Source organism: Glycine max, chromosome 3 (assembly GCF_000004515.6).
Source record: "Glycine max cultivar Williams 82 chromosome 3, Glycine_max_v4.0, whole genome shotgun sequence".
NCBI lineage: Eukaryota > Viridiplantae > Streptophyta > Magnoliopsida > Fabales > Fabaceae > Glycine > Glycine max.
Window position 1 is genome coordinate 7,332,687 of NC_016090.4, and position 72,089 is coordinate 7,404,775.

The 72,089-nt window shown below is 38.0% G+C and overlaps 3 protein-coding genes across 4 annotated transcripts; 1 reads left to right on the forward strand and 2 right to left on the reverse strand.

The window, feature by feature from the left end:
- Positions 1–1,618: 1,618 nt before the first annotated feature.
- On the forward strand, positions 1,619–33,316 carry LOC100805036 (disease resistance protein RPV1). Of its 2 annotated transcripts, XM_041014359.1 has the most exons (12): positions 1,620–2,297; positions 2,392–2,490; positions 2,582–2,665; positions 2,972–3,142; positions 3,580–3,690; positions 3,777–3,860; positions 11,468–11,560; positions 20,465–21,569; positions 21,823–22,098; positions 24,124–24,236; positions 24,371–24,954; positions 32,014–33,316. In XM_041014359.1, the coding sequence occupies exons 1-11, from the start codon at positions 1,786–1,788 to the stop codon at positions 24,384–24,386; spliced, it is 2,664 nt and encodes an 887-aa protein (XP_040870293.1). In that variant the 5' UTR covers positions 1,620–1,785; the 3' UTR covers positions 24,387–24,954; positions 32,014–33,316. The 2 variants fall into 2 exon arrangements, with proteins under 2 accessions (XP_040870292.1, XP_040870293.1); XM_041014358.1 differs by having other exon boundaries at positions 1,619–2,297; positions 24,124–24,954.
- On the reverse strand, positions 27,189–27,554 carry LOC121174544 (uncharacterized). Its single transcript, XM_041013896.1, has one exon. The coding sequence runs from the start codon at positions 27,552–27,554 to the stop codon at positions 27,189–27,191; it is 366 nt and encodes a 121-aa protein (XP_040869830.1).
- LOC121174545 (uncharacterized) lies at positions 27,594–29,075 on the reverse strand. Its single transcript, XM_041013897.1, has 3 exons — positions 28,578–29,075; positions 28,143–28,337; positions 27,594–28,070 (listed from the first exon to the last, which is right to left on the reverse strand). Exons 1-3 carry the CDS (start codon positions 29,073–29,075, stop codon positions 27,594–27,596), a joined length of 1,170 nt encoding a protein of 389 aa, XP_040869831.1.
- Positions 33,317–72,089: the final 38,773 nt, after the last annotated feature.

Here is a 72,089-nt window from a genome sequence, read left to right on the forward strand (position 1 = left end):
ATAACCACTACTCCCATCAAGTAGCAGTTAGCTCTAGAAACTTCTCCTATTAAGCCCAATTACAATTTAGCTCTTAATCGTTAATTATTTACTTATTAGTCCCTACATAAGTCACATGCCTCTCACATGAGACATTAATTCTTACATCATATCCCTATGCTAATTTACTTTGTGTTTCACTTTTAATTGACCTTCAAGTCACTTATGCTTGTCACATCCTTAAACCAGTACGTTTCCACTATTTTACTCCTGAAACACTTCATTGTTTTCACATTCTTTTGAAACTAAAGTTAATTTGACTGTTCCAGAGAATCAATTATGACAAGGCAGCAACAGTTGCCAAGACAACCCACAAAGAGGGGACCACTCTTAAGGTGATGATGCCATTGATGATGCCATTGTTATACTTGTTTTTTCTGTTTGTCTGAGTGTTATTCTGACCTCTCATTTTGAATATTAACAAAAAAAAAATATGTTACCATATATTAATTCTTAACAAATTAAATTTAACAAATATACTATATATACAAGTTTATTTTTGCAGAACCATTTCAACTATTGGATTCCTTTTTTTCATTAATAGCTAGTTGTGATATTTATATGAGTGAATCGATCACTTCTTAATAGTTTTTGTGTTTTTGTCCAATAAATCTTGGCTTAATATCGAAATTGAAATGATTGTTTAGGAAGCTGCATTGAAACTCCAAATAGAGCAAAATACAACCAACTATATACCTATCACTTTCATCACAGAGGCACGACATTTGTCCCATGACAAATGTTAGGTCCCACAGGAAATAAATTAGAATAATTAACAGCATGATTTGTGATATTTTTTTATATTTTTTGGAATTAAATTTTATATCTTAATATTTTTGAAAGATACATTTTTTAACCAATTACATATTAGATATCGAGAGACAAAAGTTATAATTTATTCAAATTAATATCTTGGTTGCCGATTATTTATTTGTATACCCAATGACTATCAATGACGGTAAAATTGACATTTCCTTTTCTAAAATTATAAGTCTACGGGTGAGCCGCCTATCTTGGTTGCCGATTATTTATTTGTATATCCACCGACGGAAGTTTTTTTTTTTCATGAGGACGGAAATAAATGTTTTCGGGTGAACATAATGGGAATGGGAACGACAATTACATTCTATCGAGTAGGATTGTGTCATGAGAAAATTATATAATTATATTTACAATAATTTTTATTTAATATTCTAAATATTAAAATAATTTTATATTTTATTAGCATTAAAATTTAAAATTAATGTTTTAAATCGTTGATGAGATTTTTTTAATTTATTTAAATTAAAATTTAAAATTAATATTTTTTTCCTTAAATTTCAAGTCACCCCTGTAACCCACGGAGGATAGAAATATGGTAAATTTAATATTTTTTTCTTAAATTTCAGGTCACCACATTTACTTTATGTCATTCGCAAAAAAGTATTTGTGATTAGAAAGTAGTCCTTATTTTTTTTTTTCTCTTCCATAAATTGAAATGCTATTGAGTACACGGATTTCTTTAGAAAAATATAAAAGTCTAATAAATAGTTAATATGGTAATGATGACAGTTGTCACTCAAAAAAAACAACAGATCTGATCCAAAGTCTCGACGCGGTTGAAGTGATATGTTAAAAAAACCACCACCCACAACGGGTTAGTTGGGGTCCGGTTGACATCCCCAGTTAGAATGGCTATTTATGCCCCATAATAATATCCTTCTTAGCTCCATTCTTCTTAGACAATAATATCCTTTCATCTCTTCCATGTCTTCTTTCCTGTTACGCTTTCCGCCTGAACGGTATCAAGAGGACAACAGAAACTATGACGTGTTTTTGAGTTTCAGAGGGGACGACACGCGTGCTTCTTTCACTTCACATCTCTATACCGCTCTTCACAACGCGGGAATCTCTGTTTTCAAGGATGATGAGACACTTCCAAGGGGAAATAAAATTTCAACCTCGCTGGGGTTAGCAATTGAAGAGTCTCGACTTTATGTTGTTGTTTTCTCTAAAAACTATGCAGGTTCGCTATGGTGTTTGCAAGAGTTGGAGAAAATAATGGAGTGTCACAAAGCAACAGGACAAGTGGTAGTGCCAGTGTTCTATGATGTAGATCCCTCTGAAGTACGTCATCAAACAGGCCACTTTGGACAAGCATTTCGAAACCTTGAGGCGTATATCAATTTAAAAATGGAAGAGGAAATGCAGCCAGGATGGCAAAAGATGGTTCATGAGTGCCCTGGCATCTCAGGGCCTTCTGTTTTCCGAGATTGCAAGTAATAAAAACACTTCCAGCTTTCTCGTATTTTTACTGATCATTGTCTCCGGAATTTACGTTTATGAAATTCATAACATGTAACATGTATGTAGTGGTCAAAGTGAGATTTTGGAAAGGATACATCGCCTCGTGGAGGATTGGAGGGTGTCACTTCGTAAGATTGTTAGCATCTCCCCCGGTTCAGGATTCGGGTAATTATTGAGACACTTTATGCTTTCAGATTTTTATTGAACATTGTCTCTGAAAACAACATTTACGAAATTCGTGACATGTATGACGTAGAAAAATGGACGTCGTTGGTAATAAAATAGACAACTTAGTGGAGCGTTGGAGGGACGGACTTTGTGTAGCCACTCGCATCCCGTGGTATTTAGACTCAAATATTTTTTACTGAACATTGTCTCAAGATTTAATTCCTCACTTGGTGTGTATAGTTATAAAAGACCTTTTAGCTTTTATACTTAAAAACATCACATTCTAATCGTTGTACATATCAATTTTTAATCCATTTTAGTCATTGTCAAAGGATTAAAAATTACATGTGCAAGGACTAAAATGGGATGATTTCAAGTATTGAGACTAAAATGTCAAGTTTTTGCATTTATAAGAATAAAATAAGTAATTAAATCATATCTAAAAATAACATTTATGAAATTCATAACATGTACGAAGGAGAGGAATGTTGATTGCTGAACAGTTAATAGATCTCCTTGTGAAGCATTGGAGGACGACACTGAGAAAAATAATGGAGATGCCTAGTAATATAGATCTGCTTTTGAAGCATTGGAGTGAGGCACTTTGGAAGGCTGCTGGCATCTCGGGGGGTGCAGACCTAATTTCCAAGTAATTGAGACAATTTCTGTTTTGAGATTTGGTTTAATATATTTTTTATTCTTAATAAATATTCAATTTTCCCCCTAATAATTTTTCATTTTGCATTCAATTCTTAGTAAAATAATTTTATTTTTGATCTTTGACACTTAGTTTTAGTCCCAATAATTTTTTTTCTATTTTTTATTAGTTGTGATTAAAATTAAATCTCTTAATTTATTAAGAAATAAACACAAAATTTCTTAATTTATTAGGAACTAAAACAAAATATGAAAGACAAAAACAAAAGTGTGGTTTTATTAGGGGCTCAATGTTAAGCAAAAATTTAGTAAGGAGGAAAGACAAAAATTTGGTATTTATTGGGAATAAAAAACATATATAAGCCTTTAGATTTTTAAAGAACATTGCTTCTAAAAATAACATTTATGAAATTCATATCATGTATGAAGAAATGAGATGACGGCACCTCTGGACCTTGCGATACACCTCCTCGTGAAGGATTGGAGGAAGGCACATCGTGCGGTTCGTGATATCTCAGAGGGTGTAGTCTTAAAATCCATGTAATTTAGAAACTTTTTCTGGTTTCATTTCTTACTGAACTTTGTCTCTAGAAGTCACGTTTATGAAATTCATAACATGTATCAAGTGTTGAAGAGGAGATCAGAAAAGATTTTGAGGTCCTTGTAATTCATTGGAAGGAAGCACTTCATGAGGCTGCTGGCATCTCGAGGTTTGTAGTCCTAAATCCAACGTAATTGAAACGCTTTGCTCTTTCTCATTATTTTTACCAAACATCGTTATTACACATATATTAGTTTGTTACTGGTTCATGGGTTTATTTGTTTGTTATAACCTATAAACCTATTATACAAAGCAATTCTATCCACTTTGCTGTGTTGATCAATAAAAGAATTAGTCATTTCTTATTCTTAAATCGTTTCATGGTATCACAATATCACTATCAGATCTCCTTTTTGGAACTCTGGTGCATAGTCTTCGAAAATGCCTCCTTGCAACAATTTGAATGTGAATAATCCCCCTTCTAATCTAAATCCTGTACAAGATCCTATGAGCCTTTTCTATGCCAATCCAAATGAAAATCCCGCAAGATCAATCGTTTCGTTTCTTCTCCATTGACTGGTACAAATCACCACACGTGGGCTCGAGCGATGTAGCAAGCATTGATTACAAAGAACAAGTAGAAACTTGTTGATGGAAGAATCGGAAAACCTGATCGGTATGATCTAATTTACAAAACATGGGAAAGATGGAACAACAATTTGGTACTTTCCTTGATTATGATCTCTGATGCTAGGAGGAACTTGCAAGAAAGATTCTGATGCTAGGAAAGCATTGCTCACACAGAATTTTCCTCTGATGCTAGGAGGAATTTTCAAGAAAAGGATTCTCACAAGCAGATCTGGTAAGAATTTCCAAAAAGGATTCTCACAAGCAGATCTGGTAAGAATTTCCAAAATTCAGGAAGGCTTATATTCCTTCAAACAAAATTCACTTTCTGTCACTCAATTTTTTAACGAACTCACAGTACTGGATAATGCTTTCAGTGAAAGGAACTGGAGCCTAAAAAGGCCACTGAGCAGCCTGTTGTAACAGCCTCAATGGTGAAGATTACAAAACTCTAATTTAGCATGTGTTTGGATAGAGTATTTAAAGAGAGTAATGTAATTTTTTAGGGTATTTCAATTGATACTCAGGAAAATGTTCCGTTTGGATATCTACTTTCAAAATTCATAAGTTTTCCAAATTTCCAGTCATTTGTTAAAATGAGGAATTTACAATTCCACTAAAATAGGTGGAATTTCAAATTCCATCCCAACACACCATGCGCCCTTTCTTCTCGGTTCTATTGCTTAATTATCAATGACAGAAGATTATTCCATGAGATCAATTTTCAGCAACCTCCTCCAGCTGTAAACTCATTGGAGCTCGATATTCCTCAACCGGGATGAGGGCACGAATTGAAAACTCAACGCTCAAGCATCGTTTGCTAACAAACATGGCACCGATCGCTGCCAGCAGGTATGTTACCTGATGTACACGTTCAAACATACTCACCACCACCATTGATGACGTCAACACGGTTCCCTCAACATGGTGGTGTCGTGTCTCCTCATCATCAATTCTATCAGGGTTGCAAAGCTTTAAACATGACTAATGCGTGGTCTTTGATCCATCAACGAGAATATTGCAGTAGTTAGAATCTTGGACTGTTGCTGTAGGAGAAGTTTCTCATGTAGAAGGATATAGTGGAGACAAATCAGTTTTGAGTTTTGAAAGGATGGCAAGCAGATAATTAACAATTGATCCAAATTAAATTAATAACCTAAACATCTGCAATTGAATGAAATTTGATGTCCTTCGTTTGAATTACTTCGCATTTTAAATCATTTGGTATTTTATACTCTCTATCCAGACACAGAAGGTTTTTGGCTCACTGGGTCTGTTATGTCTCTACACTTGTTGCTGCCTGCAGGAAAATTTGATGGTAGAGCCTAAAAATGTGCCTTTTGGGGGTACAAGGCTGGAGTTAAAGGATATTTAGCATATGGCATTCATAGCAAAGAAATTTTGATATCCAGGAATGCTCAATTTTATGAACACATATTCCCTTGCCTCTCTCTGTCCATCTCTCAATCATCTTTGTTGTCAATGCTGCTATTTGCATCAACCAACTATTGGAGTCTAATCCAAAATTTGAAAGTTAGTTAATATGGTTACATATATACATGGGTAACCATCCAGCTGTATGTTGTTGTATATAAACTCATTTCTTATATTGACTAAAAGTGAGTTAATGAGAAAACATCTTTTCTCTCATCTTGCATTCTCTTCATTCTTCCTCTTATTCCTCTCAATATGCATATGTGTATCTAGCTTGCACTAACACCAACAAAGACAACTACCTGAAGGATTATATTTGTCTTATCGCTACTACTAACCCATCAAAATTTCTTTATCCCATTAGTTCTTACCTCTCCTATAAGTCATTATCCCCTAATCACAAAGTCGATTTCATTTCTACCTTAATTGGACCCACCACTTTTACACAAGCCAGCAAGGATCAATGTTGGTTGATGCCATGCTGGAAGAACTGAGAGCTTTAGAGGCAAATCAGACTTGTAAGATTGCGGTTTGACCCGATGTTCAAGTACGAATTTAAGGGGGTGGTTGCTTGCTCCCCTTCCTCAAGATGCTTTATCTACACGAGAAGTAAAATAAAATTAAAATAAATTAATATTGACAGAGAAAAATTGATAATAAAATTAGAATATTGAGTTGATGTTTGCTTAATTTTCTTTTAGTAGTAGATTTTACCTCTTATTTTACACATTAATTTGTTAATAAATATTGTGGAACTTTTTATTTATCAAATAATTATTTATTACAAGTTAAATAATTATGTAAAAAAAAAGACCCCCCTAATGCATTCCTGGATCTGTCCCTGCCAATGTTATGCCCATTGGCCGCCAATGGGTGTACAAAATTAAGAGGAAAACTGATGGATCTATTAAGAGCTAGGTTTAAGGCTCGGTTGGTGGGGAAAAGTTAATTATAACCAAATTAATGGTGTATTTTAATACTTTCTCTCCAATGAAAAATTTAAACATAACCTGAGTTCGAGCTTTTGGCTTTGGCATCTATCAACAATTGGTTCATTTACCAATTGAATGTCAATAATGCATTTCTCCATGGGGATCTAAAGGAAGATATGGGGATCTAAAGGAAGATGTGTATATGCAAGTGCCTTAAGTGTCAAGAAAGAATAAGGTTTGCTAGCTTGTTAAGTAACTCTATGGACATAAACAAGCTTGCCGCAAATGGTATGAGAAGTTGAATTTCTTGCTTCTCCAACTTGGATTTCAACATTCTATAGTTGATCACTCCTTTTTTATTCATCACACAATTGATTCTCTTACTACTTGTGTATGTAGATGACATAGTCATTGTTGGAAATTCTATTGATATGATCACTTAGTTCAAGCAGATTTTAGATAATCAATTTGGGGGTTTTGAAGTTTCTCACTCATCAAGAGGTATCTTTGTCTGCCAATGCCAATATTGTCTTGATCTCTTAAGTGATTATGGTGTTCTCAGTGCCAAACCTGCAAGCACCCCTTCTGAACCTATCTTGAGACTAGGGGTGAGAATAGGCCAGGCCAGATTAGGCTTTGAAAGGCCTGAGCCTAGCCTACGATAAATCTTTTATTTTGGCTCGGCCTGGCCTTTTTAAAAGTCTGGCCTGCCCTGATAGCCTTTTTAAAAGTCTTCTTCACAATAAATATTTAATATTTTATGGAGTAGGAACGTAATAGGAAAGTTAAAGAAAAAGAGGAAAGTCAATCAAAATAATGAGGAATATAAAAGGGCACATGACTCACACCTAAATTGTAATTAAAGTCCTTGATTATAGGAATAGAAGTTATGGAGCAGTAATGTGTTATCAAAGTCTGATAATTTTAGAAAAAATAATTGTATCCAAAAAATAATATTATATATTGATACCCAAAAAATAATATAAGTATATATATATATATATATATAGGCCGTCCTATCAGGTTTATAAGGCTTTTTAATAAGCCTAAGTTTGGTCTATTTAATTTAATAAGCTTTTAAAAAAGCATGAGCCTAACCTTTTAATTAAATAGGTCAGTTCAGACCAGACTTTATGTAGGCCAGGTCGTAGGTCCTTGTAGGCCAGCCTGACCTATTCCCACCCCTACTTGAGACTTCACGAAGATGATAGGGGTCCTTGTCATGATGTGGAAAGCTATAGTCGTCTTTTGGTTGCCTCCTATACCTGACTTTCACTCGTCCAAATATATCCTATGCTGACCAACGACTTGGTTAATTTTCAGCCCCCACTGTAACATCCCATTTTTAATGATGAGATTTTAAAAAATTATTATTATTTATAAATAAATAGAATTTTAGAAAAATGATGAGATTTTATAAATAAATAAATAAGGAGATATAATTATTAATTAAAATAATGATTTGAGAGAAAATAAAAAGAGTATTTCATTTATTTGTTTGATAGAAAATAAAATAGAGTTTGTTTTTATAAAATAATAAATAAATAAATAGAGTAAACCTAGCTATAAATAACGTTAGGTCAGTTTTCACACTAACGGTGCCTCTTCTTTCCCTCATTTTCGTTTTTTCCCTCCTCCTCTTAAAATCCTTTCTTTTTCTCGCAGGCCACAAAACCTGTCTCAGAAAAACAATGATATCGGCCTCATTCACCGTTGGATCGTCGTGAAATTAGAGAACCACGTTTGAAACCAAATTCCGAGCATTCTCATCGTTGGGAATTGTAAAAATATGTCGGAGTTAAGAAAAATACCCCACGCACCATAGCTTTCTCTTTTTTCGCAGAAACCCAAAACAGTCTCAGTAAAACTACGATCCCGGTTTCGTTAACCGTTGGATTTTCATGAAATTTGGATATGTTGTTCGAAATTCAATAGCGCACACTTTCACCATTGAGATTTGTGAGATAATATTCTTGAAGGGAGAAAAAGGAATCGCATGAAGACAGTACAAGTGGAGACTTCAATCTCTTCTCCATCTCTCTGACGTTTGGGAACTTTATCGGAGCACTCGGAGGAAAAATTGGAGGAATCTTAGGGAACCGCTAGAGATGCCTCTATCGCTGTCGGAAGACACGTGATTCCGCTTAGAGGTAAGGGATGAGTTATTCATAATTGGGGATTAGTGAGAACATGTGTAGGGATCCTTAGAGATATCAATTAGAATGGGTTTTTGGGTGTTTTCGCAATTTTTATTTTATCCTTATAATTATTACAATGAATTATATATGTTTGATGAATCAGTTGATGTCCCAATGAGAAATTGCTGTGAAATTGATGTGTTCTTGTGTTGAGTGTAAACTCCTTAAAAAAATTAAGCTCTTTTTATTAACGTAAATTATATTTTAAATAATATTATTTAATGACTTATTTTATACAAATTATTATCTTGTTCTAATTTATCTACGACGATGATCAACATGTTATGTGTATATAATTATTGTAATACTAGAATAATAAATTAAAAAAAAATTGTAAGGTTAATGCCTAGTGATAATTTCTTTTGATGTAATATTAACTTAATTGTTATAGAAATTCTTTGATTAAAAACAATGTAGTTTAATTTACTATATACATATACATATATATGTTTTGTATCATGCAAATATTATTATTGTGTGATGTGTATATGAGTTATAAGGTGTAATAAGTTATTATAATGGTATTATAATATCATTGTGAAGATTTAGTACAAAGTTGAATGTGTCAATTTGCGAGATACATGTAAAAATGAGATGGTTAATGTGATATTATGAGATGTTAAATTGTGGGCATGATATTTGATTATGAATAAGTGTGTATGTTTGACACTTGATGTGACAATAATTATATTATGAGCTATGAATTATACAATAACCCGATCAGTGTTATCTTTAGAAAAGCGTTGATGCGCAATGTTTAAGAGAAAGTGTAGGTTTCCTATTCAGGAACCAGTGTTAAATTGTAGCGCAATGTGTTAAACGTGTTTGAAACACGAGTGTGAGGTCGTGGGTATTGTATAATTCATGAGCAGTGCTTATAAATGAAATATGTGATGAATTGTGGAATAATATGTTGCCTTGAGATTATAATATTGTTATTGAGATTAAGTAAAAGTGTAAAGTAGAATAGGTGTTGAATTGTGAGATATGTAAAAACATGTGAGGGTGGATTGTGACATTATGAGATGTGAAATTGTGAATGAGTTTTGGTTGTGAATAAGTGTGTGATTAACTCTTGATGTGACATTATTTGTGTTGTAAGCTGTGAATTGTATAATAACCCGACTAGTGTTATCTTGAGAAAAGTGTAAATGCGCAGTGTTAAAGAGAAAGTATAGGTTTCCTATTTAGGAACCAGTGTTAAAGAGAAAATGTAGGTTTCCTATTTAGGAACCAGTGTTAAATTGTAGCGCAATATGTTATACGTGTTTAAAACACGAGTGTGAGGTCGTGGGTATTGTATAATTCACGAGCAGTGTCTGTGTGCTAAAATGATTTTAGGGGTTGGACCTGAATCAGGAGGGAGAGACCCTGACGGACTCTTTTGATTGTAGGCCTTGGGGGTCACCGGGTTTGAGCGCTCCTTTAAGCCTATGTTGATCCCATATGGTTGGAGCATTGTCGCAAAACATCATGACCCTGACTGGTCTCCCTATGATCTTACTTAGTGAGAGTGACCTGACAAACTCATTGTGTGGTGTGTCTTGTTATGTACTCCTACGCGCCCCAGGGTGGTTTTTCACTGACATGGTACCACATTGCATATAGGATTGAGTCATAGTATAACTGTTGCATACGCTTGTTAATTGTTTATTATGAAATTGATGTGTTATTATATCTTGATCGGAGTGTGGGATTCTTGTGTAATGTGATTGATGATTGAAAAGTGAATTTTGAATGACAAAGTGGTGATTAATATTTGAAAAAAAAATGTTTTCAAAATACTTTTAAGTAATATTTTAATTTTTATTTCTTTATTAGTATATATGTGAGGGGTAGAGGGTGTCACACCCGCAACAGTGAGTCATTAGCAAGCAGCTCAATGCGTACTTTGGTATTTGTAAAGGAATCCTGGAGAAGGACTTTTCTTAATTTCCTGTGTCATGTATAATACATCTCCCTAGTTTTAGTGACACAAATTTGGGTGGATGCATGTCTCGATACTAAGATACTAAGTGTTCTATGACTGGTTATTGTTTCTTTTTGGGAGACTTAGTCACTGGTTTGTTGGAAATCCAAGAACCAGCCAACAATGGCAAAGTCCTCATCCGAGGCAGAATATCGAGCCTTAGCTTCAGCTACTTGTGAGATGCAATTGTTGCCTTTTCTTCTTCAAGATCTCTCCATCACTTTTTCCAAACAGTCGGTGATCTGATCGACAATCGAAGTGCTTTGCACATTGCAACCAAACCCGTTTTTCATGAGAGGACCAAGCATACACACCACTGACCAAACTGAAGACCTCTTCACCAAAAGTTTACATCCTAGGCATTTTCAGAAATTTGTTTTCAAGCTGGGATCGATTGCTATTTTCCAACCCATAGTGTGAGGGGGGATATTACACATATATTAGTTGGTTACCAGTTCAACGAATTTATTTGTTTGTTATAACCTGCTATAGCCGGTTTAGATAGTCAACTGAATAAAGCAACTTTGTATGGATTATCCATTTGTTTTTCTTTAATCATTTTAGTTGTCTCTTAAAAATAACATTTATGAAATTCATAACATGTATGATGTAACAGAATAAGGATTATTGCTGAAGAGTTCGCGAAACATTGGGCAGAGGTACTTCGTGAGGCTGCTAGTATCTCAGGGATTGTAGTCCTAAATTCCAGGTAATGAAACACTTCTGCCTTCTCACATTTCTTCATTTAATACTCAACATTTTTTAATACTTCAAATGTTTATGTATCATAGTACCATAGTTGCACAATTTTTAAATTGGCTATTAAACAAATTAATCAATAGTCCTTTGTTAGTTTTTTCCTTGTTACTTTTATTATTCAGAGGTCATGTTTAAAGCATTTTATAGAAAGGGAAATATTTAAAAGATGGAAAAAGATTTAATATACATGACAGATTGGCAGAGTAAGAATAATTATGGCAATTTAGTGTTTATAAAAAAGTATGAAAAAATTAAGGTTAAATAAATATTTTCTTTTATTGAACTGAAGCAAAGTTGCCAAAGGCAATAGCATCTGATTCTAAAAGAGCCAAAATCTGGTGAGGAGCGTCCTCGAGCCAGTACATTTCAAGAAAATTAAAAACTAAGCTAATTTATCAGCCACTAAATTCCCTTTCCTCTTTGTGAAACTAAAAGCAGATTTCTCCTTCTATTCGTAAGAGCTTCATAATCCTTCAGAATTTCTGCCTGGTAAGAAAAATCTTGTCTTCTATGATTCTTTCATGCCATATGCAGAAGCTGACTATTAGTCTCAAATATGGTGTTTGAAAAACACATGTGCCCCAACGTCTTAATATCCCACTTGAATGTTATCACTTCTACAATGAGAGGATCTTAGCAATACGGAATAAAGAGGCAGGATGAGGCCAAATGGTTCCTAGCATTGTCCTTGAACACAACTCCCAAACTTGTACCAACTTTTGATCTTATAGATGCATCAAAATTTACCTTGATTTGATTTCATGTGGGAGGATTCCAACTGATGTTTTGGTTTTGTTGTCTGTTATGCATTTATTTTTGTGTTATGCCAACGAGACCATTATATCTATAATTTGTCTTGGCAGCAATTCCTTCTATGAGAAAACCCAAAGGTTTCTTCTCTTCCACAATACCCAAATCAATTCAAAGACCCATGTTGTGAAGTTTAGGTTGCTTAAAGCTATAATTTCACTCATCCAAGCCTTGAAATTTGAAATGGCAGAGCTCAGATATACACCCACATTTGATTCAAACCATATTCTCTTGACATCTTCTGTTAGAGCCCTCTAATATCCTGGTGTTCGAGGCCAAGGATCCTCCTAAGAAAAGAAAGGAAGGAAAGCGAGAATTAGTGGAAAATGCTCTTCATTATTTTTTGCACTGACTTGCAGTCCTATTTATCGTGCTTACAAGCCAATCATTGGTCGATCCTATCCCTACAGGTAGCGCGGGAGTGTGCAAAAGAAACACACGTGCAACTAACAACCTTTCCTAACAAACTTGCACTACTAAGAAACTAACAAGAATAAGAGACATGCACTAATAACAAACTTTTTTGATAGTGGAATTTCCGACAAAGGATATTATCCAAGACATCTGCATAATCCTTGAGGTGTGGGGGTCTGTGAGTGGGTGTCTTCTTGGGGCGTGACCTGGGTATGCTATCATCACCAGCCGTCGGGAGAGACACCTTGTCCTCAAGATGGAATGTTGCGTGCAAATCATTCCATCTTTTGCAAGAAGTGTCCTCAGGTGAACCCATTTTATTGAACTAAGACCATCTGTGTGGATGGTGAAGTGCTATTGTCCCATTTTCTATCCAAGAGGTTCAAAGGTTTAATGAGTGGCTGATTATCAGAGGAATAAGAGGCTCTATATCATGTACCAAAGGACCCTGGTGGGGTTTGAGTAAAGAATAGTGAAAAATATTATGTATCTTTGATGATGGAGGGAGGGTCAGGTGGTAGGAAACTTTACCAAGTTTCTTAGAAATTTGAAAAGGCCCATAGTAGCGTTTAGAGATCTTATTATAATTGGAAAGAGAAGCAAAAGTTTGACAGAAAGGACGTAATTCAACGTACACCCAATCACCAACGTTGTAGGAAATATCACGTCGCTTGTTGTCTGCTTGAATATTCATATTATGTTGGGCCTTCAAAAGACGAGTTTTTAAGGATGATAGCAGATTCTGGCTAGTGGAGAGGATGTGGTCCATTGCCTCTACATGTGAGGAACCAGCAAATATTGAGGAATAGAGGGGGGAGGCTTGTCGTAAGTTGCCTCAAACGGAGTGATGCCAATGGTGGAGTGTATAGAAGTGTGGTAGGACTATTCTGTGAGGGAAAGGAATTGATACCACTTAGCTGGTTCATCATGAACGAAGCTCCTTAGATACTATTCCAAAATGCGATTAAGAACCTCAGTCAATCTGTTTGCTCTAGATGGTATGAGGTACTCATGCAGAGCTTGGTGCCACAAAGTTTGAATAGCTCGCACCAGAGCTAACTGATAAATATCGGGTCACTATTTGAAACCAAACTCCGCGGAAACTTGTGGAGCTTACAAATCATATCCATGTAAAGGGAAGCAACTTTTAAGCTGTAAAATAGGAGTGTAAGGCACCAAAGTGTGCACCCTTTGTAAAGAAATCGACAACCACCAAGATGGTAGTATACCCGTGGGATGAAGGGTGGCCAATGATAAAATCTAATGATAAATCTTCTTAAGCAGACGTCGGGACGGGAGGGGCTGGAGCAAGCCAGTTGGTTGTTTGGTCTCATACTTGTTTTGTTGGAAAATGAGGCATTGGCGGACAAATTGTTGTATCTCTTTGTGCATTTCCAGCCAATAAAAATTCTCTTGAAGGCGATGCAAGGTTTTTGCAAATCCCAAATGACCCCCTAAAGATGTTGTGTGGTATTCTTCCTGTAAAATGGAGCGAAATGGGTTGAGTGGATCCAATCGAATTTTCCCAAGAAAAAATAGGAGTCTAATATGCAATTTGTGTTAGATTTCAACTTAAAACCAATTGGCACTAAGTGAAGTTGCCCAATAAATATATAAGCTACACCCTAAGAACTGAAGCAGGCGATGTGTGACTTCCTAACACTCCCCCCCCTCCACAGATGTCTGCCAATACAGGCGACTCTACTAGAATAGGCAAGAACTAAGATGACCTATAGGCTTTGATACCATATTAGATTTTAACTTAAAAATCAATTGATACTAAGTGAAGTTATCCAATAGATATATAAGCTACACCCCAAGAACTAAGGCAGGCGATGTGGGACTTCCTAACAACTTGATGTTAGGCTAGGACGAAGAGTTTGTTTGAACTTACCAATGATTGAAAGGTATCGCTGGCATGCAAGGTGTCATGCAACATGTCTAAAAATGCAAAATTTGGCATTGACAAAACGAAGCAATGATCAGACTAAAGTTCTGGGATTCTCGATGGAGCGTCGGTGACAACATTCGATTTCCTGAACTTGTATTGGATGGAGTAATTGTACCCCAACAACTTAGACAAATACACCTGTTGTTCTAGAGTCACCTAACACATGAGTTCCTTGAGACTCTTGTGATCTATGAGTATTACAAATGAATGCCCAATAAATATTGCCGCCATTTGTGGACGGCGACAGTGATGGCCTGCAATTTATGGACATAGGTTGAGGATTATTGTAAATGCAGACATAAGGTTTTGCTAAAAACAAAACGACAGGGTTCGCTATAAGGGTGGACATTCACGGGGGTGGTGTTGGGTAATAAGTTTATTTGATGGTTTGTGTTTCAGGTTAGGGGAGAAGCGTGGGTGTTTGGAAGGGGGATGAGTCTTTATTGAGGAGGGTGTGGATGTCTGGTAATGGATGAGTAAGAGAAATGGGTGAGGAAACTTGAGGAGATGGTGAAATGGCGATATGGTAAAAAGCAAAAGATGAATGGGATTGGATGAGGCGTTTGAGTTGTAGTGAAGAAAAGTTCTCAAGGATTGTTGGGGCATTCGCACTGAGTGTAATGGAATTTCTGACAATATTGAATTGCATTGTTAACGCTTCATAGTCTATAATGACGGGTCCCAACTATTTGAGCCATTGAATTCTAAGAACAATGTCCGTACCACTAATGGGGAGGATATGTAAGTCAACAGTGAAGACATAGCCTTGAAGGTGTAAGGTGGTGTTGGACAAAGTTGATCACAAGGAAGGGTGGTGTCATTACCCACTGTCACCTGTAGAGTAGAATTTGTCATTGTCAGGAGCTCAAGGAACTTAGCCATGCGTGTTTTGATGAAATTGTGGGTATTGCTGCTGTCGATCAACATGGTAACCCTGGCCTGTCAGACCTAGCTAGATTCTGATTTGTGCATGTGACAAGTTAGGTGAAAAAGGAATAAAGGGTGGAATCGAATCAATAATGATTGGTTGGTTGGGTCCTAACTATTTGAGCCATTGAATTCTAAGAACAATGTCCGTACCCAGGGGTTCATTGCGATTATCGTCATCCTCGCAATCAATAATAGGAAACGAGCCTTACATCGGTTATTAGGGCTCAATTTTTCATCATAGTTATAACAGAGACCCTTTTCCCATTTAACAACTATCTCGTCGGGGGTTAGCTTGTTGATTGGGTCTTTGGAGGTGTTGGTAATAAAGGAGAAGCAAATAGCGGAGACGATGGGGAAAATACTTGACTTAAGGAAACTAGTTTACTACGATAGCTTTGGCAACGGTCTTCAAGCTTGTCTTCCTGTAGTTTGGCTAGTGATATAGCCTGGGGAAGGAAATCGGTTGTATGGCTTGCACCTCGCGTCGCAATTTTGGTGCGAGACCAGAAATGAAACAGCTGAGAAGGAATGATGGAGGTAAACCAACCACAGGATTTGCGAGATGTTCAAACTCATTAAAGTACTTGTTGACAAAACCCTTCTCAGTGAGTTCGAACAAAGCACCTTTAGGGTCATCGTAGAATGTCTAAGTGAATCTAGTTTCTAGTGCTTGTAATAGGGAAGACCAAGACATTTTGAGGCTGTTCTAGAACATCCACTGGAACCAACTCAATGCCAGCCCGTTTATGTAAAAAGAAGCCACAGTTATGCACAAAATGTGTTGTGGTAGTAAAAAAATTGAGAGATCTTGAAGATCCATTCCATGGCATTGTGACCGTCGAAATGCAAGACCTCGAGCTTGAGGTGGGGTTAGTGATGGGTGTTGGCCGAGGTTGGGATTGGTGGGGTTTTCGGGAAGGGAGTAGGCTGCAGTTGAAGAGAGTGTAGTTGGTCGAGGATAGAGTCGAGCTTGTGGGTTAGCTCATGTTAAGCATTAGAAAAGGATGATTGGTTTTGAGTGATTTGGAGCCCGGCCTCCTCCAGACGGTCTGTGACAGTCTTAGAATGGGTTTAGTGGTCGGACATGGAGACTGAAAGGGCAGGTCGGACCACATTGTTAGAGCTCTCTAATATCCTTATGTTTGAGGCCAAGGATCCTCCTAAGAAAAGAAAGGAAGGAAAACGAGAATTAGTGGAAAATGTTCTTCATTATTCTTTGAAGTGACTTGTAGTCCTATTTATTGTGCTTACAAGCCAATCATTGGTTGATCCTATCACTACAGGTAACGTGGGAGTGCACAAAAGAAACAGACATGTGCAGCTAACAACCTTTCCTAACAACTTGCACTACTAACAAACATACATTAATAATAGGCAAGCATTGATAACAAACTTTTCTAACAGTGGAATTCCTGACAAAGGATATTATTCTATGCAGATATTATCCTATGCATCTATGTAATCCTTGAGGTGTAGGGGTCTGTGAGTGGTTCTCTTGGGGCGTGACCTGGGTATGCTATCACCGTCATAGCCAATCAAAGCACGAATTGTTGTTTATCCCTTCTCCAAACAGCATGGGCACGTTGGGTCAATATGCATTTCTCTTTTGATTAGGTTTTGTCTCGCTGGGAGAATGTTGTGGCACGCCCTCGGGACAAGATTTTTGTATTTTGGTGCAATATTAGTTTTCCAAATCTCTGGACCTAAATTTCTAGCTATAGCAGTTGTTGATCCCTCCTCATTTTGCATCTTTTTCATCTCACACCGGTAACCAGATTTGACACTGTACCTCCCATCCATAGAATGTCGCCATTTAACTTGTCTTCCTGTCTCGTTTCACTCAAAGGAATTATGTGAATTTCTTTCTTCACTTGTGACAGAAAAAGCATCTCAATAAGCTCCCTCTTCCATTGTCTTGCTTCATGGTTAATGAGATCAGCCACTAACAAAGGATTTTCTTCTTGATTCGTGTGGGACATGGTATAAAGAGACATCTCCACTTTGAAGCCAATTGTCATCATAAACCTCCGCACTACGCCCATCTCCAATCCTTCATAACACCCTTCCTTGATTATATCCTTTGAGGCCATAATACTAGACCACACATAACTTGGTCTATTTCCTCTGGATGCCTCTAAAGGGTGAGACCTTTGATAGTATTTTTCCTTTAGTACTCAGGCCACCAATGAATTTTCAAAACATATAAGGCGCCACCATTGTCTTGCTAGTAGGGCTTTGTTAAAAGTTGAGGTAACTCTAAAGTCCATCCCGTCTTCATTTTTGCTCTTTGTTGATTTTGACCACCTTAGCCAATGAAGCTTTCAATTCTCCATGGAGTCTCCCAGAAAAATCTAACAATCATTCTTTCAGTTTCATCACAAAGGGATTGTGGTAATTGGAAACACCCCATGACGTTTTTGGGTATTAATTGCATCACTAACTTTATCAGAACTTCTCTTCCACTCTTTGAGAGAGCTTTCTCTTTCCACCCTTTAGTTTCTTCCACACTTTTTCTTTAAAAAATTGGAAGACTTATGATTTTTATCTCTACTTATGAATGTGGGCAATCCTAGGTATTTGTCATGACTTTCCAGTGCCTTTACTCCAAGAAGTCTTGTTAGCTAATCAATTTTGGGACTAGGAAGATTTCAGTTACATGAAAGTTATGACTTTTTTAAATTAATTCTCTGGCCTGAGGCTATTTCATAGGACTTCAAAATATTCACTAGCCTTGTTGCCTCCTCCACCATGGCTCTACAGAAAATCAAAAGCTATTGTTGCATTATCATTAACCATTGAAAGTTTCATCAATATTACGGGGAAGAATACACTTTAGCCTATTAGCAATAGTTTTTGTAATAATCTGAAACAACATTACAACGGCTAATAAGTCTAAACTCACTGGCATGAGAGGGATTTTTTACCTTTTGAATATATAGAATAAGAGTCTTATTTATCACAGAAGGATCTTGGTCGATCACCGTTGAAAATATCCAGGGCCATGTTTGTGACATCCTCTCTAATAATATATGCTAAAACTTCTAATAGAATAAAGTTGGATTGCCATCTTGCCCCGGAGCTTTGGTGGGGTACACCTACTCTAAGGCTTCATAAATCTCCTCTCTTGAAAACTCCACATCCAGGAAGGATCACATCTCTCCATAATTTCTCCCCTCCACAAGGCTTGCAATTTCCGCCATGCCATGAGGCAGAGAAGAGGTAAAAAGATTAGAGAAATACTTTGTTAACACCTCACCAATGTCCTCTACATTCTTATACACATTTCCATCATCATCCGAAATCTTTATGATATTGACTTGCTTTCATTGGGATGTTTTTCTATGTAAGAAAGTTGTGTTCCTATCCACATACATCAACCACTCCACCTTCAACCTCTGCTTCCAAAGCACCTCAAGCCTTAAAAGTTCCTCCAACTCACCTTCAATCTCAACTTTTATGTTTGTTAAGAAACTGACCCGGGGCATGCGTTGAATCTTATACAATTTCTTTCAAAGCCTTTTGATTTTTGAGGCAAATTTCCAAACCTTTGTGACCCACACTCATGTAAATTCCCCCTAGCTAGGTAATATTTTGTGTATTTTTGCTATTAGTAGTTGGAAGATTCTTTCACTCAAACCTTTTGTCTTTGAACGCCTTCATCACATTGGAAGATTCTTTCGTATGAATCTTTCCCACCAACCAAAAACCCTTATCTTTACTCCTTTCTCCCACTTCAGGTATTTTGACTATCTCCCCCTCCTCCAGGAAATCAACATCTTTCACATTCTTTATTTTGTGAAGTTCAAGTAGCCAGACCTGAGAAAAGGCAAGAACAATTGTCTGAGATTTGAGAAAAACCTTAGTGCTCATAACTAGAGAAACCCTAGCAAAGCCTTCAAAGGGAGATTAAAACAATATAAACATAAATTTCAAATTAACTAATATTTATAATTAATTAGATATTAATAATGATGGTTAACTTCATTTTTAGGAAATCGTCAAAGCAAACATTGTTTAAATTAGTACAAAAACAAGAGCTTGTCTGTTTATTGTACATATTTATTTTTTGTTTTTAAATAAAAAAACAAAATGTTTGATAAAAGTAATTTGGGATATTTTAAAAAATAATCTTGGTTTTAGATTTTAAAATTGAAAGTGAACAATTTATGATTTTTCTCTTTAGTTAATTACTCTTATAATTTTGGTCTATCTATTTTAAAATAAAGATATTTTGTTCATCTATTTTTAAAAATCCTCAATGAAACCCTGGACGTAACGTCTTGATTTATGGTACCATAAAAATGTTTTAATTAACTAAAGTGAATGAAATAAATGTAGGCAAAATTCAAAGATATACAAAAATTGAGGATTTTTTTTCTAAAATAATAGATCAAATGTCTTTATTTTAAAATTATATTTAAACATTTCTTATTTTTGTTGTTTCATCTTCTTCCTCCAGTAACTTTATTTTTTCCCATTCTAAATATTAGGTATTGACAAATGTTGGGCAAAAAAGTTTTCAAAACAAAAAAATAAAATCAGAATCAAACACACTCTAAGAACTATAATAGATTTATCACTTTGTCATATATATTTTATAGAAATGTTAGTAAGTACCACCATGCAATGGATGAACCTAATGGAGAACAGACGTTTATACAATTATAACTTTTTACTTAAATTTCTATTAAATTTTGATGCATATTTGGACACACCTTTTCTTTGTTTTTATTATGTTTTTAATTATAGGAATGAAAGTGAGGCTATCAAAACTATTGTTGAAAACGTTAAGCCTTTGTTAGACAAGACAGAGTTGTTTGTTGCTGATAATCCAGTCGGCGTAGAACCACGAGTCCAGGAAATGATTGAACTATTAGACCAAATACAATCAAACGGTGTTCTACTACTCGGGATGTGGGGGATGGGAGGCATTGGTAAAACAACTATTGCAAAAGCCATTTACAACAAGATTGGCCGCAATTTTGAGGTAAAAAGCTTCCTCGCAAGTATTAGGGAAGTTTGGGGGCAAGATGCTGGTCAAGTATATCTACAAGAACAACTTATATTTGATATCGGAAAAGAAACAAACACAAAGATACGTAATGTTGACTCAGGAAAAGTTATGTTAAAAGAACGACTTCGCAATAAAAGGGTACTCCTTATACTTGATGATGTAAATAATTTGCATCAATTGAATGTTTTGTGTGGAAGTCGTGAATGGTTTGGTTCAGGGAGTAGAATAATAATCACAACTAGAGATATGCATATACTTAGAGGGAGAAGAGTTGACAAAGTGTTCAGAATGAAAGGAATGGATGAAGACGAATCTATTGAGCTTTTTAGTTGGCATGCATTTAAGCAAGCAAGTCCAAGAGAAGATTTTATTGAACTTTCTAGAAATGTAGTTGCTTATTCTGCGGGATTGCCACTAGCTCTTGAAGTCCTTGGGAAGTATTTGTTTGATATGGAGGTAACAGAGTGGAAAAATGTATTGGAGACACTCAAGAAAATTCCTAATGATGAAGTACAAGAGAAATTAAAAATAAGCTATGATGGTTTAACTGGTGATACAGAGAAAGGAATATTTCTTGATATAGCTTGTTTCTTTACAGGAAAGGACCGGAATGATGTTATACATATATTAAATGGTTGTGGGCTTTGTGCAGAAAATGGAATACGTGTCTTGGTAGAAAGAGGCCTTGTAACTGTAGATTATAAGAACAAGCTTGGAATGCATGATTTGCTGCGAGACATGGGAAGAGAAATCATTCGTTCAGAAACACCAATGGAGCTTGAGGAGCGTAGTAGGTTATGGTTTCATGAAGATGCGCTTGATGTATTATCAAAAGAAACTGTAAGACTTCCATCTATTATTTTTTTATTTAAAATATCCAAAGCTAATGGATACAACTAACACATTTATGAGTCAGTTCTTAATATTCATTTGTGCGATTGATTGTCACAAGAATTTTGAAAATTGGTTTGGTTGTGAATTGGTTTTTGCTTCTTAGCTTCTAAAACAAATGATGGGTTTTCTCACAAGAGTTTTAACTACCATATATCTTTTTAGCTACGCATGTTTTACCCTTTCGTTTTTTCTATCATAGGGAACAAAAGCTATTGAGGGACTGGCTTTGAAGTTACCAAGAACTAATACTAAATGTTTGAGCACTAAAGCTTTTAAGGAGATGAAAAAACTCAGGTTGCTTCAACTTGCTGGTGTACAATTGGTTGGAGATTTCAAGTATCTTTCCAAAGATCTTAGATGGCTTTGTTGGCATGGATTTCCTTTAGCATGCATACCAACAAACCTTTATCAAGGAAGTCTAGTTTCCATTGAGCTAGAAAACAGCAATGTTAATCTTTTGTGGAAAGAAGCCCAGGTATTAATTTAGTTTTTTGCAATTCATGAGTATTTCTTTCTCTTCTTTATGGATGTAATTTAAATTGTCTCAAATATTAATACTATTTCACTATATAGTACTTTAGACAAATTTCATCTATGTTTTTCTTAGCCTCTCTTATATTGGTAGTACTTTCTGTAAAAGTTTAAGTTTAAATAAAAGATTTAATCATTAATATGTTCCTAGCTTTTATTTATTTAGAATATTTAATTAGGTCATTTTATTTCTGAAAGTTTCAATCAAGTCTTATTTTTTTTCAAATGTCTGAATGTGATTTTTTTTGTCCAATTGAGACTGACGATGACGTTAAGTTGTAAATTCCTTGAAAAGAATCACATTGACACATTTTAAGAAAAAAAATAAAGAATTTAATTGAAAATTTTAAAAATAAAAAGACCTAATTGAATATTCTAAATAAATAATGAGATCAAATTGATAATTAAGTTTAAATAAAATGAACATTTATATATTCATATTCTAATACAAGCTCTAGCCTCCCTTTTATACGGTAAACCTAGTAAAGCCTAAAAAAGGAAATGATCAGGATACCAATTTTTTTTTTCATATCCTAAAATATCTAAATGAACATTTAGCAAAACAAATGATGCTAAACCACCAAAATTGAGGCTAAATGAATATTTAGCAATAAAAAAAAATTGTGCTTGAGTCAACACTAAGTAGTGCCAACTAAGTTGAATTAGAAGACACTATTATGAGTCTACCTGTCTTTGTGGTATTCACTAGACGACATTTATTAGTGTCAAATTAGATTATGTTAATTTTAGTGTTGACTTAATTCGTGCTAATAGTGTAGGTTAGACCATGCAAGCACAAATCTAAACCTTGAAGCATTCCCATTTTTGTATTGGCATAGCTGACACAAATAAATTTATATGCAATCTATAGCGATTATTTGACCTGAATTAAGTCAATGCTATGTTACAATAGATAGTGTATACATTGTAGTGTTGATGTTAAATTTTATGGCTATTTTGTTCTTTACTTGTGAAATCACCATTTAATGATGCATTAGAACTTTAATTCCAATGCTAAAGTTTACAAATATTTTCCTCTTGTAGTGATATCATCAACATGCATAACCAATATAAAAAAAAATCCATTGCCACATCATATAAAAAATCAGAATTCTTGATAATGATTGTATGTATGAAACTTTGATATAACAACAATAAAGTCTTATTTCATTAGGTAAGAGTAAATCTTGATACATTAAATTAAAAGTTTTACACTCAATGTTTATCAAAATTCAATTTTTTTAAGATTATCTTTTATCTAATCAAACAGATTTTGTATGTTTATTATGAACTTATATTATAATTTTTTTTTAAAACATAAGAGACCAGCTTATGACATCCTCTTCAAATAATTAAATATAATAAAAACAAAGGAGAGGTAAGGTAGAGTTGCAATTTTTACTAATTGATCAAAGAAGCCATAAAATGCTCATAAACAAATTATATATAGAGTGCACGACTTCGATGAGAATAATTTTTCACGTAACAATAATTAATAATAATAATTAGAATATGATTAAAAATAATAGATGATTGAGATTAAAATATTTGAAAATTAAAATTTGATATAATCGTTAAATCTCTAGAAGATTTATCAAATAAATCACATCCTACAACATTTCAATTATTGTTAATGATAATTGAGATACTCTAAAATGTGATTTGTTCGATAAATTTTTTAAAGATCTAATAGTTATATTAAATTTAAATTTTCAAATATTTTAATCTCAATCATCTATTATTTTTAATTATAATATAATGATTGTTATTAATTGTTCTCATATTGTGAAAGGATTTGTATAAACTAAACCTTTATCAAAATATGTTGGCACTAAAAATGGCATTCCACAAGTAATATTTTACTTTCTACTTGAGATGCTCATAACACAATATAATTGCATCTATTTACGTTTTGAGTTTTATCTCTAACTTTAATTTTATCTATTGTATGCTTGTTTTTTTCTTGTAGGTAATGGAGAAGCTGAAAATTCTTAATCTCAGTCATTCTCATTATTTAACAGAGACTCCAGACTTTTCAAATTTGCCTAATCTTGAAAAGCTATTACTCGTAGATTGTCCAAGGTTGTCCGCGATTTCCTATACCATTGAACATCTCAATAAAGTTCTTCTAATAAATTTTCAAGATTGTATTAGCCTTTGTAACCTTCCAAGAAGTATCTATAAGTTGAAATCTCTTAAAGCACTCATTCTTTCAGGATGTTTAAAGATTGACAAGTTAGAAGAGGATTTGGAACAAATGGAGTCTTTGACAACCCTTATTGCGGATAAGACTGCAATAACAAGAGTGCCATTTTCAATAGTTAGATAAAAAAGAATTGGATATATCTCTTTGTGCGGGTATGAAGGATTCTCACGTGATGTGTTTCCTTCAATCATTTGGTCTTGGATGTCACCAACAAATATTCTCTCATCCCGCGTTCAAACATTTCTAGATGTGTCATCTCTCGTTTCTTTAGACGTGCCAAATAGTAGTTCCAATCATCTATCATATATTTCCAAGGACCTTCCACTGCTTCAAAGTCTTTGTATTGAGTGTGGCTCAGAACTTCAACTTTCTCTAGATGCTGCAAATATTTTGGATGCTTTATATGCCACAAATTTTGAAGAATTGGAATCAACTGCAGCCACATCGCAAATGCATAATATGAATGTTTTAACATCAATTGAATGCAACAATCAAGTACACAACAAAGGATCAAAAAATTTTAGGAGATCACTTTTAATTCAAATGGGAACGAGTTGTCAGGTCACCAATATTCTGAAACAGAGAATTTTACAGGTTTTACCCTTAATTTCTCTCTTAAGTATCTAATTTCCTTATCTTTTGTCAATAGAACTATTTTTAATATATCAATTATACGTGGAAGTGTATACTATTATACGTTGTTGGTATATATATATATATATAAACATGTCATTTTAAAATGATCATACACCAACATAGATTTTTTTGACACAGTCATCATTTTGCTATTAGTAGTTGTCTTAGCTTTAATTACTTTTGTAATTTTGTTTAGGAATTAGTTATGCCTGGAAGGACAAATTAAAAAATAAAGTCTTGCTGAAAGGAACACTTTGTTAGTTATTAATTAAGAAAGAAAGTTACGATACGAGTATTTAGTAATTAAAACTATCTTCTAATCATGTATTAGTCAATTTTTTTTTTATCAGCAAAGATAGATATTTATATATATGAAACTGAATACCAGAGGTACTGAAATACATAGTTTTGGATGGCCATGCAATTGGTTCCAAATCAGACTAAATAGAGTCTAGAGAGGAACCAAATAGGCCACACCTTGCCATAAACTAGCCTATATGACTTAACTTTTTTAATACAAAAATCCTTCTCTAATATTGCTAGACCAGTGGTTAAAATGTATTGTAAAGTCCTTCTCCAACTTGGACAGCCATGTCCACAATAGAAAGGATGTCTCGCCAATTAGTTTGTTGCTATCAAAGGAGTCATTGGAGAAGATGATTTTATTCCTCTGCTGTCAAATGGTCCATGTTACAGCCAACACTTCCATCTAGTAATCCTTATCCCATCAATTGATATGGAACCGTGTTGTAGGAAATGTTGCCTTGGTTCTTTCGGGAAAGCTCCAGAGATGCTCAACCATGATGATGATTCCCACAAAATAGGGAGGATCTTGCTGCAGTGAAAAAACAAGTGCCATGCTTCCTCTTCCATATTTCCGCAAAATGGACAGCTCCTATTTGTGACCTCTATTTGTCACCTGTGCAAATTTACTCAGTAGGTAACCTATCCCTAAGTAGCCTCTAAGCAAATACTGCAACTTTGATTGACACCTTTAACTTCCACAGTTCCTCAAAAGCCCTATCCTGTATCCCCTCAACTTCTACCCCCCTCATTAGGTTGTACGCAGATCGTGCCGTGTATTGCCTACTTTGATCTTCCTTCCACACCCATTCATCCCTTCTATTTCTTTGTATTGTCTTCCTCTCGATATCTGTTAGGAAATTAGTAGCCATTTTTATCTCGTTGTCGAACAATGGCCTCCTCCATGATAAGTTTCATTCCCACTCCTCGTCCTTGTAACCGTCCATCTGCTAGATTAATTGGTTCTATTGGCACGAAATTACGAACAATCTGGGATACTTTGTTGCCAGTGAAGCTTCTCCATCTATCCACTCATCTTCCGAGAATTTGATCCTATCTCCACTTCCCAGCTTCCATTGTATCCCTTTTTTGAGCTTCTTTCCCTGTTGTGAAGTTTGAAAAGCAATCTTTAGATCCCTCCACCACAATGACTCTTTGTTACTCCCATGTGCTTCATCCAGTCCCCTCCACCCACCATATTTGGACTGCACTACCCTTAGTTGTCCTTCATGCTGAAATAGATGCCACCCCCACTTACCAAGCAGAGCAAGATTGAAAGTGTTTATATCCTTCATGCCCAGACCCCCCTTTTCTTTTGGTAGGCAAGCTGTCTCCCATTTGATCCACGCAATCTTGTTTTTATCTGGACCTCCTCCCCATAGAAATCTGCGTTGCAAGCTGATTAACTTGTCCTCCACCTTCTTAGGTAACCTGAAAAAAGATAAAAAAAAGTATATAGAAATAGAATTTAGGATTGACTGGATAAGAGTCACTCTCCCCCCAAAGGACAGGTGTCTTTGCTTCCACTTAGTTAATGCCCTCTCACACTTTTTTATAATGGGATCCCACATCTGACCCGCCTTGGATTTGCCCCAATAGGTATTCCTAGGTAGACAAAAGGAATGGACATCAAGCTACAATTCAACCAACTGGCTACTTCAGACTTCCATAACTCCTGCACACCAAATGCACCAAAACAACTTTTTGCAAAATTAATCTTAAGGCCTGATGCAAGTTCAAAGATCCTAAGAATTGCCTTAATCGCCCTAACATTCTCCTGTGAAGCCTCTCCAAAAAATAGTGTCATTCGCATCCTTCATCAACTCTATTTGATCCCACAGAGAATCCCCTATATAAATTCCTCTTGACAGCCTCTCTCATCAATCCATTCAATGCCTCTGCCCTTGCTGAAGGCCTCTTTGTGGTGAGAACTCAGCCCAGGGACTGCCATATACCAAAACCGATACAAATGAGGATTTTAGACATCCCACAATCCACTGAATCCATTTGGCGCAGAAGCTCATTCTCCTTAGCATATAAACCAGAAAATCCCATGATACCAAATCGTATGCCTTCTCATAGTCCACTTTGAAAACTAAACACGGCTTCTGACTTCTCCTGGCCTCATCCACCACCTCGTTTGGACTTTGTAGCAAATGCCTCCCCTCTATAAATGCAGATTGGCCTTCATCTATTATGAATGGCATAACCTTCTTCAATATGTTGGCCAACAGCTTGGCAACTATCTTATACATGCATCCAATGAGTGAGACGGGTCTGTACTCATCCAACAATTACGGGTTGATCACCTTAGGGATTAAGACAATGAAGGATGCGTTACATCCCTTTGGAAAAATCCCAGTTACGTAGAATTCATCCAAGAACTGCAGAACATCCGGTTTAAGTAAGTGCCAAAATCTCTTGATGAATTTGAAATTAATTCCATCTGGGCCCGAGCTTTTCTCGCTCCTACATCCCCAAACTGCATCCCTTATTTCCTCCTCCAAAAATCTCCTTATTAACATGTCATTGTGGTGATGGTCAATGGCCTTGAATTCAATACCATCTAAGTGGGATCTATTATGGTCTTCTTCTTGGAACTTGTGTAGGAGAAATAGGCAGGCTGCCTCTTTTACTCTTGCCGATTCTTCAACCCATTCTCCATCAATCCACAGTCCATGCAGAGAATTGCCTCTTCGGTTTGCATTAACCAACAGATGGAAATAGCGAGAGTTGCAATCCCTTTCTTTCACCCATCTGGCTCTTTCTTTCTGTCGAAGTAAAGATTCATGTGACTGGGCAGCTATCCGCAAGTCTTGTTGAAGCTATTTCCGGATCATCACCTCTTGAGTAAACAACTGTCTATGTATGGTGTTCACTTCCATCCGATTCAGTTCTCCCTCGATCTTCTTGTATCTCTTAAAGGTATCACCGAACTGATCTTTATTCCATATCTTCAACCTTGCCTTCAATCTCTTTATTTTTTCTTTCAACACAAATCCGCCCCATCCTCTTTGCTGGTGGGTTTGCCAGCACCCCTGCACAATTGAATTGAAGGATTTGTTTGTGAGCCAACAATCAAGGATCCGGAATGGTTTTGGGCCCCAGTCTACAAACTTGGACCGAAGCAACACTGGGCAGTGATCAGAAAAATTCCGGTCCAAAGGTTGTTGTATGCTTCCGAGCCATTTTGTGAGCCAGTCTGGAGACTCAAAGAATCGATCCAGCTTGCTCTTTGCAGTTCCATTGGGTCTAAATCACGTGATTTTTCTTCCTACCCATGGCGCTTCCTCCACCTCCATCTCATCTATCCAATCATTAAACATTTTTATATTACTCTCTTCTGTCAACCTCTGGCAAACTCCTACCCTTTCCTCAGGATATCTAATGTTGTTGAAGTCCCCCGTAATACACCATAGACCCCCATAGATTGCTGATTTCAATTGTTTGATGGCCTCCCATAAGATTTTTTTGTTCTGTATATCACATGGCGAATATACGGTTACAATGTGAACTTGCACTGCCTCTTTAATCCACTGCCCTGTCAGCAAGATGAACCCATTTTCGCTGACCTTTCTTTCTAATTTGAAATTTTTGTCGCACCACATGCATAGGATTCCCCAGCTGAGTTGACTGCCGGCTGCAACTCCCAGGACATCGCTGGATCCCCCCATAGTGCCTGGCACGTTGATTTCTCTATTATCTCCTTCTTGATCTCTTGGATGCATATCAAATCTACATTCTCTTTTTTGATCAGCCTCCTTATTGCTGCCCATTTCACCCCCTCCCTATCCCCCTCACATTGTATGTGACAATGTTCATGAGATAAGGCTCATATTCCCCACTTTCTCTGCCAGTTTCCTATCTCTCTCCTCCATTGCCATAAATTTCTCCACCATCCTCCCCTTTTCTTCCTCTTCATTTACCCCCAATTTTTTTGCTAAATCCCAAATGGTAGCTGCTTCGTGCCTCATATTTTCTCCTAAGGTTGTGTGCTCCTCAACATACTGCTTCTCTGTATTTCCACTTTGCCCATTCTCTTGTTGGTCTTGTGGCATCTTCTCATTGCAGCCCATGCTCTGCTGTTTTTGTAACTGATTGGTGTTTTTTCGGCATTGAAATGTCATATTTTCTGGTGGTATACCAGGAGCTTGGGCTTCTTTAATTTCCTTGCCTTCCTTCGCTTGCTTGTGGCACCCCCTGGTTCGGGAATACACCTTCCAGGGTGTAGCTGTGTCTAAAGAGTAGCTTTGTGTGTTAACAACTTTGTTTATTGGGCTTCTAGGGGGGTGTGCTTAGTAAGGCTCGTATCATTTGAGTTTAAATTTTCCTCATGGTGCTCACGTGACCTCCTCTGCAGCTCACTACATTCGTTTGCCATTTTCCCTTTCCTCCCCACTGACCCACTTTCCTCTTCAGTGTCGCTGTCCAGATCTGCAGCCCCTTTCCCCTTCCCAACATCCCCTAATCTTCTTTGGTGCTTTTCCTAATACGGCAAGGATAACTCAGTCCCCCTCGAGATTCCCGTTTCTCGTTCTACAGCATTACCCCCCATGGCCTCCACTGCACCTTCTTTCTAGCTTTTTCCATGTGACCGCAGGACATTACCTCTACTTGCTGGGTCTTCGAAATTCCAACGACCGTTGGGTAAAGGCGATGCATGCCTTACGTCGTCGTCGTCGTGGGAGCGCGAGCCCGTCTGGTGCGGAGCGGTGGTGTTTGGCCGCTCCTCATTGTCCGCTGTCGCGATTTCAAAAGTTCGTCCCTGTGACCTCGCCGATGCCGGAGATTCCATTAGGCTCCTGTCGGAATCTATATCTTCCAACGACAGCATCCCACTCCTTCTCGCTCCTTGCCACAAGTCGACGTATGGGGCTCTTTCTTCCATTATTTGAACTTCGTACACCTCTGTGCCGATATGCACGTTGACGGTGTACTGAATAAATAGCTTCCATGGTGTTTTGAGGAGCACCCTTACTCTGTCCATCCGCCGTCGTTCCTCCACTTCCTCGTCAATCTCCACTACGTCCCCCATTACCCCCAGGATCTTCTTGATGGCTGGCACTTCCCCGGCTCTGGCTGGGATCCCCCAACACTGTACCTAGGCCAATCGATAGCCCAGACGCAGATTCGGCGAGCATTTCTGCATCGAGTAAAACAAGGGAAGCATACTGTGGCCAAACTCATTCATCAGTTGTTTAGCTCTTTCAATGTTCAGTCCGAATACTAGGACCATGTCATCCCCCAGATACGTCGTTGAGATATCCATGCCATAATCCCACCTCAACTCGTCTTCCACCTTGTCAAAATTTGCTGGGTTTGACATCCTACCAGCCTACGCATCATTCAACCACTTCAATACTTCCTCTGCGGGCTCGAGGTAGACTGACGATAGCCCTCCATCGCCGCTGTGTGCTACCCTTCTCTTCCTCGCAACCACCTCCGCATAAGACGTATGCTCTATTCTTCCACTTCTTTGAGAATGACACTGTTCTGTTAACTTTTTCCCATTTCCTTGCACCTGTCTCTTCTCTTCTACCTTCAGCTTTCCTCCCCTCAGTCTTCCGTAACGTGGGAGGTTAACATATAGCTTCAGACCTTCGACAATGATGTTGTCCAATTTCCTCTTAAGCAAGCGCTTATCTTCCACACCCTTGAATCTGACAAACCTGTACCTCCTGCCATTCCTGTTTCATTGTTTGGGTATGAATACCTCCCTGACATCTCCCTACTTCATGGAGTGTTTACACAAATCCTTCTCAGATACTTCGTTGGAGAATCGTGAGAAATAGTAGGATGTTATCTCAGTCTGATCCCTCCAGTTGGTTCGAGCCTAGTGTTGTCCATTTCCGTTCCAGGGTTGGTTTTGATGGGGCTCCCCTCTCACTCTCTTAGTGTATCTCTCTTTCCTCTCCTTGTTGCTCCTAACTCTCTCCCACCCCCTCTCAGGCTCTCTCTCTTTGTCTTAGTTTCTCTCTCATCTCTCTTGGCATCTTAGTCTTAAAATTAGTTGTAGCACGTGTTAGTCAATCTTTCATTGCAGTAAGAGCACGAAATCCAACATAAATCTGAATTTTACATTAGTTAAGTGTAGTACTAGTAACATCATTTTTATATGTACTTTATTTCATCATTAACTGCTATCATATTCAGAGTGCATATTTTAATGCGAGGTAATTTAAAAAATATATATACTTTAATGTGAGGTACTAGTAACATCTTTTTTTGTATATACTTTATTTCATCAATAACTGCTATCATATTCAAAGTGCATATTTAATTTAATGCTAGGTAATTTAAAAATATATATATATACTTTAATGCGAGGTACAATTTATTATTGTCACAATATAAAATTCAATATTAAATTGAAAATGTTCTCTCACTTTTCATTGTTTTTTCGGTTGGTATAGAACTATTTTTTATTCATTTTATGTTTATTTTGTTACGGGCATGGAACTCTTACTTGGACCAATGGATTTTGTTTAAATTATCCAAGCAAATATATTTATGCCTAACTTTAAATTATTTTTTAACAATTTACTTTTCATACTTATGATTGTTCTGAGTAGTTTTTGGGTAATCAAGATCATAATTTTAAATGATGAGAAAATGAGTTATTATCTTGTTATATCTTAAATTGTTGAATTAATTATATGGTGGTACTAATACATTGATTGATAAACTTTTGAGCATATATCTTCACTTTTACAGAATACGCCTACTAGTGATGGTGATGGTTGTTTACTCCCCGGTGATAGCTATCCAGATTGGTTAACCTTCAACAGCGAAGGTTCATCCGTGACATTTAAAATCCCTCAAGTGAAAGGGCGTAACTTGAAGAAAATGATGTGCCATGTCCATTATTCTTCCCCAGAAAATATAACTTCAGATGGTTTGAAAAATTTGTTGGTGATAAATCACTCAAAGGCCATCATCCAACTTTATAAGAGAAATGCATTAGTCTCCTTCGAAGATGATGAGTGGCACGGGGTACTATCAAAAATAGAGCCTGGAAACAAAGTGCAAATTGTTGTTGTCTTTTGGAGCAAATTAACTGTTTACAAGACAACAATTTATCTCATATATGAACCAATGAATGAAAAAATAGAGCATTCCCATGCGCCAAATAAGAATGTAATGGATTCTAGTGGTGATGAAAATGAATGTGTTGTTGGGACCATCTCACTTCAAGTAGAATCCATATATAAGCCAACAAATGACATAATGGAGCATTGCCATGCATCAAATAAGAATGCAATTGTTTCCAGCAGTGATGAAAATGCATGTGTTGTCAGGCCGTCCTCTCCTCAAGTGGAATCCATAGATGACTTAAGGTGTGTTTCAAAAAAAGGCTTGATTAAGCGCTTATTGAATAAGTTCTTATCATGCGAATACTTTTGTAATGCAAACTCAGAAAATAGGAAAAATCAAGGTTAAAAGATGGTGAAAGAATGTCAGGTACCAATTGATTCTTATGGTGGCTGCAAATCTTGTATTGTTGCTTGTACAGAGATTGTTTTGGGCAGTGAATGATTTGTTTGACATGTAGATTGGTGGCTACTATTAATGCTCTAAATCTGATTGCTAAAGAATGGATACTTGGGGAAGGTCCACTTGTTTTGGGATCTTGGTTTCTAAGGGAGTCCAACTTGAGCTTGATTCTGATGCCCTTGATTTTAATCCTTTGAAGTGAAAAAGATATGTGTAACCCAAATACTTGACAATTGATCAATCAAATGAATAGTATGCTTAAATAGAATTGGCAGGTGGATCAACTGCGTTTTTAGAGAAGTCATCAAACATGTTGATAACCTTGGCAATCTAAGTATGTACCTATGTTGATCATTTCCTGCGGCATGAGATGCATGACTCCTATTATGGTAATTACGTTAACTGCTTTGCTAGTTAATATTGTTATGAGAGATCTTGCTTAGTGTGCGTCTGCTGTAACTCTTCAATCTTTTTGAAATTTAATCTAGTTATCTTGAAATAAATATATTTTTTGGTGGGATCATGTATTGTTTATTGTTTGAAATTTGAATTTATATCTAGAAATTGGGATTTATTCATTTCTTTTTGGCGAGTTTCCACATGCACATTGTAGTTTATTTTCTTTCAAGTTTGGATTTATTTCTTTGAATTGGAAAAGAATAAAGTGAAGAGAATAAGGAATACAAGACGCAAATTTGGATTTCTTTTGGAATAGGGAAAACCAATTTATCCCAATTTTTAGAATTTTGTTTGTGGAAGATTTCAATTTCTACTAAAAGAAATGATGTTTGTTTCTGGTTCTACATACAAGTCGAGTAGATTTGCTGGGCTCAAAATATTAAATGGTTCTATTTCTGAGAAGACCGTGTATGTTATATTTACTTGTAGCATGTTCACGGGGATGAACATGGTTTCCAAATTAAGGGGAAGATTGTGTATGCTTGATTCTTGGTTCCTTTAACCTGACTTCCTCGACATGGATGTTATTGGCATATCTGGTAATGCCTTTTTCACTTTCCTGGGTGTCCGTGATTGTTTGTTAATTAGCAAACTTGGATTGACACCACAGATATATTTCATGTTGATAAATAAATTTGCATACTCTGTCTATCTTTTTTATGTTTCCCTTTTTTCACATGAAAGTGGCCCTCCAATACTGTAATTTTATTTATTTATTTATTTTGGTAACATCTTTGTACTTATATGATACATTTTGTTTTTAAAAATATTTCATTGTTGATATTTTTTAATTATTTTTATTTGAATGAATGACTTGTGTCATGCAAGTTGTTATCTCCTTGTGCATGTAGAAATAGGTTGGATTGTTATTTGAGCTTGAATTTTTTTGCTTTCTCCGACATGTTGTGTAGTGTTGCCCCAAAATAGAATACTATCTAAATTATACTAAGGGCATCTTTAGTTTAAGATCCCAAATTGGGATCTTAAATCATGAATCGTAAAACGTCATGTACAAGGAGGGTCAACGTCCCCTAATGACATATCTATATATAGAAAAATAATATTATAACATAAATATTCTAATAAAATATTAGGACGGATGAAAATTAGATAGCCAACGAACTTCCATGTGACAACAAAAATAAAATAGACTAACAAAGTTTTGAAGTATTAGAAGAAAACAAACATGTCATTAATAACAAACATTATATCTAACTAACAAAGATCAAAGTCAAATCCTCTTCAAAATTGTAAACTTCAACGTTATCTTTTAATTCTCCTTCATTGTCTTGTTCAATATTGTTTGATTCTCCATTCAAATTAGTTTATTCTTTTTTATTTGTCAACATACTAGCAAGGTTTACTTCTTCAACACCACCTCTTAAATCTTGCAATCCAGAAACAATTTCAACTTCAATGACTTCATTGACATGTGACATTTCCTCAACTTGGTAAGACACATCATCTTGTACATGATTGGATTCTATGTAATCCCTTCACTTCGGTTTTATTGCTACACATCAACCACATTTGTCTCGTCTTGTTGCTGGATATGGCACATAATATACTTGCCTTACATTATGTGCACTAACGAATAGGTCAACCAAATTATAGCTTTTATCCATTCGAATTTCCCCTGTGCCATATTTAGGATCTATCCTTGTTCTTCTACTCGTTGGTTCAAACCAGTGACAATAAGATAATACTACTCACTTAGGATAGGTTGTAGTATTATACTCAAGCTCATATATATGTTGAATGATCCCATAAAAATCATTTTGGCTCCTTCTGTAAGTCCATTTACATGAACCCCACTATTTATCATTTTCTTCCCTTCACTCCATGCTTGAGTATGGAATTTGTAGCCATTGACAAAGTATGTATGTCATTCTTTAACGTAACTCGTGATCGTATGATAAATCCTTTAAGTGTTGATTTCTCACATTTGTATGCTCATTTATAACCTACCAATATAAAGTGTATGAACAACTATATTTTTTTTACCATAAAGTAGCAAAATAAAATATACAATAACATGGTTACTTTTTGCTGGAACCAAGTAGGAAAATTAGCGTGTAGATTATGAGTAAAGGCATTTGACTAGGATTGCAAGAATGAATTGTCCAATTATACTGTTGCATGAGTCAATTATGGAGGGAATAATGGGAGGATACAATCATAGTTATTGAATCCCAAATGGCATACATTGTGAAACTTACTCGAGGTATGGTTTAACTTCAACACAGTTAATCAACACATGAACATGGGCCGAGTCTTTCTCATTGTTAGTTAACCAATGAATTAACTCTTTCCCAGAAGAACGACCTTGCTTGTCAAACACTGATAACATCGGTGGGTGCCTTTTAGCTTCAATTGCAATTTGATTCCTAACATTACATGGTGAAAAAATAAAGTTGTTGAAATAATGAGAACAAAAATAAGTTGTCTCATGATGTATGTAAGACGCACAGATGGATCCTTCCACCTGGACCTTATTTTTCACTGCTGGATTAGAATCGCCCATGAATCTATAAATTTTAAAGAAAACCAAGTCACCATTCGTAAGCATTAAAAAATGACATTTAAAGAAAATACAATTACCATTTTAGTACCTTTCAAATGGATACATCCATCTATATTGGACTGGTCCACCAAGTCTAGCTTCATATGCAAAATGAATAGGCAGATGCTCCATTAAATCAAAAAACCCAAGGGGAAATATTTTCTCCAACTTGCACAGAATTAATGGAATATTTTGTTCCATTCTACTCAAGTCATCCTTCATCAAAGTTGTAGAACACAAATATTTAAAGAGATGAATTATTTCAATAAGTAGATTTAAGACATGTGGCGAAAATAAGCCAAAAACAATAGGAAGTAAGCACTCCATGAATACATGACAATCATGAATTTTCATCCCATGCACAGTTCCCTTATCAACATTGGCACATATGGTCAAGTTAGAAGAATAACCATTTGACATTCATAGTTCTTTTATCCATTGACATACTAACTTTGTTTGGTTTGCAGTTAGAGTGTAATTTGCTTTTGGCTTTAATAACTTCTCGTTAGTCGTCGACTTCAACTTCAAGTCTTTATGCCTACAATAAAAAGCTAAGTCCATCCTAGCCTTGTCATTGTCTTTTGTCTTACCACTGACATTTATCACAGTGTTGAATATGTTGTCAGAAAATTTTCTCTATGTGCATAATGTCATACCCTAATTTCGTCCGGGGATTATTACTTGATGACATGCAATAAATGAAGTCCCAAGACGTCTCAGAAATCGAAAGGAAGCATGCTTGCGCGTTCCGTGAAATTCCGTAATATGGCGGAAGTCGAAAAGAGGTGTTTTTGCGCAATCCGTAAGTTTCCGTGACTTCTTCGAAAGGTAAAAAAGGAGTAAATACATAATCCGTAAATATTCGTAACCTTGCGGAAGGAAAATAAGTATCGTTACGAAATTCGTAAAGTTTCGTAACGTTACGGAAAAATAATTACAAAAAAATAGAAGGGGGGTGCATTTAGTAAAAAGGGGGGTGTAAATAGCAATCAGGCCCACTTGGGCCTTCCATAAGCTTCCTCCAGAAGGTTGTTGCTTCTGGAGGAAGCAACCTGGCTCGCCTGGGCGAGCTGAGCTCGCCTGGGCGAGCTGGGCGGCAAGCATCTCCCCTATTTTGCTATAAATAGGGGAGGAAGTGAAGAAGAAAAGGGTTCAGCCCCTTAGGCACTTCTCTCTCTTTCGAATTTGCTTGGAAAAATTGTTTCCGTGAAGAAAATCTAAGCCGAGGCGCTTCCGAAATGCTTCCGTAACGTTTTCGTGAAGAATTTCGCAAAAGGTTTCAACCGTTCTTCGGCGTTCTTCATTCGTTCTTCATTGTTCTTCGATCTTCAACGGGTAAGTACCTCAAACCAAGCTTTTCAATTCATTCTATGAACCCGTGGTGGTCCACATTGCGTTTCATGTATTTTTATTCTCGTTTCATTTACTTTTTATACCCCTTTTTGACGTGCTTAAGCCATTTATTTAAGTCATTTCTCGCATAATGTAAAAATAAAATAAATTTCCACCGATCATTTGAATTGTATCATCCGTTAATTTCGGTTAAAATGAATTCCGACCGTTCGGTCGTGCCGTAACCACATTGGAAATCAAAAAAGAGGTAAAATAATAATATAATAATAAAAAAATGTCTTTTAGTAAAATAAAGCAAAAAAATCAATCAGACGTTTTCTCTTTGGGATTTCTCATTCTTAAATGAATTGACTAAATAATGAAAGTGAAGCTAAGGCTAAAATCAACTCGCCTAGTCAAGCTCGTCCACAAAAATAGGTTTTTTTGAAAATTCATCATTTTAGTTTCTTGCTAAGTAAAAAGGATCATTCTTAAGGTCCAACGCCTTAAAATGATCACCCCTCAAGTAAAGAGAATCACTTGATCCATGCATAAGGAAGAACTACGTAGGTCTGATTTCCTCTCCAAAGGAGGGTACGTAGGAGCAAAAGCCCCGCTTTTGTCGACCTCAAAAAATAAAAAGAAATAAAAGTTAAGGTAACACAATTCCACAATTCTAGAAATAAGGCTGTTGTCTTTCGAGACAAACGTAAGAGGTGCTAATACCTTCCTCAAGCGTAAATACAACTCCCGAACTTAGAATTCTCATTTTGACCGGTTTCCTTCGGTTTTCCCGACGTTTTCCACAAATAAACGTTGGTGGCGACTCCGCGCACCTTTCCTCCTTTGGAAAGCGCACCCGTGAGCCTCGCCTCTCGCTCGCCCGCGAAGGGCACGTTGCGACAGTTGGCGACTCCACTGGGGACTTTTTGTGAGTTAGGCCTACTTTTAAGGAATTGTGGATTTGTAAAGCTTCGTGTGTGCATTTGTTGAACTGTGTAAAATGTAAATAAATTGTTGTCTATTTCGCATTCTTTACACTGCATTCTAAGCACCCACGGGTTTGAGTAAAAAGGGGCCCTACACCCGGGTTCATGGGAATTTAAGGAGTGGAGGTGAATCTATCATCATGCTAGGTCTCCGACTTGCTTGATAATAGTGAAACCTCGTCTAGAGCTTTCTCTCTTTATAATGTGTTGTCGCTGGTATTCCATACCGCCACAATATTATTATCTTGAGTGATGATACCTCTAGAAAACAACCGTGAGAGTTATGAATGGTTGGGGAAATAGTTATTAAAGACCCCTAGATATTGTCTTAGGTTCCCAAATAGGGGCAAAGAGCAAACACGCTCCGTGCCATTTGTTCTCATGCATTTTTGGTGAATAGCACTAGTTTATAGTTTTGCTAGTGATGTTTGGTTTTTTTTGGAGTAATATGTAACCTTTTTAATGCTACGTTAAGGCGCAGTCATGCCCAAAACATAGCATTAAAATTGGATCTCTGCGGTCTCGTATGTGTGAATTACCCCTTTTGTGTTGTTTTCTTTCCGTTTCATGCATACGCATTGCATCATTCATGTCGGAGTCTTGATCCACCCCTTTTTTAGGTAAAATGATGGGGACAAATCAAAACGGCAAAAGGTTTTATCAAGTCAAGGTTAAAGGTCTAGACGTCACTAGCCTCAAGGAATTGGGACGATTGATGGGACCCCTCCAAAGGCAAGCCTTCCGCAAAGTTTATGGGAAGATTCTAGATTTGACCGTAGTGGAGGTATTTACGGAAGCTGTCGTATCCCTCGCCCAATACTACGACCAGCCGTTGAGGTGTTTCACGTTTGGGGACTTCCAAATGGTCCCAACTATTGAAGAGTTTGAGGAAATATTAGGATGCCCTCTAGGGGGGAGGAAACCGTATCTCTTCTCCGGTTTTCTTCCTTCCTTGAGCAAGATTGCGGCTGTGGTTGGGGATTCAGCAAAGGAGTTGGATCGCACGAAGCAAACTCGGAACGACGTAGTGGGCCTGCCTCGGAAATACTTGGAAGGCAAAGCAAGGGATATGGCGAGCCAAGAGAAGTGGGGCCCGTTTGCAGATATTTTAGATTTGTTGATTTTTGGGGTTGTCCTCTTTCCGAACGTTGACGGCTTGGTAGACTTAGCCGCCATTGATGCTTTCCTCGCATATCACCATAGCAAGGAAAGTCCAGTGGTGGCTATCTTGGCAGATTTGTTCGACACCTTTGACCGGAGGTGCGAGAAAAACAGTGCACGGATTGTTTGTTGTTTACCCGCTCTCTGTGTATGGTTGACTTCACACCTATTCCGACAAGACACGAGACACTCGTGTCCGCTTCAAAGCTATCGCTCATGCGCTGAAAAAGGAAGAGTCGTTTGGGACCAACATTTGGCTGTGATAGGGGGCAGCACGATCCATTGGTTTCCGCGTTGGAAGGAAGGCAAGGAAGGAGTTCTTTTCTCGTGTGGGGACTATCCTAATGTTCCACTGGTAGGGACTAGGGGTTGTATTAATTATAATCCCGCACTCGCCATAAGACAACTAGGTTATCCCATGAGGGGAGCGCCAATCGAAGAAAGTCTCACGCCTTTCCTTGTGAGGGATTTAGGCGCCCAAAGTCTCAAGGTTATACAAAGAATCCACAAGGTGTGGAGGAGTCCGTTGAGGAAAGACAAGGAGCTTAGAGGCATCCGAAACGGCGTCATCGGAGGTTATCATGGATGGCTAAGAATTCACACGCGGGGCTTAGATTGGCTCTCCAAATTGAAAGTTATCGATGAGGAGAACTTCGAAGCTCCGGAGGAAGATGAAGAAGTCCGAGCTCTAAAGTTAGAGCTAGGGAAAGCGAGACTCGCCAAGGAAAAATTCAAGTCAGCTGCTACACACATCCGGAAGGAGTGCACCGAGTTACAAGAGGAAAACGCGGCCACTGCAAGAGCTCTTGAACAAGAAACTAAAAGGGCCCGCAAGGAGGAACATGGCCGAGAGAAATTCCGAGGAGCATTGTGGGGTAGTAACAATGAGCTCAAGCTCCGAAGAGAAGAGAGAGATCGGTCACGGGTGCATGGCATGATCTTAGAAGAAGAGTTAGTTGCTTGCGCAAGGTCCAAAAGGAATTTGGCTCAACACTTGGAAGCCACCGAGCAAAGCATGCTAGCCATCATAGGGCAATACAAGGAAGAATTGAACCAGTCCACGGCCCATGAACAAAAGTTAGTGGAGGACTATGCACAAGTGTATGCCGAAAAGGAGGCAAGAGGGAGGGTGATTGATGCGCTGCATCAAGAAGCGACTATGTGGATGGATAGGTTCGCCTTCACCTTGAATGGGAGTCAAGACCTCCCGCGTTTGTTAGCCAAAGCAAAAGCCATGGCCGAAGTGTGTACTGCCCCCGAGGAGATTCATGGGCTAATCAATTACTGTCAGCACATGATAGATTTGATGGCCCATATAATTAGGAATCGTTAGTTTCTTTTGTAACACCCTTGTATAATCTTGGCTAGATGAAAGCTTTGTTCTTTTTATAAAATGAGAAGTTCTGGACTCATTGCGTTGTCTAAAAATCTTGGGGTGGATCCAAGTGCTCCGATCATCCATTTGCATACTCATGTTTTGGTGGCATACTCACCGTTGTTTATTTCTTTAGGAATTTCATCATAACTAAGAAAACACCAAGGCACCCCTATAACACTCGATCCAGAAAAATGGATAATGAAGAGGGCGTGCAGGAATAGATGAAGGCCGATCTATCGGCCTTAAAAGATCAAATGGCTTCCATCTCGGAGGTCATGTTAAAACTCCAGAAAACCATAGAGGATAAAGCCACCGCAACCGCCTCCAGTACAGTTAGGGAAGCAGAGCCGGTGCTGCAACCTGCCTTGAATCCGGGCCTAGACAGAAACACGGCCGTGTTCGGTCGAAGGTATAGTCCGCAAGCTTATCCTTATGGCCAGCCTCCGGACTTCACCCCCCGTGCCACCCCGGAAGATTTAAGCCAAGCCCCTACTCTTGAGGGGCAACTCCCACCTTATGAAGACTATCCCGGGCAAGACGATGGGGAAGGAGATACCCATCTTGGCCCCTTGCTCCACCTCAAAGATCCGTCCCCGCATGAACTACCCCAACCAAACATAGTCCGTCATGCCCCGGCCTCACCCACACCCGTAAAAGAATCTGTTCCCTTTGCGGAAGATAAAGGAAAGATTGAGGCGCTTGAAGAAAGGTTGAGGGCAGTCGAGGGCCTCGGCAATTACCCATTCTCGGATTTGGCAGATTTGTGTCTTGTGCCCAATATCGTCATCCCTCCCAAGTTCAAAGTACCGGACTTTGATAAGTACAAAGGTACGACATGTCCAAAGGGGCATCTCCGGATGTATTGCCGGAAGATGGGGGCGTATTCTGCGGACGAAAAGTTGTTGGTCCATTTCTTTCAAGACAGCTTGGCCGGGGCAGCTGTAGCATGGTATACCAATCTGGAAGCTTCCCAGATCCGATCATGGAAGGACTTGGCAACTGCCTTCATTAGGCAGTACCAGTACAATACGGACATGGCTCCCGATCGAAACCAGCTTCAGGGTATGACTAAACGAGAGCATGAGTCCATTAAGGAGTATGCCCAGAGATGGAGAGATCTCGCAGCCCAAGTCGTGCCGCCCATGATGGAAAGGGAGATGATCACAATTATGGTAGATACGTTACCCACGTTCTACTATGAAAAGCTGATAGGCTACATGCCAGCTAACTTCGCGGACCTCGTCTTCGCCGGAGAAAGGATTGAAACCGGGCTACGAAAAGGCAAGTTTGAATATGCTGCCAATATGGCCCCCAACAACAACAGAAGAGCCCCAGCAGTGGGCGTAAGGAAAAAGGAAGGAGACGCCCACGCGGTCACCACCGCCCCAACATGGATGAAAGCACCCCAAAATATCCAAAGCTCGTACCAGCCCAATCCCCCAAATTTTTTTATCCGAGCCGGGAATTCCCTCCCGACTCAAGTAAAAGGGCCACCCGCGGCAGAAAGAGCGTCGGCCCAACGCACAGCTCCAGTCGCACCCCGACCAGTTAATAATGCAACCCTCGGCGCGACCTATAAGTATGCACAGCACTCGAAAGACAACTTCCCTCCTATTCCCATGGCATACTCCGAGTTATGGCCTTCACTATTGGAGAATCACTTGGTGGTGGCCATACCCGGGAAAGTTCTCCAGCCACCCTACCCCAAGTGGTATGATCCGGGTGCCAAGTGTGTCTATCATAGTGGAGTTCCCGGACACAATATTGACTCCTGCATCCCGTTCAAATATAAGGTGCAGCACCTGCTTAGTGCCGGCTGGCTAGCGTTTCAAGAGGAAGGCCCGAATGTCAAAACCAATCTGCTAGCTAGTCATGGAGGGGCTAGCGTGAACGCCGTCAAAGAGGATGGGCCATCACGGACAAAGAGGTTAGGAGACATGGCTACTTCTAGACGCTTCATCTATCAATCACTGCAAGCGGCGTGCATGGTCCCCCAAGGTGGGGATGAAAGAGATGAGTGTTTGTTTCACCTCGGGGAGTCGCATGACATGGAAACCTGTCCCATGGTGGAAGAATTGCTTCAGCGGCTCATGGATTGCGGGCAGCTTGAAGTGTTCATAGGAGGGAAGGAGGAACCACAAATCTGCATGCAATCGGAAAAGAAGAGGGTTCCTTTAACCCCCAAGGCCCTAGTGATATGTTTTACTAGGAAAGGGACCAGCTCCACACCCATATACCCGCGGGCGGCACCCAAGCCAACGCCATTTGCATATCAAAGTAATAAGGCCGTTCCGTGGAAGTATACCCCTCCCACGTCCAGCGAAAAAGTTGTAACCGAAGTTGGCTCCCTATCAGCTAAGGTAACCAACATCACCGGCCTCAGTGGTGTGACCCGCAGTGGTTGAGTGTTCGCTTCCCCTCACCCGGCGTAATTGCCCTCTAAAGGGAAGGCGCCCATGGTCCAAGAGCCCACAGACATAGCCACCCCCTCGAAAGAAGTAGATCCTCCCGTGGCAAGGGGAGCCGAAAAGAAAGAGGGACTCCAAGGAAAAACAGTGACTTTGGAAGAGGCCCATGAGTTCCTCCGCCTCATCCAACAAAGCGAGTTTAAGGTAGTCGAGCAACTAAATAAAACTCCAGCAAGGATCTCCTTGCTTGAACTACTCATAAAATCTGAGCCTCATCGTGCGCTGTTGATGAAGGTCCTTAACGATGCCCATGTGGCACATGATATCTCAGTAGAGGGTTTCGAAGGCATCGTTAATCATATAACCACCAACAACTACATCGCGTTTGCGGAAGAAGAAATTTCCATTGACGGGAGAGGACACAACAAGGCTCTACATGTGTCAGTAAGATGTATGGACCACGTTGTCGCAAAGGTACTTATCGACAATGGATCGAGTTTAAATGTGATGCCGAAGTCCACTTTGGAAAAGCTTCCTTTTAGTGCGTCACATTTAAAGCCGAGCTCGATGGTGGTGCGAGCCTTTGATGGCACTCGGCGGGAAGTAATGGGGGAAATCGACATTCCCATTCAGATAGGCCCCCACACTTGCAATGTGGTGTTTCAAGTGATGGATATAAATCCTGCCTATAGCTGCCTCTTGGGAAGACCTTGGATTCATGCCCTGGGAGTAGTCCCATCAACGCTTCACCAGAAATTGAAGTTTGCAGTGGGTGGACTTTAAGTGATAGTGTCGGGTGAAGAGGACATGTTAGTGAGCTGCCCTTCCTCCGCACCGTACGTAGAAGCGGCAGAAGAATCGTTGGAAATGGCTTTCCAATCCTTTGAGGTTGTGAGCTGCGCCTCTGTGGAACCAAGTCCGTCGCTACCTTCTCTCTCCAACGCGGCCATAATGGTGGCGCGTGTTATGCTCAAGAACGGATTCGAGCCTGGAATGGGTCTAGGCAAAGACTGCCTCGGGAATGCCGACGTGGTCGATATCAAAGGAAATCCGTACAAGTATGGATTAGGGTACGAACCCGGGATGCCGGGGAGAAGGAACGTGCCGTCAAGATTTCGGGCGGATAGGGTATGGCCCGGCCGTATTAGCCAGTGTTTCACCAGCGCTGGAATGGTGTCTGAGGAGGAGGTGGCCGCAATAGAAGAGGAGTTCCCTCAAAACTCACCAAGTTTTGTGCAACCATGCCACCCCGATTCCCAAGTGGGGAACTGGCGCGTGATAAGCCAGTCAGAAGTCTATACCGCTGATTCAATGTAATTAGAGCCTATAGATTTTCTTTCTCTTTCGTTTTGTGAAACCTACCTTATTAAATAAACAAAGAGATCTTGTTTCATCTGTTCTTGCAGTACCACCCTTTCTCATATCATTTTGCATGTTTTTGTTTCTTTTGTCTTGTTTGGTATAGATATGAGGGTCGTTTCTTTGAGGATCCTAACAACAAGGGTTCGAAAATCGATTTCGATCGAGACATAAGCCAAACGATAAATGAGGAAGAGGAAGAGGACGTCCTGTCGCCGGAATTGGAGAGGTTGGTCGCTCAGGAGGAACGTGAAATGAAGCCCCACCAAGAAGAAACCGAATTGGTAAACTTGGGGACCACGGAGGAAAAGAAGGAAGTAAAGGTAGGAACCGGCATGACCGCGCTTATCCGCCAAGGCTTGATAACCCTTCTTAAAGAGTATCAAGATGTCTTTGCGTGGTCGTATCAAGACATGCCCGGTCTGGATTCTGACATTGTGCAGCATAAGTTGCCTTTGAATCCTGGGTCTTCTTCGGTTAAGCAAAAGTTACGAAGAATGAGACCCGAGATGTCCTTAAAAATTAAAGAAGAAGTAAGGAAGCAGTTTGACGCAGGTTTCCTAGCTGTGGCCCAATACCCGGAGTGGGTGGCCAACATTGTCCCAGTCCCGAAAAAGGACGGCAAGGTTCGAATGTGTGTGGACTACCGGGACTTGAACCGAGCCAGTCCTAAGGATAACTTTCCCCTGCCACACATTGACATATTGGTAGATAATACGGCCAAGTTCGCCCTTTTCTCGTTTATGGATGGGTTCTCGAGGTATAATCAAATAAAGATGGCACCCGAAGATGTAGAGAAGACCACTTTCATCACCCTATGGGAGACATTCTGCTATAAAGTGATGGCCTTCGGGTTGAAAAACGCTGGGGCAACCTATCAGCGTGCCATGGTGGCATTATTCCATGATATGATGCATAAGGAAATAGAGGTCTACGTAGATGACATGATTGCCAAGTCTCGGACTGAGGACGAACACCTTGTCAATCTGCGTAAGCTGTTTGGAAGGTTGCGGAAATACCAATTAAAACTGAACCCAACCAAGTGCACCTTTGGGGTAAAGTCAGGGAAGCTGCTAGGATTTATCGTAAGTCAGAAAGGGATAGAGATAGATCCCGAGAAAGTGAAGGCTATCCTTGAAATGCCGGAACCACGCACGGAGAAGCAGGTTCGGGGATTTTTGGGCAGGTTGAATTATATCGCGAGATTTATCTCGCAGCTCACCCCTACCTGTGAGCCCATTTTTAAGCTGTTACGTAAGAACCAAGCGGTCCTATGGAACAGTGACTGCCAAGAGGCTTTCGAGAAGATCAAACAGAGTCTCGCGAATCCCCCGGTACTCATGCCACCTGTAACGGGAAGACCCCTTTTCCTGTACATGACCGTGTTGGACGAGTCTATGGGGTGCGTGTTGGGTCAACATGATGATTCTGGGAAGAAAGAGCAAGCCATCTACTATCTGAGCAAGAAGTTTACCGCATGTGAGATGAAATACTCAATGTTGGAAAGGACGTGTTGTGCTCTGGTATGGGCATCACATCGGCTTAGGCAGTACATGCTCAGCCATACCACGTGGCTTATTTCCAAAATGGATCCCGTGAAATACATCTTTGAAAAACCGGCCCTCACGGGACGAATCGCCAGGTGGCAGGTACTATTGTCTGAATTCGATATCGTTTACGTCACCCAAAAGGCGGTAAAGGGAAGTGCCTTAGCAGATTATTTGGCCCAACAACCCCTCCAGGATTATCGGCCGATGCACCCCGAGTTCCCAGATGAAGATATTATGGCCCTGTTTGAAGAGAAGCGGACGCATGAAGACCTAGATAAATGGATTGTTTGCTTCGATGGGGCATCAAATGCTTTGGGCCACGGAGTAGGGGTAGTCCTTGTATCCCCGGATGATCAGTGTATTCCTTTCACGGCTAGGCTAGGTTTTGATTGTACCAACAATATGGCCGAGTACGAAGCATGCGCCCTCGGGGTTCAGGCGGCCATTGATTTTGATGTAAAACTACTCAAGGTGTATGAAGACTCAGCTTTGGTGATACGCCAGTTGAAAGGAGAATGGGAAACTAGGGATTCGAAGTTGATACCCTATCAAACTCACATCTTGAGGTTAGCCAAGTACTTTGACGACATTTCCTTCCACCACATACCTCGGGAAGAGAATCAGATGGCTGACACGCTAGCCACCCTGGCATCCATGTTTCAACTTGCCCCACACGGGGATCTGCCGTACATCGAATTCAAATCTCAAGGCAGGCCGGCATATTGTTATGCAATAGAGGAAGAGCGGGATGGGAAACCGTGGTATTTCGACATCAAGCAGTATGTCGAGAATAAGGAATACCCACCGGGGATTTCTGACAATGACAAAAGGACGTTGAGGAGATTGGCTACTGGTTTCTTTGTAAGTGGTACCATCCTGTACAAATGAAACCACGACATGACCCTCCTACGATGCGTAGATGCCAAGGAGGCGAACTTCATAATCGAGGAGATTCACGAGGGTTCCTTTGGGACACATGCCAATGGGCATGCCATGGCCAGAAAAATCCTTAGGGCCGGTTATTACTGGCTCACCATGGAAAGTGATTGCTGCGCTCATGTAAGGAAGTGTCATAAATGTCAGGCATACGCAGACAATGTCAATGTTCCGCCACATCCGCTAAATGTCATGTCCGCCCCTTGGCCTTTTTCTATGTGGGGAATAGATGTCATTGGGGCCATAGAACCCAAAGCATCGAATGGTCACCGCTTCATTCTTGTGGCAATAGATTACTTCACCAAATGGGTCGAAGCGGCTTCTTATACTAATGTCACAAGGAATGTGGTAGTTAGATTCATAAAGAAAGAGTTGATTTGTCGATACGGACTCCCCAGGAAGATCATTACTGACAATGGCACCAATCTGAACAATAAGATGATGCAGGAGATGTGCGAAGACTTCAAGATCCAGCATCATAACTCTACCCCTTATCGGCCAAAGATGAATGGGGCTGTAGAGGCTGCAAATAAGAATATCAAGAAGATTGTTCAAAAGATGACGGTGTCATACAAGGATTGGCATGAGATGTTGCCGTTCGCCCTACACGGATACAGAACCTCGGTGCGAACTTCTACTAGGGCAACGCCGTATTCTTTGGTTTATGGGATGGAGGCAGTACTCCCATTTGAGGTAGAGGTTCCTTCTCAGAGGATAATGGCGGAGTCAGGCCTAGAAGAGTCAGAGTGGGCTCAAGCACGCTACGACCAACTTAAACTTATTGAAGGTAAGCGTTTGGTCGCCATGAGCCATGGGCGTTTGTATCAACGAAGGATAAAGAACGCATTCGACAAGAAAGTACGCCCGCGCAAGTTCAACGAGGGAGACTTCGTGCTGAAGAAGATGTCCCACGCTGTTAAAGATAATCGAGGCAAGTGGGCCCCGAATTATGAAGGACCTTTCATTGTGAAAAGAGCTTTTTCTGGGGGTGCTCTGATACTCACCCACATGGATGGCGAGGAATTGCCTTCACCCGTGAACTCCGATGTAGTTAAACGATATTACGCTTAAAGTCTGGAGCAATCGAGAGGACCGTTGCACGTTTTTATTTCTGAGTTTTTCTCGTTCCTCTTGGTTTCCTCTAGGGATTCCCATTCACTATATTTGTCTCGTTTCTTTGAAGAGAAAAGATGGGCGGGGTTTTACTCCTCCCTTTGGTGTTTCAAACTTTGTGTTTTAGATTTGTCATAAGCATGAGCCCTCTTCGCTCGGTGTATGGGGGTGCCCCCAAACGCTTATTTTAAAATTGAACCTAACCAGCCTTCACTAAAATAAAATCATTACATTAGAAACATTCATACATGCACAGGCACATGCATGTCATGTGATAGCAAAGAGTAGGATCGTCTCAGGCCACGATCAAAAGTCAAGACAAATCAATGGCAGAAATCAACCAAGGTAAGAGATGACCAGTCACGATTGGCCGCGTATATTTGTTTCTTATTTGTAGGTACATAGGAACGGATGCAAGTGGGGGAGGGGTCACGTCCAACCAATCGTCGCCCTTTCCCGGCGCTAGAGCGAGCAGAGAACATCGCTGCAAGGCAGCCCAGTATCCTTTGTGTTTGCAGTTCCCTTTTATTATTGTTGGTTTTAAAGTAATCGACGCCTAATTCTAACGTAAGTAAGTTCAAGTTAGGCAAGACGCTAACCCATGAAAAAGGAGGGGACATGGTTAATGTTCCCCTCAAAAAAAAAAAAATGATGGCAAGTTAGCTCGCCTGGGCGAGCAACCCCTGCACCCAAATTATAAAAAATGAGGGAGGGAACGTTTTGGGCATCCAAAAACTCCCCCCCCCCCCCATTCAAGAAAAGAGAGGACACGAAGGCTTGCGGTTTCTTGCTCCCTTAAGCCTTTTGATCGCGTTTTTGCTTTCGTTTTTGGTGTTTCAATTCACTCCAACAAGTAAGTATTCCATCCTTGAGATTTTTTCTTCCCATTGTTGTGTTTTCTTCATCTTTTGGTGCCTTAAATTGTGAGAACATGCTTACGATTGTGAGGCAGTTTTGGTTTGCTTTGGTGCTTGTCTTCTTGAATTGAGGATTTGAATGAAAAGGCCTTATGCCTAGGTTGTATTCTGAAGCAATGGGGCATGCCACATTGCTCCCATTCTCTTGCAATTTATGTCCAAACATGCGCCCACCAAGCGCTCGGTGAAATGCCTCAATGACATATGAGCATGATTTTGTAAGCTTGGGATTGTGGGACTGTTTTATATATATAGGAACAGCATGAAGGATTTAAAATGAGAGTCCGAATGCAATTCTAGGCCTAGGAACCTAAGCTTTAAATTTCAATGTAAGGAAACATGACTTATGCCTAGGGATTTAAATTTTGGTTTTGAATGTAAAAAAGCATGAAAATAGGGACTTGTTGGTAAGAGTGTAGGCTGCCCCATGATTGGTATTTTTACACCTAAGTGACGTGGGAGATGCTTTTCAATGGTGTGTAGATATATGTGTAAATATGTATGGCATAAAAATGTGTTGCAAAGTGTGTGAATATATGGCATAAAAATACCTTGCAAAGTGAATGATAGTAAATAATGTATTTCAAAATATGTATATTGGTGGATAAGTAGCATAAGAGGCTTTTCAAAAAATGTACCCATGCCAAGATGGCACAATAATGCTTCCCAAATGAATATATGATGTGGAATTGCCCCTCAAGAGTAGATAGATGGCATGAAAGTTTCTTTCAAATGCAAGTGTGTGCATGACGTGAGATTGGCTCTCCGATGTGCATATATGTATAAATAGGAATGGAACAACCAAAAATTTGTGTGTTAATAAAATACTTCAAATGGGTGTGGTTAGTTTGTAAATAGCAAATGGTTAGGATATGAACATGTGTAATTTTGATACAATACCTTGAGCATGTATGTGAATATTTTTTCCAAAAAATGTATATGTGTGGTGGATAGAATGTTTTGAATATCTTTGTATGTTGATAATAGGATATATTTTCTACATGTACATGTGTGCATAAATGGATTACATGAGTCTGTTCTCCATCAGAAGGATTAGCATGACCTTTTTGCGTTAAGATAAGTGTTATCTTGTAAGACTAACTTTTAAATGTTTGTTCTCACAGGAAATGGCCCCGAGGAAGCTCCCCTCAAAGAGATCCAGGAAGGATAAGGCGGTCGAAGGAACTAGTTCCGCTCCCGAGTATGACAGTCATCGTTTTAGGAGCGCTGTACACCAGCAGCGCTTCGAGGCCATCAAGGGGTGGTCATTTCTCCGGGAGCGACGCGTCCAGCTCAGGGACGACGAGTACACGGATTTCCAGGAGGAAATAGGTCGCCGGCGGTGGACATCGCTGGTTACCCCCATGGCCAAGTTCGATCCAGAAATAGTCCTCGAATTTTATGCCAATGCTTGGCCAACAGAGGAGGGCGTGCGTGATATGAGGTCTTGGGTAAGGGGTCAGTGGATCCCGTTTGATGTGGATGCTATCAGCCAGCTCTTGGGATACCCTTTAGTGCTGGAAGAGGGTCAGGAGTGCGAGTATGGCCAGAGGAGGAACCGGTCTAATGGGTTCGACGAGGAGGCCATCGCCCAGTTACTATGTATACCGGGGCAAGATTTTGCCCGGACTGCTGCTGGGAGGCAGGTGCGGATCATGCGCACCAACATGACCACCCTGACTCAGATATGGATGACTTTGCTGCTCAGCAACATCCTGCCCACCGATCATAATTCCGACCTCCCCCTGCCGAAGTGTCAGCTGGTGTACGCCATCCTGACGCGGATGAGCATCCATGTGGCTCAGTTAATCGCTGATGCCATCTATATTTTTGCAGGTATGGCGCCTACCAGGCACCCTCTGGACCCAGATAAGTCCAACAGGGCCCTGGGATTTCCCGCCTTGATCACGGGACTCTGCCAGTCGTTCGGCGTCCCCGTCACGCCTAGCAAGGTAATTCAGCCGCCCATCACCCGAGCTTTTATCGAGAAGTACTGCACGCAGAGACAGGTCCAGGGTGATGTACCACAGGCCGCGGACGCGCCGCCACCTCATCAGGCTGGCCCAGCCGGATTGTTTGATACAGAGCAGTATTTGCGGCATTTGGTTCGCCAACAGGCGGCCAACCACCGGGCACATGTACAGACTCATGATTGCCTGTATCAGATGAGTCTCAGTCTGCAGAGTCAGGGCTTTACTTCTTTTCCGTGCCCTACCCTGGACCAGTTTAGGGCAGAGATCGCGTGGCCTGGGGATTGGCCTGAGGCCCAGGCAGCAGAGGCACCAGCAGGGGCGCCAGCAGAGGCTCCCGATGAGGCGGATGAGGCCCGCGAGGACGAAGAGATGACAGATTTACTTGATTTCTTAGGAGGGAGCGGAGCCGCATGATTGGGAGATTCTTTGATCCATATTTCTTTTAGTTTACATTTTTCTTGGTATATATCATCTTGTTTTTATTTGACTAAGGGACTAACGTTTGTTTCATGTGTTGACTTTTGTTTTGCACATACATATCATTTGAACTGTTACGTTAGTACTTGTTTCGTTGTTGCCAATAATGTTTGTTAAAATTCCGGAATCGCGTAGAATTTTTCATTTAGGAATGTCGTCCTAAAGAATAAAATGAACCAAAAATAAAAAGAAAAAAAGAAAAAGAAGCGTTGTGAATAAAAGCCATGTTCATGAAGAGAGGAAAAAGGTTTTTATCTATACATGTAGGTAGAAGGAAAATGTGTACAGAAGGATTCCTGTGTGTAAATGATGCGCGGAAAGGAATTCTTGTGCCTGTGAGCAACGAGTGTACTTTTGTGTATAAGTGTGTGTTGTGGGAAATGAAAAATCTTTGAATGTAAATAGGGATTGTATATAGACCATGTGACGTAAAAAGAAGAGTTCTAATGTGTGTACAGAAACAGTTTGTCGTATAGATGTACAAAGAAAAGTTTTCCTCATAAAGAACCACAAGTGTATAGTGTTAATGAACATATAAAACAAAAAGAAAAAAAAAAAGAAAGAAAGACCACGAAGGTCGACATATCATAGTTGAGAAGTATAAATCATTCGTAAAGAGCAAACGCATCTTCTGGAAACAAGGGACTGATGCCAAGAGTTTATTTTCCGGAATGAATCGAGATAAAGATGGATGAATGCATTGAGCTAATGAAAGAACATAATTTGGAAACGTTGGGTTTGTCTGTGTAAATTCCCAACCCTAGAATCACAATGCCATAAACAGGATGCTTGAGTGCCCACTTGGCTATAGCCATGACTGATTTTGCACGTTGTTTTCAAATCATCATTGTCACGCGTGCCTTATGGAATAATACGGAAGTTCGGGCCGAGAGCGACACCTTGTTCCCCAAATTTGCCTCGCCCTAGATATCAAGATTGGGGTTCCCACGATAAAAGATCCTACTGAGACACAACCTTAGACCTCTTTGAACCTTGGCCTATCAAAAGAAACCTCCTCATTTCCCCGAAGCAAAGGACAGTGAAATCTCCTCAAGGGAGAGCAAATAGAATGCTAAACCCGATTTCCCAAAGAAAGGGATGGGGAAGGAAAAGTGAAAAGAAAGAGAAGGAAGAAATGGAAAGAAAGAAAGAAAAAGAGAAAAATGAAGATCAAGAAAAGAACAAAAGAAAGGAAAGAAGGATTCCCGATTAAAGATCGAAAGGAAGTGAAAAGGGAAAAAGAAGCAACTCTCGATCAACGAAAGAAAGAGGATAGAAAGTCTCCAAAAGCCAGATTGCCACTCAGAATCATTCCTGACTGGCAATATCCCACCCCACATGAACAAAGAGGAAAAGACCGAAACACCCAGCCCACTCTCCAAAAACGCTGACCTCGAGAGAATCCTATTGGTCCGTGATCGTACGTTTGATCTATGATTCGATAGGAAGTCACGTGCAAAATAGAGTCGTGGCGCAGTTATTGGTTTGGGAATAGGTTAAGACACTTGCCTTGTGAGTTTTATACACCATGAGTGATTTATTTTTGGCTTAGCCCCATGTTTCCCCTGCGTGTTCATTTGAAAGTTAGAAGTTGACATCCTACCCTTCATTCTCGGTTACAAGGAAGATTACCCTTGGCGCAAGTATATTGTTTCTCTAAGACGTGGTGATCTCGCGAATGATTTATTTTTCTTTGCAAAAAGCATGTTAACCTTTTAAGTGGAAAGACCCGGTGGACCATTCGGTCCCGCCAACACCCTTTTCCGGAGCCACATGAATGTTATTGCTTAGGGATGTTCATGTGTCCTCCACTTTCGAGTTTGGAGTTGTATTCCATGATTGCCTAAGAGAGGAACCTCAAGGCAATCCTCCATTCTCGTCCTTTTCCGGAGCCACATGAATGTTATTGCTTAGGGCTGTTCATGTGTTCTCCACTTTTGAGTCTGGAGCTGTGTTCCATGATTGCCTAAGAGAGGACCCTCAAGGCAATCCTCCATTCTCATCCTTTTCCGGAGCCACGTGATTGAATTGCATTGTCATTCACGTGTCCTCCATTTTCGAGTCTGGAGCTGTATTCCATGATTGCCTAAGAGAGGAACCTCAAGGCAATCCTCCATTCTCATCCTGTTCCGGAGCCACGTGAGTGAATTGCGTTGTCATTCACGTGTCCTCCATTTTCGAGTCTGGAGTTGTGTTCCATGATTGCCTAAGAGAGGACCCTCAAGGCAATCCTCCATTCTCGTCCTTTTCCGGAGCCACATGAATGTTATTGCTTAGGGTTGTTCATGTGTTCTCCACTTTTGAGTCTGGAGCTGTGTTCCATGATTGTCTAAGAGAGGACCCTCAAGGCAATCCTCCATTCTCGTCCTTTTCCGGAGCCACATGAATGTTATTGCTTAGGGTTGTTCATGTGTTCTCCACTTTTGAGTCTGGAGCTGTGTTCCATGATTGTCTAAGAGAGGACCCTCAAGGCAATCCTCCATTCTCATCCTTTTCCGGAGCCGCGTGAGTGAATTGCGTTGTCATTCACGTGTCCTCCATTTTCGAGTCTGGAGCTGTATTCCATGATTGCCTAAGAGAGAAACCTCAAGGCAATCCTCCATTCTCGTCCTTTTCCGGAGCCACATGAATGTTATTGCTTAGGGCTGTTCATGTGTTCTCCATTTTCGAGTATTGGAGCTGTATTCCATGATTGCCTAAGAGAGGAACCTCAAGCCAATCCTCCATTCTCGTCCTTTTCCGGAGCCACATGAATGTTATTGCTTAGGGCTGTTCATGTGTTCTCCACTTTTGAGTCTGGAGTTGTGTTCCATGATTGTCTAAGAGAGGACCCTCAAGGCAATCCTCCATTCTCATCCTTTTCCGGTGCCGCGTGAGTGAATTGCGGTGTCATTCACGTGTCCTCCATTTTCGAGTCTGGAGCTGTATTCCATGATTGCCTAAGAGAGGAACCTCAAGGCAATCCTCCATTCTCGTCCTTTTCCGGAGCCACATGAATGTTTTTGTTTAGGGCTGTTCATGATTGCCTAAGTGTGGACCCTCAAGGTAATCCTCCATACTCCATCTTTGTTCGGAGCACCATGAATGTCATTGCCTAGCGTTGTTCATGTGTTCTCCCTTATCAAGTGCGAAGCTTCTGGTGACTGGGAAGCACGTTATTCTGTTGTTTTCCAGATCGGTTCCTTCGCCAAGTATGTGTATATGTGTATATCTGTATTATATTTGTTGTTCTGGTTGTTGTTTGTATTTTGTTTTGTGCAGAAGAAAAAAAAAAGAAGTAGAGATGAGAGTCGTCATTGCGAAAAGGGCAGGACGGACGAAATCAGTGTCCTATCTTTGCTTTCCTCTTATCTCCGATGAGAGGTAAGTAAAGAGGGGCAACTGTCATACCCTAATTTTGTCCGGGGATTATTACTTGATGACATGCAATAAATGAAGTCCCGAGACGTCTCAGAAATCGAAAGGAAGCAGGCTTGCGCGTTCCGTGAAATTCCGTAATATGGCGGAAGTCGAAAAGAGGTGTTTTTGCGCAATCCGTAAGTTTCCGTGACTTCTTCGAAAGGTAAAAAAAGAGTAAATACATAATCCGTAAATATTCGTAACCTTGCGGAAGGAAAATAAGTATCGTTACGAAATTCGTAAAGTTTCGTAACGTTACGGAAAAAGAATTACAAAAAAATAGAAAGGGGCTGCATTTAGTAAAAAGGGGGGTGTAAATAGAAATCAGGCCCACTTGGGCCTTCCAGAAGCTTCCTCCAGAAGGTTGTTGCTTCTGGAGGAAGCAACCTGGCTCGCCTGGGCGAGCTGGGCGGCAAGCATCTCCCCTATTTTGCTATAAATAGGGGAGGAAGTGAAGAAGAAAAGGGTTCAGCCCCTTAAGCACTTCTCTCTCTTTCGAATTTGCTTGGAAAAATTGTTTCCGTGAAGAAAATCTAAGCCGAGGCGCTTCCAAAACGCTTCAGTAACGTTTCCGTGAAGAATTTCTCAAAAGGTTTCAACCGTTCTTCGGCGTTCTTCATTCGTTCTTCATTGTTCTTCGATCTTCAACGGGTAAGTACCTCAAACCAAGCTTTTCAATTCATTCTATGAACCCGTGGTGGTCCACATTGCGTTTCATTTACTTTTATACCCCTTTTTGACGTGCTTAAGCCATTTATTTAAGTCATTTCTCGCATAATGTAAAAATAAAATAAATTTCCACCGATCATTTGAATTGTATCATCCGTTAATTTCGGTTAAAATGAATTCCGACCGTTCGGTCGTGCCGTAACCACGTTGAAAATCAAAAAAGAGGTAAAGTAATAATATAATAATCAAAAAATGTCTTTTAGTAAAATAAAGCGAAAAAATCAATCGGACGTTTTCTCTTTGGGATTTCTCATTCTTAATTGAATTGACTAAATAATGAAAGTGAAGCTAAGGCTAAAATCAACTCGCCTAGTCAAGCTCGTTCACAAAAATAGGTTTTTTTGAAAATTCATCATTTTAGTTTCTTGCTAAGTAAAAAGGATCATTCTTAAGGTCCAACGCCTTAAAATGATCACCCCTCAAGAGAATCACTTGATCCATGCATAAGGAAGAACTACATAGGTCTGATTTCCTCTCCAAAGGAGGGTACGTAGGAGCAAAAGCCCCGCTTTTGTCGACCTCAAAAACTAAAAAGAAATAAAAGTTAAGGTAACACAATTCCACAATTCTAGAAATAAGGCTGTTGTCTTTCGAGACAAACGTAAGAGGTGCTAATACCTTCCTCAAGCGTAAATACAACTCCCGAACTTAGAATTCTCATTTTGACCAGTTTCCTTCGGTTTTCCCAACGTTTTCCACAAATAAACGTTGGTGGCGACTCCGCGCACCTTTCCTCCTTTGGAAAGCGCACCCGTGAGCCTCGCCTCTCGCTCGCCCGCGAAGGGCACGTTGCGACACATAACATCAAGATTGTGTCACAATAAATTATCTTTCCAATAAGGAAGATCCCAAAAGATACTTCTTTTTGTCCAATGGTGCCACTCCCTATATCCATGTATATTTGGTGGTGGCAATTTCTGTGACTTTTGGAAAATCCCTAATGCTACGCCATACTTGTGTAGGTGTCAATATATATGGTGGCTCATCTCATTCTACTTCCCCTTTTTAAAGGCATTTTTGTTCCTCCAAAATGCATGATCAGTAGGTAAGAACCTACAATGACAGTCAAACCAACAAGTTTTTCCCTCATTTGTCAACTGAAAAAGTCTTTGTGTCCTCTATGCAATACGGACATGCTAGTCTACCATGTGTCCCCCAACCAGACAACATCCCATAAGCAAGAAAATCATTAATAGTTAACATCAAAGTCACCCTCATCGTGAATTTTTTCTTTCTTGAAACATCGTAAGTCATGACACCTCTCCATAATTTTTTTCAGATCATCAATCAAAGGTTGTGAATAAACATCAATACCAATCGTTGGATTAAATGGACCTGGTATGACACAACTCAAAAACTTATATGGTTTAGTCATACACATTTCTAAAGGAAGATTGTACGAGGTAACAATGATTGGCCATCAAGAATAAGGTGAAGAGGATGCTTGAATATATGGGTTAAATCCATCTGTGCATAAATCGAGTTGCACATGTAATTGATCAAAGTGCTTCCACGCTTGAGTATAATAGCAAAATCTGCATGTACCTAATCAAAGTACTTCCACGCTTCGTCATGAGATGGATGGCGTAACATGCCCAAAGATCTTTTGTTCTCATTGTGTCATGAAATTTGGCTTGTAGTTTGTATTGATACAAATAGTCTCTGCAACCTTGGTATCATAGGCAAATAAAACATCGCCTTTACTCGACCTGGTTATCTGCTGCTTGTTTCAATAGTCTTGGCACGATACCCGTGCTTGTTACAAAATTTGCATTCGGTTAATGCTACATCAATGTCATAATACAACATGTAGTCATCCACACAACAGTCAATCCTTTTCGCCTCCACCAATAAATTGTAAAATCTTTATGTATCTTCATTTGGAGGTTCTTTCATATTATTTGAGTTTGGAGCCTCAAATGTTTGAGGTTGTCTTAGAGCATCATACATCATGTCTTGCCCTCATTTAAATCAACATGCGGCATGTCTTCACCATGATCAGTCCAAATCCAATTATTAGACTTGAAACTATTTTTGTATAGGTGAATCTTCACAACTCCATCCTCAAAAATCCTAGTACAATCGCATTTAACACATGGGCATTTGATCCCCTGTCATTGTGATAACACTCTTGTTGACTAGCTTTCATTACAAACTCCTTAACCCCCTCAACAAAAGTCTATTTCAGACTGCTTCTACCATTATAACATCTAACATATATAATCCAATGAAGATTCCAAAGAATATTGTTCACATTCTGTATATTAAAAAAATAAGAACACCCATTCTTTGTCATACATAATCTTAAAGTGATCTCTATTATTAGTAGCAAGTATTTTAGGTGGAAAAAAATTGACATACATTTAATGTTTAAGTTTGTAAATGAACTAAGCATGAAATATAAATAACATAAACACAATCAGAAATATACTTAGCACATTTAAAATACAAAATTTCAAGCAACCAAAATAACAAAATCCTTAACTAACTTGAATAATAGAGTGTGTGCAATCACCCAACACAATCTCAACCTAAGAGAAAGAGAGAAAGAAAAAAGTTTAAAAATCATTATCTATGTATTTAAAAAATACATATAAAGTATATTTAAGAAAATCATCTAGTTAGTTTTAAACAAAAGATAACAAAAAATTGAAAATTCTTAATTCAGTTATATACTATTATAGTCAGACTCTTGAGACTTGTTTCTACCTTGCTAACCATTGGCTAGGAGAATTGAGGATTAATTAAAAAGAGAAGTTATTCTCATCAAAGAAAGGTTTTTCTTTAGCTATTATTGAATTTTCATATGATGATTGCAACATCCTATTTTTCGTAAATCAATTAAAAAAGATTATTATTTATAAATAAATAGTTTTAAAAAAATGATGAGGCTTTTATAATTAAATAAATAAATAGAAATAACTTTATTAATTAAAATAATGGTTTGAGAGAAAATAAAAAAGAATATTTTATATATTCATTTGATAGGAAATAAAATAGAGTTTCTTTTTATAAAATAATAAAAATAAATAAATAGAGTAAATAATAGGCTGAGAGTAGTCTAACTATAAATAGAGATATGTTAGTCCAGTTTCTAGTGATACATCTCTACGATTTTTCTCTCAATTTCATTTTCCCTTCTCCCCCTTCCTAGATCATCTCCTTTTCCCGCATACACTCAAACCTATCTTAGTAAAACTATGATTTCAGACACATTAACCGTTAGATTGTGGTGAAATTTAAACACGAGGTTCATAACTTATTTCCACACAGACCCTCCACAATGGAAGAAATGTCCCTCGCACTGAGCTTTTACTTTTTTGATAGACACCCAAAACCTATCCAAGTAAAACTACTATCCCGAACTCGTTAATCGTTGGATCATTGTGAAATTTGGACATCACCCTTGTAACAAATATCTGCACAGTCTCACTGATGGGATTTGCAAAAAAGTGTTTACGTAGAGAGAAATTAGTCTCGCACATTGACAGTAAAATGGAGGTTACAATTTCTTTCCCTTCTCTCATACTTGGAAATCCTAACAGAACAAATAGAGGAAAAGATTGAGGAATCTTAGGAAATTGCTAGAGATGTGACGCCCTCTACCCCTCACATATATGTACTAATAATAAAAGAAGTAAGAAATCAAAATTAAATAAAAAATTTTAAAACACATTTAAATACAAGCCTTTCAAAAAGGTAAAAGGCTCATATTCACTTTTCTAACATCATAATAAAACTTGTCCAAATAAATAATAAATCATCTCGGCTCAAAACAAAGTCGTTCTAGACTTCATACAATTAATATAAAAACCTATACCTTAATGTCACATCCTATTAGAGCATTGTGTCCCGACGTCCTTCACTACAAGATTCCTTAAAGCAATTCACCTAGTCATCTGTTCCCCCGAACACAAAGTTCAAGATCATCACAGGATTCAAACACAAACAACACACATGGAGTGAATTATCACATTCCTAAGTAATAGAGAAATAAGACAACTAGATATACATATAATATAAATGAGATATGTAACATCCCATTTTTTTCGTAAATAAAATTTTAGAGAATGATGAGGTTTTTATAATTAAATAAAAAAATTAAAAAATAGTTATAATAAAATAATGGTTTGAGGGAAAATAAAATAAAAATATTTTATTTATTCATTTGATACATAATAAAGTAGAGTTCCTTTTTATAAAATAATAAAAATAAATAAATAGAGTAAATAATAAGTTGTGAGTACGAAGCAGTACAGAATGGAGACTTCAATCATTTCTCCGTCTCTCTAATGTTTGGGAACTCTATCGAAACAATCGTAGGAAAAACTGGAGGAATCTCAAGGAACCACTAGAGATGCCACTATCGTTGTCAGAAGACACGTGAGTCCGCTTAGAGGTAAGTTATGAGTTTATCGCAATTGGGGGTTAGAATGAACATATGTAGGGATCCTTAGAGAACTAAATTTGGGTTTATTTTGGGTTGTTTATTGAATTATAATTTTCCCTTTATGATTATAAATACAATATTGTTGTGTTCTACATACCAATTGATGTTCTAATGTGAATTGATTGATAAACTTGAGTGCTCTTGATGTTTTTGTGTTTTGACCCATGATTTTGATTAATTGATTTTGATATAATTGTGAGGAACTATTTAGGGGTTTTACACCCCATGTTGTGATAAAATCTTTTGTATGAATTGTTATGTTGAGGTTATGAAATGATGATTCAAACTATGAGTATATGATAAATTGAACATGAAACGGATGATGAAATACATGTGTATTGAGATGAGATGTATATATGTTGTTGTGAACTATGAACTATGCAATCACACAATTGTAAGACCTTTTAAGGGCGACAAGTATAGTGACGGGTTCCACTGTGGGAATCCGACGAGTTAAAATGATTTTGAAAACAATCGAGTAGTTGTGTGTATTGCATAGTTCATAGGTAAGGTGAATATGATTCATGAGGTGTGATAACATGCTATTTTGAGATTATACCATTGTGATTGAGATCGAGTGTATGTGATAAACTGAGCATGCACGTGATTGAGATGTTGTATGCATTGAGTTGTAAACTATGGATTGGACAATCACACGACTATAAGACACTTTAAGGGCGACGAGTTAATGCTAAGACCCTTTAAGGGCGACGAGTTAATGCTAAGTCCCTTTTAGGGCGATGAGTTAATGCTAAGTCTCTTTAAGGGCGACAAGTTAATGTTAAGACCCTTAAAGGGTGACGAGTTAAAACTATTTTGAGAATAATTGAGGAGTCATGTGTTTTGTAGAGTTCATAGATAGAGTCTGTATGCTAAAATATTTTCTGGATTGGACCTGAATCAAGAGGGAGAGGCCCTGACGGACTCTTCGGAGTGTAGGCCTTGGGGGTCACCCAGTTTGAGTGCTTTTTTAAGCCTGTGTCGATCCCACATGGTTGGAGCATTCTTGCAAAACTCTGTGACCCTGACTGGTCTCCCTATGATATTACCTAGTGAGAGTGACTTGACTTGCTAGTGTGTAGTTTGTCTTGTCATGTACTCCTAGGCGCCCGACGAGGTTTTTCACTGACATGGTACCACATTGCATATAGGATTGAGTCTTAGTGTATATGTTGCATAACGCTTATGTATTGATCGATATTGATTGACTTGGTGATATTGTGTGTTGATCCTTGAGTACTTGTTGTGTTATGATGTGATGTTGGGTGACAAAGTGGTGAAATGATGTGAGTTATGTTCAAGTAAGTTTTATTTTGTTTTTTGATATTTATACCTACATGTTGTCTCATTACTCTTCATTAGTTAGGAATGTGATAACTCACTCCCTGTGTGTTATTTATATTTGGATCCTGTGATGATCTTGAACTTTGTGTTCATGGGAGCAGATGACTAGGTGAATTATTGAAGGAAACTTGTGCTGAAGGACGTTGGGACACAATGCTCTGATAGGATGTGACATTGGGGCATAAGTTTATATTAATTGCATGATGTTAGTCTATTTCATTTTACCTCACTGGTTTAACAAAACATTTTGTAAATCTTGACGACCTTGTTTCAAGTTGAATATTTTTTAATAAGTTTTATTTGGTAATTGAAGTGAATGTGATTTTATTTACCAATATATTTTTATATATTTTATTTATTTATATATATGTCAGGGTAGATACAACTTACTTCAACATAACTCCCATAATTCCCTCACTTTGTCAATTAAAATTCATCTTTTCAATCATCAATCACATTACACATGAATCACACACCCCGATCAAGACATAATAACACATCAATTTCATAATAAACAATTAGCAAGTGTTATCAACAGTTATGCAAAAAGTCAAGCCTATATGTAATGTGGTACCATGTCAGTGAAAAACCATCCTGGAGTGCTCAGAGTACAGAACAAGACACACCACAACATGGATATATCAGGTTACTCTCACTAAGTAAAATCATAGGGAGACGAGTTAGGGTCATGCTATTTTGTGATAATGCTCGAACCATGTGGGATCGACACCGGCTTAAAGGAGCACTCAAACCGAATGTATCCCTATGGCCTACACTCCAAAGAGTCTGTTAGGGCCTCTCCCTCCAGATTTAGGTCCAACCCCTAAAAAAATTTTGCATGCAAATACTACTCATGAATTATACAATATCCACGATCTCACACGCATGTTTCAAACATGTTCAACACAATTGTGCTACAATTTAACACTGGTTCCTAAATAGGAAACCTACACTTGTCCTTTAACACTGCGCATTGACACTTTTCTCAAGATAAACACTGGTCGGATTGTTATACAGTAATGTCATATCAAGTGTTACCCACACACTTATTGACAACCAAATATCATGTCCATAATTTCACATCTCATAATATCACAATCCATCATCACATGTTTACATGTATATCACAGATTAATACATGCTCAACTTCGCACTTGTACTAAATTTCAATAACAATATTATAATCCCAAAGCAACATGTTATTCCACAATTCATCACGAATTCAATTTATAGACACTGCTCATGAATTATACAACACCCACTTTATAAACACTCCCAAAGCAAATAGAATTTTCCTTACTTGAAATGTTGGGTGCAAATAGTATGTTTGTTGCTTTTGAAAGGTTTATATAGAAGACAATTATGTGAGGAAGATGTCAAATGAAGTGAATATAGAGGTTGGCATGGATAATGACGTTAGAATAGATGAAGATATTCATAAACATTATGGATAAGAGACGGGAAAAAATGTTGATTGTAGAAAGCATTCATAACTACAAAGGTAATTGTTTTGTGTTTGTTTTTTTGTTTGTAATACCTTGAAAATATTGTACATTATCATATTGATGTTGTATGTTTTGAATATAGGTTGTTGCTAATCGAGATGAATTACTGAAATAGACTCAGGATGTTGCATTTGAAATAGGTTTTGTTGTTGTTATTTTGAGGTCAAATACATCAAATGGGAAACCTAGATGGAAGACATTTGTTGTGTTGGGCTGTGAAAGGGGTGGAAACTATATAGGCAATATAGAAAAGACTTATAAATCACAATAAGTGGAACTAGAAAGTGTAAGTGACCCTTTAGGTTAAGGGGAAGACCACTGAAGGATGATGAAGGGTGGATATGTAAGCTAATTAGTGGGACACATAATCATGATTTATCTGAGTCATAGGTTAGTCATCTATATGTAGGATGACTAAATAATGAAGAGAAGATGATGTTTGCTGATGTGACAAAATATGGTAAAGCCCACAAATATCATGTTGACATTCAAAGAGCACAACGAAAGAAATATGACTACAATAAAACAAGTATATAATGCAAGGATTGTGAATCATTCATCTCAAATAGGTTTTAGAATGAAAACGCAACATTTGATTAACTTATTTGAACAAGATATGTATATTCATTGTCATAGAATGAATGATACATCAAAAGTTGTGCACGATATTTTTTGGACACATCCTGATGCTGTGAGAATGATTAATGCATTTAACATGATGTTCTCGATGGACAGTACCTACAAAACTAACATATATAGACAACCATTACGTGAGATTATGGTTTGACTCATATTGGAATGACATTTTCTGTAACTTTTGTATATATGGAGGCTAAATGAAAGGATAACTTTGTTTGGGCACTTCTGAAGTTCAAAGGAATTTTTTATAGAGTTGATGGATTTCCTAAAATGATTATCACTAAAAGAGATTTAGCCTTGATGGATGCAATGAAATATGTATTTCATGAAGCTAGTATTTTATTGTGTCAATTTCACATTGACAAAAATGTGAAAGTGAAATGCCAAGACTTACGTTGTTCCCAAAGAGGCATGGGACCAAGTCATGGAAGCATGGGGTAGTGTTAAAGATTTCCCTACTCAATCTGAGTATGAGGGGCATGTCAAGATGTTGAAATTGTATGTTCACCATGGGAATACTTTGTCGAGTATGTGAATAATACATGGTTGATCCCTCATAAGGAATGTTTTGTGGACATATAAAGTTATGCACTTAGGATGGGACCAAGTCATGGAAGCATGGGGTAGTGTTAAAGATTTCCCTACTTAATCTGAGTATGGAGGGCATGTCAAGATGTTGAAATTGTATGTTCACCATGGGAATACTTTGTCGAGTATGTGAAGAATACATGATTGATCCCTCATAAGGAATGTTTTGTGGACATATAAAGTTATGCACTTAGGAAACACAACAAACAACAAATATTTTGTGTAATTAACTTATTTTGGAAAAGTGTAATATATTGAAACTAATGTGGAGTTTGTTGATTAATAGGATTGAGTCTGCACATTGGAACTTAAAGAGGTTGATTCAAAATAGTATGGGGGACTTGTGTAAATATTGGGATGCCATGACTAACTTGATCACATTGCAGCACACTAAAATTAAAGCCTCATTTGATAAAAGTATTCATTTCGTGGGTTACAATCACAATGTACAATCATATAAAAGATTGCACATATTCATTTCAAGGTATGCTCTTAATCGTATCAAAGAGAAATTGGATTGAGTTAAGTTTGTTGGTGTTGACAACGATCATTGTGGATGCATATAAGATATACACATGGTCTTCCTTGTGTATGTGAACTAGTTAGGTATATCATGGGTATCATACCACTTAATGCAATTAACTCTGTTTTGGACTTGATTAAGCTTAGCAGATATAGGTTCAAACGAGCCCTATGTAGATATGCCCATGCAACAAGAGTTTGATGTTATATTAAAATGCTTTGCAAAGGTTGACATAGTTGGGAAAGTTACTATAAAAAGTAAACTTCATGAAATAGCATATCCTGACATGACTTCAATGTGTTTACCATTTAATAAGGTAAAAACTAAGGGATCACAAAAAGGACATGTAAGTAAATTGGAAAAGTCAACTAATTGTGATCCTTCATACTTTGAACATGTTGATGTATTACATTTTGTGAATGACAACTCATTGAGTTGGAAGTCATCCAAGGCATCAGGTCAAAAAGTTAAGTTGACAAAGATTCACATAAGAAATATTTCCATGTTACATCAATTTCATGTGAACCTTCACTCATATATTTTGGACATTGTTGATGTAAAGGCCGATGACCATTATGGATATCATCCAATTGCTGTCTTACTTGATATGGGTGAAGACGCTTGGCCTATAGTGCGTAACAATTTGCTTAAGAAACTTGGTCTGTGGCGGGATGAGTATGCCATTATATTTGGTAGTTATGAGTGTTACAATGACATAAAGAGATCTTTACGAGTTGACAAACTTTCTATGGTAAAGTCTATAATTTCATGTTGTTATTTGCATGCGTTAAATTTTTTGTAAATATACAAACAAAAATGATATTAAGCACACAAATTTATTTAAAAGAATAAAACAACTAACAAAAATGAAAAGTTAATAGTAGTAAAATATAATTACACCAAATAACTAGGAAAGCATACAAGTGAAATTTCTATGTTTCCACTAATGTCGAGTGGTGAAAGCCAACATTGAAGTGAGACTTTTTCTTATAAATTAATTGAGTGTTTCTAACTATATCTTTTGAAGAATTACCATTTTTATTTTAGTTTTCCTACCTTTAAACTTGTACTTGTAATTGCAGTTGTCACAATACTATACAATGAAAATGAAGCATGTCTCGTCACTTCCATTCTAAGAAGCTATAAGTGTTTAATCTTACTTTTATGGGTCTCCTAGTGAAAGCCCACATTGAACTAGGCCCTTTTTTTGGCCAAAATCTCACCAATATTAGGCATCTGTGTTTGGACGGTGTAAGTATATTAGTTCCAGAAGATGAATGGTGCAGTGTACTGATGCCACTGCGTGACCTACAAGAACTTAGCATGTCATGGTGCGGTCTCTCAAGACCCCTGGATCCTTCCCTGACAAGACTTGAGAATCTATCAGTCATTGTTCTTGATGGGAACAAATATTATCATCCCCAATGCCAGAAAACATTTCTCCATTTCAAAAATATCATCATCCTAAGTCTTACTAATTGTGGGTCGAATGGAACATTTCCACATAAGATCTTCAACATTGGAACATTGTCAGTTATTGACACATCTTGGAACAACAATCTCCATGGTTTCTTGCCTGAATTTCCATCCAGCAGATCTCTCTATAGCTTAAGTGTAAGTAACACAAACTTGTCTGGAGAAATTCCATCCTTTATTGGTAACATGAGGAAATTATCTGAATTGAATCTTTCTAAATGTGGATTTAGCAGAACAATTTCCAATTCACTGTTAAACCTAACAAAACTTGTCCAAATTGACGTGAGTTATAACTTTTTTTTACTGGGAGGATTCCTTCAGCCCTTTCTACACTTCCATCATTGCAAGCAATTCAACTTTCAGAAAATGAGTTTAGTCAACTTGATGAAATGGTGAATTTGACATCCTCTAGACTAGAGAGCCTTGATATAAGTAACAATAATCTATCTGGGAGGATTCCTAGTTTCCTTTTTACTAGCCAATCAATTGAGCTTTTCCACAATCAGTTTAGTCAGCTAGACAAAATCAGAAATGTGTCTAGATTGTACAGCCTCGATTTAAGTAGCAATGATCAATTCGGGCCTTTTTCAACATCTATCCTCCAACTCAGTACACTTTTTGTCCTCCATTTTTCTTCAAACCAGTTTAATGGGTCAGTACAGTTGAATAAGCTTCTCGAGGTTTAAAGTTTAACTGAGCTTGACCTTTCATGCATCAACTTAAAATTGATGTGAATGTTACAAATGCTGGCTCATCTTCCCTTCCCAGCATTTCGTATCTAAACTTGGCATCCTGCAACTTGAAAAACTTTCTTGGTTTCTTGAGAAACTTGTATGCAATAGTTGTTTTAGATCTTTCAGCTAACAAGGTTCTAGGAACGGTGCCCCATTGGATTTGGCTACTACATAATCTTCAAGCCCTTAATATTTCCCACAATCCGTTCATTGATTTCGCAAAATCTTTCTTTCAATTTATTAACCCTTGACCTTCATAACAATAAACTTCAACAACAATTACCTATTTTTCCTGAACAAGAAAATTAATTGGATTTCTCAAGCAACCAATTTAACTCTTTTATCACACAAGATATTGGTCATTAGCTGTCTCTGACATCTTTTCTCTCTCTTTCAAACAATACTTTGGATGGCAGCATCCCCAATTCCATCTACATTGCTTCATCTCTCCAAGTGTTTGATCTTTCCTTGAATAACATTTATGGAACAATAATCTCATGTTTAATGAGGATGATTGTCACACTTAAAGTATTAAACTTGAAGAACAACAATCTCACAGGCCATATTCCTTATGCAATACCAGCTTCGTGTAGTTTATGGATTTTAAATCTTCATGGAAATCTATTAGATGGGCCAATTCCAAATTCTCTTTCGTGTTGCTTGAAGTTAAAGGTATTGGACCTTGGATTAAATCAAATTATTGGTGGCTTTCCATGCTTTTTGAAGAAAATATCCACACTTCGTATCCTGGTTTTGTGGAAAAACAAATTTCAAGGCTCCCTAAGATGTTCGAAAACCAATAAGACTTGGGAAATAGTTCAAATTGTGGACATCGCTTTTAACAATTTTAGCGGTAAACTGCCAGGAAAATATTTCACAACCTGGGAAAGATATATAATGCATGGTGAACAAGAAACTGAATCAAAGTTAGTAGAGAAGGGGTTTCATGCACAAATGGGTAATGTGTATTATCAAAGATAGAGTGACAGTTATTAACAAAGGCTTACAGATGGAGTTGGTTAAAATTTTTACAATCTTTACATCTATTGATTTCTCATCCAACCATTTTAAAGGACCTATAACAAAGGAGCATATGGATTTCAAAGAACTCTATATCTTTTTGTCAAAAACTACTTTGTCTAGTGAAATCCCATTATCCATAGGTAACTTGAGACGACTGGAGTCTTTGTGCCTTTCACAAAACTAGTTGGTTGGAGAAATTCCCATGCAACTTGCAAGTTTGTCATTTTCTTTTCATATTTAAATCTCTCATTCAATCATTTGGTGGGAAGGATCCCAATTGGTACCTAAATTCAGTCATTTCCAGCTTCTTCCTTTGAAGGAAATAATAGGCTATACGATTTTCCATTGACTAAAAATCCAGAAGATAAAAAGCTAGCAACGCTAACAAAGCTAGAATGTAAAGACTACACTATTAGAAAATATGCTTTCTACATCGGTTATTTATGAAACCGATGTTAACGTTAAATTTACATCGGTTATATAAATAACCGATGTTGATAATAAGAATTACACCCAAAAAAATGTGTTAATGTTGAGAGTTAACATCGGTTTTTTGAAAAAATCAATGTTAACGTATGTGTTAGTGTTGACAGTTAACATCGGTTTTTTTACATAAAACTGATGTTAACGTATGTGTTAGTGTTGACAGTTAACATTGGTTTTTTGGAAAAACCGATGTTAACGTACATTAAACATCGGTTTTTTTTTTTACAGAAAACCGATGTTAACGTATGTGTTCATGTTGAGAGTTAACATCGGTTTTTTTTTAAAAACCGATGTTAACGTATGTGTTAATGTTGACAATTTACATCGTTTTTTTAAAAAACCGATGTTAACATACGTTAACATCTTACGTTAACATCGGTTTTTTACAGAAAACCGATGTTAACGTGTGTGTTAATGTTGACAATTAATATCAGTTTTTTGGAAGAACCGATGTTAACATATGTGTTAATGTTGACAATTAACATCGATTTTTTGGAAGAACTGATGTTAACGTATGTGTTCATGTACGTTAACATCGGTTTTCTGTAAAAAAAAAAAAAAACCGATGTTAATATACAAAACGTTAACATCGATTTTTCCAAAAAAACTGCAAAGCTAGATTCTTTTGATAATCTACAGCAGATATGCCCACTTATTCTAGTTATACAACATATGTCAATGAACTGCAAAGCAGGAGCTTCTCATCGAAAAGAAATTCTACTAATCAATGATGTTACTTGTTAAGCAATTAAGCTAGAGACTATAAACCGCTCATCAATACAGTAGTTAAGGGCTAATCATATAAACTTTTTTTCTTTGAGGGGGGCATGGACATGGCTTATAAGCATCATAACTAACATAAATTCAGGATTTACTTCTATCATTAGTGCCTAAAATTGATGGATATCATAATCACAACAAGAATTCTATATTAGCAACACCACCTAATTCCAAACTGAGAACAACATGCAATATTAAGAACATGGGTATAAGAAAGATGAATTTTATGCATAAGCATTAACAAACACATGTAAAAAAGAAGAGAGCATAGAATTCACTTGCGAAGGAAATTTGACAGCCTCTTTTCCCTTGATACTTCCTGCTAAAAGCCTAAAACAACTTTCTCTTGATATTATCGGCTCTCAAGCAATTAATTTAAGTTGCACTTGCACAGTTGCACCAAGATACCAAATCACCCCCACTACATTTAATACAATTTCATCCCCCTCCATAAAATAAATTTTGTACTAGCTATGTAAACAAACTTCATAAAAAGAATAATTAATTGGAATCGTTGAATTTAGGTCTATTTTTTGGTTAAGATTCTTAAGAGAACATTACTTTTCCATCTTAGTTTGTGAAGCAAAGTAATCATAATGATAATAAAGAGTAACTAAATTTGCTTGCCCAATTACACCTTCCTATCAGATATAATATAGTCCTAATAAATAATTGTCATCTGTTACTTTCTGTGAATAACTCCCATCAAATAGTTTCTAATATGAATCTAATACAAAACTGCTAATACAGGAAGTTATTTTGCATACACTCCTAATAATAAACACCTCTTATCCATCTATGAATCCTTCCTAACCCACTTAGATCTCAATCCCCATCACAACTCCTTTTGGTTGGACTACTTCTAGAATTAGGTGCCCTCACATCAAATGAATCATGTCTAACAAGCATATTTGTAGGTCTAACCATATGGTGAGAAAATTAGACCAACTGAGGAACCATCAAAATAAGCCTATAGGAGGAATCCAAGACGATAAATTCGTTCTTTAACACAAAGTGTAATGATGGGCAGGGAAATGGTAACTGTAGGGATTGTATTTCTCAAATGCTGTATAAGAAGAAAAATAATTCAGTATTTTAGAAACACATCAGGACTCAAGAAAGCCTATGGAATATTGCAGTACTCAAATGAAACCCAATAATCAAAGAAATGCATCCCATGTCAATTTGTCTTGCATTAACAAAGAAGATACATGATTGACACATAAATATTGGACCAGTTTGTTTATACTTAAAAAATGTAATTTTAAAATAAGTGATTTTTTAATTAGAAGATAATATTTGCTTCTTAAAATAAGTAGAAATTTTTTTTTTAGCAGATGTAGTTTAAACAAACACACTAAACAAACAAAAAACTTCTTGTTTTTTATTAAAATAAGTGTTTATTTCAACAATTAAGTTTAAACAAACTGGCCCAATTATCTAGACCAGTCACTGTTTAAGCAATTAAAATGAACAACCAGCAATTCAGTATCTGATCTAAATCATGTCTATGGAGCATATCTTATTTGAGTACATCAAGGAAACTGCAGTTCATAATATCAGGTTATACTGCAAAGCAGTTTTTAATAGTAATTTGTTCCATTTGAAAACTATATAGATGATAAAAGAATCTCTAAAAAGAGAAAATAATGCAGCCTAGGATGAGTATGTTGGAATTTGACACTAACCACTTCTCCAAAACACAGTTGGGATCACAGCTATGGTTCAAAAAGTGTGAAGTATTTCCTTTGAAAGTTGCATATATTGTGAAGTCTACTTTTCCTCATCCTCAAGCGTCGAAGCTGGTTCGATTGATCTCCTGAATAAAACCTACATTCAAGTATTATAATGATTTACTATGTGAAAATTGATACTTCAAGGAAAACTCTTTTTCAAATGTCTTTTTAGAAATTAAATCATTGTCTTGCACAAAGCAACACCAAACACTTCAACTGCAACCATCTTAATTGGTTCTCTAGAGTGCTCACACTTCAACCCCAACTTCCATCGTTGCATTTATTTCCTATGCAATTTGATCAGTATCTAATCATGTGATAGTTTGCATCTCATTGAATTCTTCAACATGCCTATATACATTACCTTTTTGAAAAAAGTTGAGTATGTGTTGTCCCATATCATATAGCTTCCAGCCATTAACGTGCAGAAGTTCCCCTAACATTTTAGGCACAAAAACTAAGATGAGTACATACATATCAAATGGACTGGGTGAGGGCCTAAGAAATTGAAGATGAGAATGGCTGATGAAGAATAACATAAAAAATGCTTCTAGATAAATCAATTGAGGATATGATACAGATAACAAAATAGAAATGTCATTTAAACTTACAGTTTTTTCCCCAGTAGGACTTACAAACTCCAAACTAAATCCAATATCCTGACAAATAATAAAAGATAGATCACTACAAAGGGACGCCAATGGAAAATATCATAACATTTTGAAATCAAGGTGCAGCAGCACAACAATAATACCATATTTATCTTGCCTTGTACCAATGAAAAATCCCATGCAATGTATGAGTTTACAACATCAACAGAGAGTAAAACCTGAAGTAGGATAGAAAAACTTCTATCATATTAACATCATAAAACAGCATAAACATTTTCTTGAGTAATAACAAATAAAAGAGTCATAGATTCATTCAGTAGAAAATCCCAAATGAGATAACAGTAGCACTAAATCATGTACAAATTACAAAAAGACAAAAAAGTTTATAAAGTTTGCAAAGAAATAATGTATAAATTAAAGAAATTGACAACAATTATTTGCCAATCATGCTAGTAGTTCTACTAATGCTGTTAGGAGTCCCACATTGAGTGGTACTTAAGCCTTGAGACTCTCCCGTGTCTAATTTGTTTCTGCAGGTTTGTGGTCTCCTCTGTTTTGCTTCAAGACCTCCAATGTTGATCTCTTTCCTTTTGTGTAGTTTGCATTTTGCAATTCGCATCCCTATGCTATTGATTTGTTAATTGTGTCTTATGGTTAA

Bases quoted from the DNA above. Each gene is read 5' to 3' on its own strand.
- LOC121174544 (XM_041013896.1), bottom strand. From the start codon at position 27,554: ATGTATAAGATAGTTGCCAAGCTGTTGGCCAACATATTGAAGAAGGTT.
- LOC100805036 (XM_041014358.1), top strand. From the start codon at position 1,786: ATGTCTTCTTTCCTGTTACGCTTTCCGCCTGAACGGTATCAAGAGGAC. The intron at 2,491-2,581 runs GTAATTATTGAG...TGTATGACGTAG, and splicing joins TCCCCCGGTTCAGGATTCGG to AAAAATGGACGTCGTTGGTA. The intron at 3,143-3,579 runs GTAATTGAGACA...TCATGTATGAAG, and splicing joins GGTGCAGACCTAATTTCCAA to AAATGAGATGACGGCACCTC.
- LOC121174545 (XM_041013897.1), bottom strand. From the start codon at position 29,075: ATGGGCAGCAATAAGGAGGCTGATCAAAAAAGAGAATGTAGATTTGAT. The intron at 28,338-28,577 runs GTAGGAAGAAAA...TCAATTGTGCAG, and splicing joins AGGTGGAGGAAGCGCCATGG to GGGTGCTGGCAAACCCACCA. The intron at 28,071-28,142 runs GTGATGATCCGG...TTACTTCGACAG, and splicing joins GACAGTTGTTTACTCAAGAG to AAAGAAAGAGCCAGATGGGT.